Source organism: Malania oleifera, chromosome 4 (assembly GCF_029873635.1).
Source record: "Malania oleifera isolate guangnan ecotype guangnan chromosome 4, ASM2987363v1, whole genome shotgun sequence".
In the NCBI taxonomy this organism is placed as follows: Eukaryota; Viridiplantae; Streptophyta; class Magnoliopsida; order Santalales; family Ximeniaceae; genus Malania; species Malania oleifera.
Window position 1 is genome coordinate 78,871,114 of NC_080420.1, and position 72,089 is coordinate 78,943,202.

The window sequence follows — 72,089 nt, forward strand, 5'->3', positions numbered from 1 at the left end:
TCAAAACAGATTTTTCAATTCTTGGATATATTTTGATTTGCAAAACCATGTATTTATAGGCTTTCAAACTTGTTTCCATGTTGCAAAAGTTTTCTTTAAGTGTTTCCCAAAATTTTAGAAAGTTTAGAGCTCAAATAGCTATATTTTAAAATATTAGAATTTAAAAAATTTGCCCGTTGAACAGTGTTCAGACATCTGAAGTCGCGAGTACTGACATCTGAACTGCTACTACCTTCTTTATATTCTATCCAAAAAATCTTTAGACGTCTGAACTTAATCTTCAGACGTATGAGGTCGTTTGTTCAGTCATCTGAAGTCCCTCCCATGAACAGTGTTCAGATGTCTGATAGCAGTGACCCCACTTAAGTGTTTTGGCCATAACTTTTTCTATATAACTCCAAATTAGGTGTTCTTGATGTAAAAATAAATATAAGAGAAAATCCTACAACTTTCATCTTGACCACTTTTTAAAATAATGAGCTTTTGATAGAGAAAAATTCACCTCAATGTGGTTGTATAAAAACTAACAGCAATTGGAAAAACTCTTTTTGATGCTTTTCATTCCAAAAATGATTCTAACCTTTTTAAAATAATTTTTGACTATATAAACCAGATATTTTAAAAGGTATTTAGGTCTAAGAAGTTAACCTAAGAGCTTCAAAATATTTCAACCGATATTTTAAACATTAAAGTACTTACATTAAAACTTCTAAAACTTTTCTCATTCTAGGTTCTTGAATCTTCATGTTTTGTCCTTGGATTGAGTCCATATTTTCTTCAAGCTTCCATATTATTTGAGCTTTCTCACTTTCCCTTTCTTTGGATCTTTTGACTTTAATATGCCTTGGCTTTCAACAACTCATTCATGTCCTCATATTCTTCAAGGTTTCATATATCATCTTTAAATCCATGTTTTGACTCTTTTAAGCTTCATTTGATCCTTGTGAGCACTTTGACCTTACTTTCTCATATATGAACCCTGAAAAATCATTACTCACACAAATACATTAAATTACACTTGTTTGTTAGTATCAAAACAAGATAACAAGATTTTAAACCTTGTTAGGCCAACATGAAGTACTAGTCTTAAGTGCGTCTCATGCTCCTCAAAACTCCTCTAGTAGACCAATATGTCATCAATGAAAACCACAACAAACTGGTCTAAATACTAGTGAAAGATTCTATTTATCAAATTCATGAATACAATAGGAGCATTCGTTAAACCAAACGGCATAACTAGAAATTCATAATGGTCATACTTGGTCCTAAAAGTTGTCTTTGAAATATCTTTAGTTTTAACTTTTACCTGGTGATAACCTGACCTGAGGTCGATCTTGGAATAGACCCTTGTACCCTGAAACTGATCAAATAAGTCATCTATACGGAGTAGAGGATACCTGTTCTTAATTGTTACTTTGTTTATTTCCCTGTAATCTATGCACATCCTCATAAACTCGTCCTTCTTCTTCACAAATAAAATCAGGGCACCCCAAGGCGATACACTAGATCTAATAAACCCTTTATACAATAAATCCTACAATTGATCCTTTAATTCTCCCAATTCTGATGGAGTCATTCGATAAGGAACTTTAGAGATTGGCGCCGTCCATGGAAATAAGTTGATAGTAAAATCTATCTCGCGGTCGAGAGGCAATCCAGGTAGTTCTTCTAGAAAAACGTCTAGAAACTCCTTAACCACTAGTGTACTGGCAAGCTTCAATTCATTTTTTGTCACCTCATTTACATAAGCCATAAACCCCTAACAACCGTGCAGAAGTAGTCTTCTTGCCTGCATGGCTGACACTAACTGAGGTGGGGAATGCACCCGCGACCCCAAAAATCTAAATTCTAGCTTTCCTGGTGGTTTGAAAATCACCTCTTTCAGATAACAGTCGATACTAGCATGGTTAGTAGCCAGCCAATCCATACCCAATATTACATCGAATCCATGCAAATCTAGCACAATTAGGTCAGCTGGTAATACTCTCCCCTAAATCTCTGCTGGATAGCCCTTGAGCACCCTACAACACCTCACCACTAACCCTGTCGGTGTTACTAACATTTCAACATCTAATAACTGTGTCTCAACACCAACCAATTTAACATACCCCACAGACCAAAAAAAGTGGGTGACACCTGTACCAAATAAAACAATAGCTTGATATGATAAAATAGTAAAGGTACTTGTCTGTCATCTGCGGTCTCTACGTCTCCCGGCATCAAAGCATAAACTCTCGCCAGGGCAACATTCCTCTGCTGGCCTACACGAGGCACCTGATAAACTCCTCGATGCGGTCTGGGAGCAGGTGCGATTCTAGATAGTGTAGAGCAATCTCGTACTAAATGTCTTAGTACACCGCAACGATCGCAGACGCCTCTCCCTATTTGACACTCTCCCAAATGTCTCTTTCCACATGTATGACAAACTGGGTAGATCTTCATACCCTGAGTCTCACGACCTCTTGTTTTCTGCCTCTGTCCCCTACCATAATTACCTCTCCTCCACTAGCTCTAACTGGAGCCTACCTATAGGCCTAAAGGCATGGACCTCTTCTTCTGCCCCTACTCCTCCGCACCCATCTGCTCACTAGCCTGAGCCACAGGTACTTTATCCACCAACTCGAAAAAATCCTGCTCTTTCAACACTACTACCTGCTTATAAAATTCTCGTCTCAGACCTCTTTCAAACTGTCTCATTTTCTTTACTTCATTGAGAACAATATATGAGGCGAAGTGGGATAATTCTATGAACCTCGCTGCATACTGTTGAACTGACTGTTGTCCCTGCTTTAGATTCAGGAACTCCTCCACTTTGGCCTCTCTAATAGTGGACGTAAAGTATATGTCGAAGAAAAAATCTTTAAAATGGCACCAGGTCATACCTATAGGCACTGCCCTCTGTTCCTCCAATAGTTTCACAGCAGTCCACCATCTTTCAGCCTCTCCTGTCAATTTATAGGTGGCAAATAAGACCCTCTGCTCCTCCATGCAGTGCAGCACTACTAATACTTTCTCTATTTCCTGCATCCAGTTCTCGGCGACTGCAAGATCAACTCCTCCTGAAAATGTCAGAGGATTCATCTTGGTGAATTTCTCTATCGTATACCCCAAGGCCTGCAGATGGGGCTACCTGCTCACTAGAGCTTTGTGCGATCTCAACCATGACTTACTAAGCTACACTACGTAGTACTGCATCTGAATCAGCCCCGCCTACACCCTCGCTACAGCTCGCATGAGCACTGCCACCACTAGAGTCCATCTTGAAAAGACAATAAACATGACTTCGGGACCCTATCCCTATAATTTACGTATTTAACCAAAATCTCATATTTTCCCCCTAACTTGAAATTCTTATCTTAATTTAAGATTCAGTCTCACACTTAGAAACACAACCCTGTAATAGTTTACTATGGTTTTCCTAAAATCGTCACCCTGGGAAAGACACAGAAACCAATACGGAAGTCCTGACTCCAACTATAGAACAAAACCCAAAATCCTTTTCCTATACTCTGGTATTGTTTACACTGCACTCTAGAGTCTACATAACCTAACAACCTAGGCTCTGATACCAAATTTTAACGACCTGCCTATTTTCCATGTTAATTTTTTCCCTTACGTAATAATAATAATAATAATAATAATAATAATAATAATAATAATAATAATAATAATAATAATAATTCTATCCTCTTGCTAAACTATCATAATTATGATCAACCTGGACCCATGGGTACCAGGGATATACGTGTTATACAACTCTGATACCTAAGCAGGGGAAAACATAAAATTACATACATGTCAACAACAACAGAAACCATACCAAAGTTCTACTAAATCCGTCATAGACGTATAGTCATCCACAAAAAGACCCAAAAAGTATCCCTAGGTTCTCAATCCAAAACCCATCTGACCCTAACTCAACCACTTACCCTACTGACACGGTAGCTTAATCCACTTCTATTGTTGAGGGGCTCTATACGCCCTCCTACCCAAATTTCCTAAAATGTTTGTAATGCTGAGGTGAGACACCTCTCAATAAGGGAGATAAACTAATATCAGTGTGTGGCAACATGAGTATTTTTCGAGATATATATGTAAACAGTACATAATTCATAACTGGTATAAACAGTTGTATCATATCTGAATAAAACATGATTTATCATAACATATGTTGACCTGATAGGTCGCGCCTAGTTTTGATCATGACAACTACTCTTGGTACTGATGATTGTACTAAGGCTTGCATGCAGGTTCACCTTGTGCACTCATTCGGACTGAAGAAATACCTTGATAAGTATACAATGTTCGTGTCAAAGAATGAAGAATTTTGTGTTGTATTTTGTATTTATTATTTCATTTTCTTCATTCTGAGATGTAATATTTATTATGGACTGTACACCCCATCTGTAATAATCTGCATCATGCATGATAGGTAGGTATGCTCAAATTGACCCTAGTTAGACTTTAGGTACCTACACAGACCATTGAAAGACCTTAGGGATCACCCTTCGGTCGATCGACGTTGGATTTTTCTGGTAAGATAGAAAGTCCTTAGGTCCCCAAACAAATGCACAAACAGTCCCCATATCACTTACATAATCAGGGCAATTAAATAAGGCAAAAATCTGGACTTAATTGAAAATGTTGAGAGTGTTTGGGCGACTGAACCCATTGCATTTAGAACGCTTCGGGCGACCGAACCCTGGACAAGTCAACTTGTTGACTTTTGTTTGGGCACCCGAACTTTTTTGAGCGTATCTCCCTCGGGCACCCGAACATGTGTCAAAATGCTTTTCAACTACCCAGGCACCCGAACCTTTAAGTTCATTATGGCCTCAGGCAACCAAATTGGTCAGTTCGATTAACCGAACTTAGCACCGAGCACCTGAACCGCGTGGCAAATGTTTCTAACTTTTGTTCAGCCAACTGACCCTAGACTCGGGCGATCGAACTCTTTAAAATGCTTTTTTGACTGAGTCTATTCGGGCACCTGAACCTCAAACCGGGCACCCGAACCTTTCAGGTTAAAATATTTTTACTGATTTTTTAAAATGGGTAAAATGGGTTAATTTCATTAAACTTTTCTAATTATCCCCATTTAGTTCCCAACGGTCAAAAAATCCTCCTTGCCTATAAATACCTGTTCATTTGTCATAATTAGCAAGGGATTAGCAATTTGATTAAGGCCAAAATTCTCTCAATTTCAAAAATCTCTTTTTAGCCTATAATACTCCCAAACACTCATACACTCCATTTTCCTTGATCTTTCAAGTGTTATGAGTATTTCTAAAGTTCTTGTGCTTAACCTCACTAGCTAATACTCTCATTTTCTTAATTGTTGATTGATTTTAACTTTGAGAGTATAGCATTAAGTTCTTCCACCGATTTTATTTGATAAATCTTGAGTGAGAAGACTTAGAAGGTTGTGGTTCTTGCATTGTCATTGCAAGATACCTAAGCCTATATTTTTGTGTGCAAAAATTATTTTCAAAAGCTTGCATTCAAACACTCCTTGTGCTTAGTATATTGAGAACATCTTGTTAAGTTTGTTCGAATCAACTTGCTAGCATATTTGAAACTTTGATCTGATATTGTGATATTCAAATATTGTGTTTCAAATCCTGCTTAGATATACACTCTTAATTTAGATTGATTATCTATACCTATTTGAGTATTTAGCACACATTAGAGCACTGAGCATATTTACATATCATTCATGCTTGCAATATTGCTTGAGCTATACTAGTGTACATATCTACTTGTGAAGAAGCATATTTCCATGTATAAAAATTTCAAATCATTTTTTGTATTCCAGGTGTGGGCTTGAAGAGGGAGACTAGCCCTGTTGAATAGTCCCGAATTGGCTTAGACCCGGTTAGGAAAGCTAGGTGCGCCTCTTGGTAAGGCATGTTGGTTGAGGTCAGCCCCTTGAATTGACCTGGTTGTAATCAGTGCCGCTCCACCCATTAAGTGAGCAGCAGTGGAATCCTTGTGCTGGTGGTGGCCAAGGCAGGGACGTAGGCAATTTGGCCAAACCTCAATAACATATTGCGTGTATTGTTTAGTTTTCCACACTTTACTTTTATTGCACGTGTATGTTTATTTATAGATCACATAGACTGACCCTAGGTCGTGTAATACTACTGTTAAACGAATTGACCTAGGCGATAATTTTTAAATACCCAATTCACCCCCCTCTTGGGATTGCACCAAAGCTAACAACATAGTTTAATGTACTAAATTCCTGTACTGAAAAATCATCTTATATACCTATATCATACTTAAATTATTACCTAGGATAGATAATTAGTTAGCTATTGTCATGCCTTACCCCCCACATGACAGGATTGTGCAGCCCGAAGGTGAGACCTAGCAATGGCTAGCCGACCATGCTAAGTCAAACATAGGTGTGTAAGTACAATGGGCTTGTTCCACCTGTGCCGAACTACCAGGGGAACTACGACACTCCCATAAAGCCACATCGACTGCCATCTCCCACACTCTACATAAGATGTGTGGTAGCATTAATATAAACATAATCATGAACATAGCTATGGTCGTGCTTCATAAAACTAAACTAAGCTATCCAGGTTCTAATATCATATAATACATTCCATATTAAAACATAGTTGTTTCGTATTTCAGAGTAATATTTGACATAAACATATTTCATGATTTCTTACATATCATACATAATCATGGCGTCAATGCCAGCATAATTCATAACGTAAAAATCATGGCATTCATGCCAACATAATTCATAACATAATAAACATAAATTCTTGCACTATTTAACATAATCTTAAAACCATAGTTCCTGTACTGTTTTTAGGGTTTTCCTAAAAACTGCTATAACATGCTTATCTTGGAAAAATCATAATATTTCAATATAACATAATTTTCATGGAAATATTATACTCATGCCACACAAAGGTAAGTAGCCTTCTAAATTCACAACTTGCTCTGAAATCATACTTTCTTATAAAATGTGTTAAAATCATTTCCTTGTTCAACAGCAGTATTCCCAAACATAGTTTTATAACATGCATATTTTCCTGAACATAAATGCTGAATAATAATAAATAATTCCATAAAAAAGGCTAACTTAATTTATCCCCTTACCTGACTCACTGAGAAGCCCACAAAATGTTCCAAACCTACACCCGTGTGTTCCCCAGCTCAACACCCTGAAATTTACATTTTTCCTAACAAAATTTCAATATTATTCCATCTAAAGCATTTCCTTCAGTCCAGAACACCAAATACCTTATAAAACTCAAAATACCCAACTTACCCAAATTTTGGGATGGAGCTCAAGTTGGCCTAACGAACGAACTATTCCAGCAGACTTGAAGAGAATCTTCCCAAGAGTAGCATGGCGCCTTCCGATTGTCGAACTGGCGAAGGACGAGGCCGAAAATCTAGAGAGAAGGTGGGAGAGACGTTTTTAGAGAGAGAAACCCTTGGATGAAATTTTCCTTCACTGAAAACCCGAATTTGACATATTTATAAAATACGGATTCGTTGATGAGACACGTCACCTCGTCAACGAGTCCATGAGGGAGTTTGTCGATGAACACTTACTCCTCATCGATGAATTTCAAGCCCTAAAATCAGCCCTCTCGGTAATGTCTCGTCAATAAGACACGCATCCACGTCGACGATCCCAAGAAGCCTGTTCGTCGACAAGCACTCTATACTCGTTGACGAGACCCTACTAAATCTCCTTTTTGAAAAATCTTTTTCTCTCCTTTCTTTTACTATTTAATTACTATAATTCTTCGGGTCTCTACAGTTAATAAAGAAACAGAATAGGGTCAAGCAACTGAACTGCTACTGTCTTTTCTTATGCGCTAAATTAAATTAGCTCAAGCGACTAATCTCTTAGTTCAGGCAACTAAAGCGTATGTTTTAAACTTTCCAAAAGCGCTAATTTCTTTCTAAATTCAATTGATTGAGTTTCCAAACTTGGAGCAAACTTTGGGAAAATGGTAACTATTTTTTCTACTCTATATAAAGATTATGTTTTCGCAATTTAGGGTAACCAAGTACTCACATACAATTCAAAATTCACGTTATACTCTTGAAATTCTTTCTAAAAAGCTGTTGTGAGTTCTTGCTGAAAGCCCTAGCGAAATTCTAATTTGATTTTCTGAAATCTACATCCTACAATCAGAAGTCCTGTGATGTCTTTGTGAGCTTCGATTATATTGGTTATCTGAAGTATATTGTGCTTAAATTTGTACAACTTCTACTCTGCTGAGAGTGTTTATCTTGTATGACGGTTCAGGGTTTGAATCGTTGCCTAGCGAGAGGGTGTTCTCGTTAGAGAGGGCTCTCCACCTGTCAACAAAGAGAGGTTTACTTCACTTGTTGAACGAAGTGGTAAAGGGAAATCTTCATAGCACGTTGCTTGAGGCAAGGACATAGGCTGCAAGTCGAACCTTGTAAAAAATTTTGTGTTAGCTCTTCTTTCCCTATCTTTTAAATTCAGCACTTTATAAACTGCATGTTTGTTCTGATTGTGTTGGTAAATTTGTTGAACACTAAGTATTGATTGTGCTTATCTCAAGTTAACAAATTGGTTTCTTTGAAGGGTTGTTTGATTTATATTTTTGGCTGAAAATTCAAACAAATTCTGATACCTAAATCTAATTTTGGTTAACTAAGGTGAAAGACATTGTGATTGTTTATATTGTTCAAAGTATAATCATCTCACGTATCTTATTTAGATTACTGAATCTTTGAGGATATTTGGTTTTTGCTAAAATTCATATTCTGATATTGAACTAATTGATTACAAAATTGCTAAAGTACAAATTGGATTTTTTTTTTTTTTTCAATTCTTATATATATCTAGGATTGCAAATTGGTATAATACGATCGCTGATTAGTTGTCTGTGTTTTGGTGTGAGGTTGTGATTGGTTTACATAAGTTCAAGATAAACCCAAGTTTCACTAAATAATTTTTAAATATCCAATTCACCCCCCTCTTGAGATTGCATCATTAATTTCGAAAACTATTTTTAGTGATTAAAATTTCTGACAACAGGTTATCAGAACAACTGAAACCATAAAATCTGGTTTTTAATTTTTTACCAAACAGTTGAAAACTGGCAACAAAAATAGAAAACTGACAATATAAACAAACACGTTTTTATAATTTGTTTCTTCATTATGGAGAAACGGAAACAGAAAATAGAAAATATAAATGATACCAAACAAACCCTTATGTTGTTGATTTTTTGTTTTTGTTCTTGATTTTCATCTATTTGTCAAAAAACTAAAAACTATATTTGTCAAAAAACTAAAAACTATATTTTACGATTTTCAATTGTTTTGAAAATATATTGCTAGAAAATTATAGATTAAATTATTCATTTTATACTCTTATAAATTAAAATCAAAATTAAATGAACATATGAATTTGAATACAATTAAAAGGAAAATATACATAAATTTCAAAAACAGTAATAAAACCAATTACAAAATTCTTTTACTTTCTTTCAATTGTCATGTCCATAAATTTTTTGTTGTAAAGTAAAATTTAAGAGTAAAACAATTAAAGTAAAATAACTATAATAAATTTTATTTTTATTATAATAATTTTTTAATGTGTATTATTTGTAATGTTATTATTTTAATTATATTTTTACGATATCATTTGATTTAAAGATGAAAATGAGCATTTTTAATTAAATTTTTAATTTGTATTAGTTCTATAAACATTAATTTCATTTCTAGTTTTTCAATTTTTGTTTCTGATATTTGATTTTTGTTTTTGATTTTTATTTCTCTAATTTTTTATAGTAATATCAAACAGCCCCTAAGCCGCATGCAATCAATAATATTACTTATCCATAGGAATTCGTGTTGATTTGGATAAATTTCTTCTGAATTTTATGGGGGTTTTCCAAAATTCATTTAAATGGAACTATGAAAAGAGAGGGAGAGATGAACTTTAAAAAACTTCCTCGGATGTCAAGTTGTCATTAACTTTTTACCTTGACTTACAAGAGTTGCACTCTCAAGTTTTAATGAGACCAAACTCACATTTCAAATGCAGAACATTATCATGTAAGAAATGGATGACAGTAAAGGGAACCCTTTCATAGTAGAACAAGAAGTTGCGCAAGGATTGACAACTCTTCCGTTTTAGCATTTAAGCCCACCAATTAGTGAGAATTGGAATTATAACCCAGAACAACCCAGAAAACAGGAAGAACATATTCAGCAGTTATTGCAATTCACTTACCTATGGTGTAATTTATCCTGGATAAATCAGGACAGTTCCAAAAAAACTATTCAAACATTTAGTGCGCAGCGATAATTTTAGAAAAAAATGTATTAATTTAGGGAACATGACAACTAAGAAAAAAATAAGCACATTTTTCCTGCAGAATTTTAGAACTACAAAAATCTATCTGCCGAAGGAAATACAATCATATAACACAGATAATACCCTCTTAACTCTAATTCGGAGCTCTAATTCGGAGCTTTCTCTTTGCCTTCATTACCAACAGCATCAGCGACTAGAGCCATGGGTCTCTGATCAATTACCTCATCAATTATCCCAAACTCCTTTGCCTCATCTGGAGTCATAAAATAATCCCTATCCATATTCTTCTGAATTATGTCCACAGATTGTCCTGTATGCTTCGAATACAAAGCATTGAGTGCATCCCAAACCCGGACAATCTGTTTTGTGTGAATTGTCATATCCTTTGCCTGCCCGCTGTAACCCCCAGAAGGCTGGTGAATCATAACTGTCGCATTCGGGAGTGACCGCCTCTCACCCTTGGCACCAGCTGCTAAGAGAAGAGAAGCCATTGATGCAGCTTGACCCAAACATGTTGTATTGATTGGGGACCGAATGTACTGCATTGTATCGTATATAGCAAGACCTATACAAAGTATCCAATCAAGAACATTGTAATAATATTAATGATAACATACAACGAAGTCACTATTTGAATATTCCATCACAAACTTCCTATCACTTAAAAAAGGGTTGAACATAGAATTAAAGTACGTAGTATAATGTAATAATATATATCAAAACCACATGAGAAAGGCTCACGTAATCATAGACTATGGGCCACTATCAATCATATGTAAGCAAAATCCCCTATATTATTTTACATCAACTGCTTCAATAGGCACTGTAATAACTACAGTTTCTGGTGATATTCATGGACTCAATATCAGCACATTCCTCTTATGAATCATCTACAGTCAAGAAATATTATGCAATCAATTAAGATTTTTTTTTTCAGTAATTTGAATCAAGAAAAATCTCAGGGTTACTTGTTAAGTCACAACATGAATTATTATCCTTGAAGTCATTACAAGAAGTTTAAACCTTATATATCCACATAGAAATAGATTTAAATCCTTAATGAATCAGAATATTATTAGAATAATAAATATTCAGAAGAATACAAATTAAAAGAAATTACAACAAAACAATAAAATTACTTTTAATTTATTTTTATCTGACAACCGAGAGTTCATTAACTAGGCAGCAAGCAGTGCCGCCCTTCCCTCTGTCAGCTCTCTCTAGAAGTAGTTTCTTACAGTCTGCTGTAAAAACCCAACAGCAGAACTAAACAGAAACAGAACAAGAAGCTACAAACTTCCAGCCCAAAATTGAAAGACAAAAACAACCAGAAAACAACAACATAAAACCGGCCCAGGAGAGCAAATACCTCAGAACTGCCATGCAGGGAAGCTCAAAAGGGTAGCAGATCAGTTATTGCCAATAAAGCTTTATACCCTGAATGATGTGAGCACAAATCTCTTCAATATTTGCGCTTTCTGACTATAAAGAACAGAGTTGATTTCCAGATGTGGTAAACTGAGGAAAAGTTTACTCATTATCTCCTGAACTTCTTGGATGCCTTGACAGCCAACTTACTTCATTCATCATGCAGACACCCTCATAGATCTTTGAAAATTTGCAATTGATAAAGACATGATCCCTGTTTTCAACCATTTCATCACAAAATAAACAGCCAGAGTTTATTTATTTTCCCAAAGAAAACATCTTTCCAAGAGTGGGTAGTCTATCCAAAGCAGCCAGCCAAGCTAAGAAGAAGTATGTGGGAACAGCCTCCTTGAACCAGACTCTAAGCAGACTTAAAATAAAAAGATCCCCGAGTTATATTCCACCGAATTATATTCCATCCGATCTTATCCAATTTATTTGGACTTGAATGATTTTTAACATTTCCTTTCAAGCATCTGGCATTAGGGGATAGCCTTCTAGGCCATTTCCAAACTTCAATGCTCCAAAAAAATCTGAAACTTCAGCATTCAAAGGCAGTCCCAGTTCCATAAGAAAATTTGAAACAAATGTACCACACGATGGAGACAGATGATGCTAATTATCCTGGAGGAAAAAAAATTATGCATCTAGCCTTGCTTCTGACATCCAAAATTTCCCCCCAAGACCATGTGCTATTCAAGACAGGTTAGATAGACCAAATACTTCCCCCTTTAAAGATAAAAGTATGTATCCATATCACCCACAGAAATTTTTTTGAGCAAATGAACCAGAGGAGCCTTAGAGCAGTTATCTCCCTCCATTCAGAGATTAACTTTAGACCAAGACCACCTTCCTCTGCAAGTTACAACTATCTTCCCATTCGACCTTGCAATAGATTGGGTTCCAATCATTGCCATCCCATAAAAAAGCTTTCAGCTTTCTTTCTAGCTCTTGAATGACACAGTTTGAAATAAAAAAACTGAAGACCAATAACCCTGAATATGAAGAACAGACTTAATTAGCTGAAGTCTACCAACACAAGTGAGGAACTTGTTTGTCTAAAAACATAAATTCTAGTTGATAGACTTTCAACCAAGGCATCACAACCCTTCTTTGAACCCTCTTTGTTACTAAAGGAACACCAAGATATCTAACTGGAAAAATACCCACCTTAACACCCAAAATTTTAATAATCCCCATCAATGTATTTTCAGGAATTTCAGAACATTACCCTGGCTTATTAGGACAATACTGAAGACCGGTCATCAAGTAGAAAAGATGATGAACATTCTTTATACAAACAGCAGTTCTTGCATCCCCTTGGAAGAATAAGGAGATCATCAGAAAATCCCAGGTTTGTAAGTTTAATTTTGTTGCATTTGTGATGATAAAAGAAATACCTTGATCACCAGCATTATATAAGGGGAGAGAGGGTCCCCTTTTCTATGACCCTTCTCTACTTCGAAGAATCCCTGAGATGGACCATTAATAACAATTGAGAAAAAAGGAGAGGAAACACTCTCACCCATTTTATTAAATTTGGGAGGAGTTTCAATAATTTCCATGAGGCAGAACATAAACTCCCAACAAACAGAATCAAAAGCTTTTTTTTATCAACTATAAGAGCAAATCTTGCAAGGCCATGATCCAGGTGATAAAGATGCAGCCATTCTTGGGCAAGTAAAACAATATCCTGAATATTTGTTCCTTTTGTAAAAGCTATCCGATATAAGCCAACAAAAGAAGATAAGCTTTTCTGTAATCTGTTTGCCATACTACTTATATATAATATTACAGCAAGAAATTGGCCTGAAATCACTTGGATAAGAAGGATTTTTTACTTTAGGCACAAAGCAATCAAGGTAGCATTTACTTGCTTTAAAAGTTTACCATCCTTGAAGAATGATTTAATAGCCATAGAAACATCCTTTCCCACAAAATTCCAGCAGTTCTATAAAACATGGCAGTAAAACCATCAGGACCAGGGGATTTGTCATCTGGAAAAGAGAAAATCACTCTTTTAATTTCCTCATCATTGACTTCTTTAATCAGCAAACTTTTATCTTCATCAGCACAAGAAAATTTAAAAGTAGGTTTCAAATAAGAAGAATTACAAGTAATGACCTCCTTATTTGATTTACCCAGTATGCTTGAATATAAGGAAATCAATTCCTTTGAAATATCTTCAAAAGTTGAAAGTTTCCCCCCATTTGAGTCATGAAGAAGTCTGATCTAGTTCCTTGTCGTCTTATCTCTGCATGTCATGGAGAAAAAATTATTGTTTCTGTCACCAAGTCCAGTGCACTCTGTATTTTTGGCTCAGCAGATCCTCCTCAGCCTTCAACATATAAATATACCACTGAATTTTTTGATTTAGTAGAGACGAACCAATACTTCCATTAAGAAATTGAATATGAGAATGGCTACCCCTCCTTTATCCTTTTGAGTCTGTTGCTGACATCAGATAAGTGCATCTTATGGGATTCAATCAAAGAAATTTTGAGAAGTGTTAGCTTCTGATAAAGAGATTACATAGGAGTCCCAATGGAGTAATGTTCCAAGCAATCCAGACAAGATCAAGGAAATCCTTATGCTTAGTCCAGAAGTTTAGAAACTTGAAAGAACTTTTTAAAGGAGCTTTTTGGCTAGAAAACATGCTGATCAGAATGGAGCAAGGATCAGAAAGTCCAGGAGAGAGAACTTCCGAAATCATATCTAGAAAATTCATTTGAGCAGAATTTGAAACCATGAATCTATCCAATTTTCTAGCAATAAAACCTTCCTGCCTTCTATTTGATCAAGAAGATTAAAGACCAAAAAAAGGATAATCTTCAAGTCCAGATTTACTCAAAAAGCTTCTGAAATCCTTAACTCCAGCCCAATTTCCAGCAGTAATGCCATTTGCGCTTCCTGTTGCCCATCTAATAGTGTCGAAATCTCCTAGGACAGGCCAAGAAGATTCATCAATTCTATAAAGTTACCCTGAAATTGAACAAGCACAGTAGATTCTTAACCCTTATGGAGACCAATAGGTGGCGGTTGGAGACATCTGGTCTTCCCAGAGGGATTTGAGTTTAAGGGATTGAAAAAATTGTCTGACGCAGCTGCAGTCATCGGGCAATGCCTGCTGCCTCCCTCCTGGGAGCCCAAGGTTTCAACTTTCACTCCCCCTTCCCACAGCTCAAACCAGGATAGCATGAAGTCTTCAGCCCCCTATTTAGCTCCTTCAACTTTGACGATTCCAACAGCATACCACTCATGCCCCCACTGTGGTAGACCCTTTCAAATGCTCCCCAGAAGCAACCAGCCAAAAGGGCCACTCTAAGCTGGGATGAAGATTGGAGGCACTCAATCCTTTGCGAATATTGTTAAGAAGAGCAGGAGTTTCTCTGATTTTGGTTTCTGTACTAAAGCCAGCCAACCCAAAGCTTTTTTCCTCCTTTGTTCTCATGACGGACTTGAAGAAGGGTTCTGGCAATTTGTTTGAGGGGAATCTTCTCTTTGGCCTCCCAGCTTTTAAACCCTCTTCAACAGCTGATCCCAATGCTTTCAGTTCCTTCACTCTCCATGAAGGTCCAGCCAAGGCTGCGGGGTTGGTGGTTGATCTCTGGAACACCATCTCACAGGTCCACCCTTCTCCTCAGCTTGTGGCACCCCAAGATATTGAGAAGGAGAACACACAGGATGCGATCACTGATTTATCCTTGATCGCAGCCCCCCACCCCGCTCTTTGAGGCTGTGCATTATAGCCCCAATTTCATGGCGTTGTTTGGTTCTAGTCTGGAGAGCACACAATTAAGGGAGGTGATCTCTAATTAGGTGTTACGGAAGGTGAAATTGGTTAGCAAAATTATTGGGGTATCGTTTGAGGGGTTTAAATATAGGCTTTGAGATTGTTTAAGGAAATTGAGAGAGAGAGAGAGAAGGGAGGAGTCACAACCCAACTCCAGAAAACCGATGGGCAGCAACAGGAAATTGGACATGAACAAGGAGCTAAAACGTGTGAAATGTTTAGTTAATTATGATAAACCAGGGTTGCATGATTAAATAATATTAAGGAAAATCATCTATTGGAACATGAGGGGGCTGAATGACAAATCCAAAAGAAGTGTAATAAGGTCCTTTCTCAAGGATTGGAGAAGCCGCATTGTTTGCTTATAGGAGACCAAAGTGCAAAATACAAATCTTCTTTTAACCGGAGATCTTTGGGGACAGGAGACCTGTGGATGGGTTTCCCTTGGTGTTACTAGTAACGCTAGAGGCATCCTTGTTATGTGGAATCTTAATGTTGTGAAGTTGTTGGATCATTCCATCAACTCCTTTTCAATATCAAGTTTGTTCAAAAACCCGGATGACAATTTTCTTTGGACTCCACTGAGGCCTACGACCAAGTAAAGGATGCCCTAGATATCTTGTTTGGGGCAGAGCTCTTGGAGATTAAAATTCATTGGGATGCTCCTTGGGTTATTGGTGGAGATTTCAGCATTATGCTTTTTCCCCATGAAAGAAATGGAGTCGGAGTGAAGAGTAGTTGCATAGGATAGTTTTTGGACTTCATTAATGTGAATGCCTTCATCGATCTTCCATTCATTAGGGAGACTTTTACTTGGTCCTAGATTCCTTATCTCTGTAGATTGCAACATTCACTATTCCAAAGCTGCTCAAGGACTCCTTCCCTATGCTTATTGACACAAGAGGTGTCAAATGGGGGCCAACCCCTTTCGGCTTTGAAAACAGGTGGTTAAGCACAATGGTTTCAAAGACCTCATTAAGAATTGTTGGTCCTAGTTCTAGGTTGAGGGGAATGGTATCTTTGTGCTAGCATCAAAACTGAAGGGGTTGAAAGAAAAGCTCAAGGTGTGGAATAAGAGCACCTTTGGAAATATTCAAGCAAAAAAGACTACCATTCTTAACGACATCAAGGATGTTGACGAGCAGACAATGGTCGAGGGTTCAGTACCAAAGGAAGGGAAAAAATGGGTATTGCTGAAGAAGCAAGTGTCAAAGTTCATTAGCCTTGAAGAGATCGCCTAGAGGCAGAAATATAGAGCCTTATGGCTCAAGGAGGGTGATCAAAACACTGATTTTCCACCGGACTACAAATGCTCACCGCAAGTTGAACACCATTTCGAGCATAGAAATCAAAAAGAATGCCTTGGTTGAGGAAGGGGAAATCAAAAGAGACATTTGTAAGTTTTACAAAGCCATGTATTTCAAAACTGAAAACAAGAGACTATTGTGGACAGAATTAATTTTAAATCGCTTAGCCCTTCTACCGTAGACGGGATAAAGAGACCCTTTGAAGAAGTTAAGATCCTCCAAGCTATCAAAGATTGCAATGGTGAGGAAGCACCTAGCCCAGATTGTTTCTCCTTATCCTTTTTTAGTCTAATTGAGACACTCTCAAACAATACTTTATCGGGACCTCTTTAGATCAAGTAGATTTGTGCACAACATTAATACCATGTTTCTTACTCTAATTTCGAGGAAATCTGGAGTTTTTAACATCAAGCACTTTTGTCTAATCAGCCTAGCGGAGAGTATGTAAAAGATTCTTGCTAAATTCCTTGCTATAAGGATCAAAAGAATCATTCAAAAAGTTATCGAGCATCACCAACATGACAATACCTCAGTAGAGTTGGGGCCAAAAATGTTACACATAAGATGTAGTACTTTCTGTTTGAACCAAGACCCCAATAACTCATAAGCAAGAGATTATTCGCATTTTGAGACACCACCCTATCTTCTCCAAGGTAAGAGAAGAAAGCATTCCAAAGATAAGATGCCAACCAACAATGTAGCAAAAGGTGAGCATTTGTTTCGTTGGACTCTACACGCATCATGCACATGTGTGGACAGGAGAAGACCGCCACTCCTTAATAAGCTTCCCAAAACCTTCTTGTTTAAGCTACATGTTTTCAAAGCAAAAAGGAGTTGATCCCCAATTTATTCTCCCAGTGTCCAGCAAAATGGGAAGTGGTCAGCTGTAGGCCTAGGGAAGAGCTCTTAGGTGACTTTGTGAAAGTATTCCTTCGAACTCATCAAGATTAAAAACATGTCAATTTGCGAGAAAGAACGGGTCTCTCTTGAATTGGACCAAGTAAAAGGGCCCCTATTGAGAGGGAGGTCAATAAAGAGCATTCACATTAAGGAAGTAAGAAAATCGTTCATGCCTGCAGTCCTTGTGGTCCCCCAATTCCATTCATGAGGGAAAAACACCATGTTGAAATCCCCTCTGATAACCCAAGAAGCATCAAATCTTGTTTTAACTTCATAAAGCTCACTCCTATATACCTGTCTATAAGGTCCTTCACCAGATCCTTGCATTCCAGTAAAAAGCCAAAAATAGATGCCATCCAACTTCTTGAAGAGCTAGGATACAGAGAAGGCTTCAGGTGTGCGTTCTATTAATTCAACTGCATCTTCCTTCCTATAACCAAGAGTCAACAGGCTTAAGGCAAATCCAGCTGCAATTATTATATACTCAAATGCTGGTAATAAGGTTCTTTTCAAGAGTATCCAACTTGGTTTCCTGCAGGCAAAGCAAATCACATCCCCTTTCCATTCTTCAAAAAACACTTCACATCAGACCTTTTAGCTTTATCACTAACACCCCTAACATTCCAAGAGATAAGCATTGATTTCATAAGTCTAGCAAAAAACCCCTGCTGCAGCTAGCTTCCTTGGGTCTGAATAACTCCCATCCTGTCATGGTTTACCAAAAATTCCAGTATCTCTTATCTTTCTTCTTGTTACTCACACTCATCTTAAAGTTTAGCTTGCCTGCCTCTCTTCTTTTTTAAAAATTTCCTCGCATAAGCTCATAGCTTTTTTCCCTCAGAATCGTCAAACAAGATTCCAAAGGCTTTGGTCACCATTTTGACCTTCCAAAGAGCTAGTTAAGAACACATTCTTGAACAGATTACCGTCACAGTCAATGCATCTGACTTTGTAGTCCAAGAATGCCTGATCATGCACCAGCATCAGGAAATTACATGTCCACTTAGTTGTAGTCCAAGAGTGCCTTATCATGCACCAGTATCAAGGAATTATTAGGGAGTTTGGGAGAAAAATGCACCAGTATCAGGGAGTTTGGGAGAAAAACGCACTAGTATCAGGAGCCATTTCAACTTGTAATTTCACATTGACCATTTTCATCTAACATGCAAATATCAACAGCAAATTATTGTGATTATCCTCAAGGTTCCCAATCCCAATAAAGTAGGTGAATTCCCAATTTTAACATCAATGTAGAGCCTGTTTCTTGGACTCTTCTATGACTTGAACATTTTGTTCCCTTGCATTTGCTTGTCTGACGAAGACAGCATCATGTGGTCTACCAGCTACATAATAAATGGAGTTTTCATTTCCAAATTGCTAATCCATTACAACAATAAATTCAAGGTCACTTGCAATTTCCTCATTTTTCTGACCATAGGTGCAGTCCATAACAACAACAATTTCTATTTCAACCTTGATAGGCTGTTTTGCCAATTCAGGTTGACTTGCAACTTCCTCTCTTCTGTGATCATATGCATAGTTCATAACAACTCCTATTTAATCCTCAATAAGCTGTTTTGAAATTGGAAGCTCATGTTGTCCAAAATGAAAAATCTTTCCTCTATTGAGATGGAAGAGGATCTCATTCAAATTCGTGAGGCAAGACTGTAATTTTTGAAAAATTGCAGGTGATGAACAGGCTCTGGTGCATGGTGATCGTGGTTTTCTTTGATACCAAATTGATGTAGGACAGGAACAAAAAATCAGATGCAGTGTGAGAGAGAGAGAGAGAGAGTTGAGGGGTAGAAATAGAACGAGGAGAAGAATAAGAAATAAGAAAATGCCATAGCCACTTCCCACTAAGGAAATGTTTTTAGACACCAAAATATCTAGTAGACCCAGGCCTCCCTCCCTTCTAGACCTACTCACAATGTTCTACCCTACTCAATGATCTCTCTCCCGCTCATCATCGCCCGACCACAAGAAATCCATGAAATTCCCAGAGGAATTAAGGTTCCAAACACACTTATCTCTCCCCACGAGGACACAAAAATAATCACGTTGATAGGCAAAGAAGCAAGCTCATTAGTTTTTCCCTCAATCAGAATCCTCCCAAAATGAAAATCCCCTGAAAGGCCACCCTCTTGCAAAATGAGGAAGGCTGCAATAGGAGACTTATGAAGATTAAATAAAAAAAATAAATGAAGGAAACCAACAACCAAATACAAATTCCCAATCCAACTGTACTCCTTTCTTCCTTTAATATAGTTCTTTGTTTGTTAAAAGAAAGGGATAAGAAAAGGACTACCAGACAGAACAGAGAACAAAAATAGAGCAGGAAGATCAGAAACAGAGTAGAAATATATACAGAGGATAGAAGAGAAATGAGGAAGAGGAAAAAGGAAGAAAGGGGAAGAGAGGAAGATGCTGCATGAGAGAGAGAAAGAGAGTCGAACTGCAATGGAAATTCTGATTTAAAATTACAATTGATAATTGATCTAATACAATACGAACAGATTATTTATAGGCCCAACAATACAACTAAAACAATCAAAAATAACCCCAGAGTACCTAAAATACACAAAAATAAACCTAAATTAACTAAACTTCTAACATATCTAAATTTACTAATTTAAAACCAATTTCTTATTTCTAAATCTTCAAACAAAATATGGTCACATAAACTCAGTCACAAGCTATCCTCCATAGAGAGGTTTTCATAACTTTCCTAATCATCACATACTCTGTCAAGTAAAATAATTCATAAGCAATCCTCCATGAAGGTGTTTTCATAACTTTCCTAATCATCACATACTCTTTTTGGCAAAGCTTCAGGGTCAGGTACTTCCCTCTCAGTCTTGCAAGAGTCAAACAAGTTAGTTTCTGCCCTGGCATAAGGCTCGGAGGGCGCTTGTCCAACATCCTTAGCTGAAACAGGGAGTTTGCTCGGCCCTGGGTTGGGAAAAAGATTAAGGTCACGTTTGGTTCGCGGAATGCCTATTCCCAATAATAGATTAGTTTTAATAGGTCAGTTACAATTAGTTATACAATAAATTATTTTGTTCCTATAAAGCAAATGACAACGTGAAACTTTTTATAAACTTATAGTAAGGAATAGATAAGGAATAACTATTCCAAAATTTCATCATGTGGCTGTCTATTCCTTTGATATTACATCATGAATGATATAATTAGGATTTAGGAATATGTAAAGAATAGTTGTTCCCTCGATTATCAAATTTTAAACTATATTGTATCTTATTCCAAGAAAGACTATTCTACCTAACCAAATGAGCCGAGAGGTTCAGTGCAGTCCATTGCCTTTTCAGGAGTCAAAGGGATGTGCTTTCAGGCTGAGAAAAGCAAAGGAAGGTCTTGGGCCAAAGAGAAAGCTCTCATCTAAGTCCTTTAAACAACTGAACTCTCTTGAGCCTAGGAAAGGGCAGCCCATTTCTTTCAAAATTTGAATCAGAATAGATCTTGCCCATGTTCAAGATCCCCATGATCATTCAAGCAAAAGAGCACATGGGTACCATCATTGTCTTCAAGCTCACTGAATGTGCAGGAGTTGTCCTCAGGAAGTCACTGATGCAGCAGCCACTGTGAGGACAGGAGCCCACTGACTCCATGGGAATCTGGATCTTAGTTTCTTTCTAGGATAAAATGTCCTTCACTGTTGCAGTTCAGGGTGAAGCAACCAACAATCTCCACTGGAGATCAGACTCATTAGCATTTTTGCTTCGGCCTATGAACAATTCATTGACCCAATTCCTCTGCAGCTGTTGAGATATTCTGCCACCCCTTGGAGTTGAAGCAATGTACCACCATCCACCTGTGTTAATCTCTGTCAGGCTAAGAACCTGCCAAACTTGTTCTTTCTGAGTTGGAGCATTAGGGTCTTCTCTCTTTTCCTCTTCCTTCTAACTTCCAAACCATGAGGGAGATTTGTTGGTGGCCCAGAAGCCAGCCCAAGTGAAAAACCAGTCAACCTCTCCCACTTCCATGAATGATGGAAACCCTTTTCACCCTATGATGTTCAGTGACCTGGAGTAGATTGGCCTGATCTCCATTAAATTTCAAGTTGAATGACTTCCTTTCCACAACCATCAACCTTCATCGTCACCTCATATGGGAGGGTTGGCTAGCTCAAGCTGGCAGTGGATAAGATGCATTTGGATGACTTTCTTATTTTAAATTTTTTTAAAAAAATTGTTAAGAATATCTTTTAAGTTCTATTTCAGATTTACATGATAATCTTATTCTTAATTTTTCTTCATTAAAATGAGTACAAAACAATTTCATCCATAAATGTGAATTCTAGATATTAAAATATAGTGGTATCAGGTTGCCAAAACAATCTCATTTTCGTGGGAGTTGAAAACCTACAAATGAAATTGAAAACCAACAATGCAAATAACAAATGCATTGCAGCCACCTATTTCTTATTGTGCAGTAAGAAATCCAGAGAAAAAAAAACAAAAACAAAAATTCCAGCCACTTAATGTTATGCTTAGTTCGCTAGATGGAATGGACTAGGAATCAAATGATGATTGTAAATAAGAAAATGTGTTGCCATCACAAGCAAAAAATCATGCAAAAATTTTTATGGAATAGATAAGAACAACCATCCCAAAATATTGGGAATGTCTATTCCTATCCTAATGAAATCATTAATTTCTTAGAATTCTTTACTTGGAAAATAGTTGTGGAAACTTGATGGTTGAGGGGTAGATCGGTGTCTTATTTAAGGAAAAAACAGGATATGGTTGGAGTGGCCTTATGAGGAGGAGATTAGGAAGGCAGTTTTTTGTATAGTTCCTGGACCTCTCATGGCTTGAATGTGTTTTTCCTACAGCGATGGTCAAGCATGACTTGTTGAGAGTTTGCAGGAATTTCATAGTGATAGGTGATTCCTGAAAATTAATTCCACTTTCATCACTTAGTTCCCAAAAAGGATCACCCATTGAGATGTATAATTTTACACCTATCAGTTAGACTACCAGTGCATGTAACATTGTTGATAAGGTTCTTACAGTCTAGCAGGGAGGTTTTGGCTCATATTATTTCTCGTTCTAAGTCCACATATATTGGTGGGGATGTTATTCTTGTAGCAAACTACGTTGTTGAAGATGGTAGGAGTAAGAGAAAGATATTTTTTTTTAAGTTAGATTTTAAGAAGGCTTATGATAGAGTGAATTGGCTTTCCTAAATAGTGTTAGATCGGAAGGATTTTGGGTTGAGATGGAGAGGTTGAATTAGAGATTGTCTTTCTTGATCATCCTTTTCAGTAATTAAAAATGGGGCACCCAGAATTTGATTTCAGCTTCTTCAGGAGGTGAAAAAAGGGGGTCTATAATCTCCTTTTCTTTTTATTCTTGTTGTTGATGTTCTGAGTAGCAAGAGGACTGATAGCACAACTGTTTAGCAATTGCAATTCTCTGATGATACCATCTTTTTGAGTCTGATGAATGATGATAGGTCTTCTTCTTGTAATATTCTTACCATACTACAGGTTTTTGAGTTGATGTCAGGGCTAAAGCTTACTTGGATAAGTGTGGTTTAGTTGCTATTAATCTGAGTCACAGGCTGGTTTCTAGATTTGCTACCCTTGTGGGTTCTGCAATTGTGGATTATGGTATTTTGCAGTGGCCTTTCACTTATCTCGACGTGCCTTTGTGTTGCAATCCACTTTACGCTGCTTTGGGATCCATTTATTTTATAGACCCATTTTGGTCCGCCCCGTGACCTAGAGGTCACAGGTTCGAGGTGTGGAAACGGCCTCTTGCAAAAATGCAGGGTAAGGCTGCGTACTATAGATCCATTGTGCTCCATCCCTTCCCCAGACCCCACATACGCAGGAGCTTTGTGCATCAGGCTGCCCTTTTTTTTTTATTGTGGTCCGCCACTTCCCCGGACCCCGCATAAGCAGGAGCTTTGTGCACCGGGCTGCCCTTTTTTTCTTTTTCTAAAGCGTTCAAGTGGTTAAAAGGGCATTCATTTTTCTTTGGGAGCTCATGAACTCTAATCTCAGGATTGTCTTTCATCTAGTCTTTATAATTTTGTTTGCATTAACTGTTCCTGCAGGAGTTGCAGCTAGAATGGAAAGGATTATGAGGGGCTTTTCCTTTGATCAGGTTTTTTTTGGGGGGGGGGGGGGGGTTGGGAGGTTGTCTGTAGTATGTTGGTCTAGGTCCGTGGAGGGGATCCGATCTCGGGAATTTGGTGTCTAAAAACATTGCACTTCTGGTTAAGTGGTTATGATGCTTTCCTTTGGAAATTCATTCTCCTTGGCATAAGGTTATCAAAGGTGAATTTGGTTTGCAAGTGAATGGATGGGATGCTAATATTGAAAATAAAGTTTCTCATGACAGCCCATGGAAATTTATCTCAAAAGCTTTTACCTTTTTTTAATTCCTTGTATGAGGTATAAAAAGGGAAATGGTTCTAGAGTCAATTTTTGTGATGCTTTCCCTTTGGCTTCTATTCTCTTCTTATAATAGTATTTCAGGATCTTCACTTTCGTAGGAATCTCAATCACAAGAAGGCTGTACAGCTCTCTATGCTGCTTAGTTCGTTGGATTCTTCTTCAGCCTTCACATGGAGTGGGGTGGTAGGATTGGATTTTGGATGAGGCCAGTGTGTTCTCTGGAATTTTTTTGTACCTCTTTAATCCGTTCCTCAAATATTTTTCCACTGAAAAATATTTTCAGGAAAGCCAAGGGCCTGTTAAGTAGCAGGAAAAAAATATTTTTTTATATTTTGTTTTTTAAAGAATTACAAAAAAGTCAGCTTATTTTTCCATTTTCAACATTTGTATATAAAATGGAAAATAATAAAAAGTTTTGGCACTAATCAATTGTGGAGAATAGTTTTATTTTCCATTTCCAATTTGTCAAAAAATTACAAAAGTGTCCATCTTGTTTTCCAATTTTCTAAATTTGTATAGGACATGTTTTTATTTCTTTATTGGTTTCTCGTTTCTTATATAATTTTTGGAAAATGAAAAACAAGGCATCTTTTCTTAATATTTTGAAAGTCTAGGAAATGAAAAATGAAAATTGTTGTCCACAACTAAACAAATTTTCAACCTTTTTAAAACAAATCTTGTACAACTAAAAAATAAGCTAGTATTTCTATAATTCTTTGAAAAGATAAAAAAGGAAAATGAAAATTGTTTTTCACAACTAAAGGCCATAAGAGGTAAGGTCGTCCTCAAGGTTAAAGCCTTTGTCTGAAGGGCCATTCTTAATAGATTAAACACACACACAAAAATAATTAATTAAAAAATAGAAGAAAAATGTAGCAAATTAGAAGACCCTACAAGGTCTTGTCTCCTTATACTATAGTGATGAGTTACAACAGTGGTGAGTCCCATGTTCATCTGTTTCTTCACTGTCATATTGTTTGAAGCTAGCAGAATAGACTCTTTGGTTGATTTGGTGGGTGCTGGGTCAGTCCCAAGTCCCAACTCTTGAAAACTTTTTTTGCTGACAGCTTTTAGCTGTTTTGCAAGTAAAAGGGCTGCAAGGAAATTATGGCTGTGTGCATATTTTGCTATCCTTTGGATGATTTGGCTGGAGAAAAATGCTTGCATTTTTAATGATTGTTCTATACCTACTGATTTCATGTAGGACAGGATTTTAAGTTTTTTGCATCATTTTGAATCTTCTCTTCTGGATGCTGTCGGAGTATTGTTTCTCTTATCTACGGCACAATTGGTTGGCAATGCTAGCTTCATCTTTTTTATTTGTTTTGTCTCCTATAATTCTTGTTTATATTTTTTAGAAGGATTTCTAGTCTTCCTTGTATATTATTATTTCCTCTACAAAAAAGTTCCTTTCCTATCAAAAAATCCTATTCCATGTTATTACATTGACACAAATGCTTTCACGAGTGACCTTATTTTTATGAGAATTATTTTTATATCCTTATATAATTTCTATTCCATTCCCATCCTATTCCATTCCGTAAACCAAATGAAACCTGACAAAAATCTAGTATCATGTTTTATGTGTGGGCATGTAGGTCGTAAAGCATTTTAACGCATCATCAGAATCATCACATTGAACTCAAGAACAATATGGAGCCAATAACAAATTTTATGAAGTAAATGTGAATTTAAATTTTATTGAACTTGTGAGGAACATTTGATAAAAATGAAATTAGAATTGAAAGCGGAGAAGGGAGAGACCTGCTGTGACGGCGCCGCCGGGGGAGTTGAGGTACATGTGGATGGGCTTTGAGGGGTTCTCGGACTCAAGGAAGAGGAGCTGGGCGACGACGACATGGGCGGTGTCGTCAGCAATGGGACCATTGATGCAGATGATTCGCTCCTTGAGGAGGCGAGAGAAGATGTCGTAGGCTCGTTCTCCTCTGGAGGAGTGCTCTATCACCATTGGGATCAGACCGTAGGACCGCGACCATGACCGTGGCTCCAGTGGACTCGAAACCTCGATCACCCCATTCCTCCTGCTCACCACTGCACCCAGCTTCTTGGTCGTCCATCTTAGGCCCCCAATCATGGCTTCAATTGAATTCCAGAGAGAGCAAGAGTGGGGCGGGGAGTAGGGTTTTGTCTGGGGAGAAACACGGCCTTACGGGTACAGGCATGGTTTTAAGAACCGGACCCTGGGAAAGCCGGTCTGACCGAGCGAAAGTCAAGCATGATACATATACATGATTAGAAACATTTAGTTCGTATAGATGGCTGAATTTCTATAGTTTCAAATTTCTTTATTTTAATTTTTTTATAATTCTTTCTTTATTTCACTTATAACATGTTATTAAGTCTTTAATGATATAGCATAATTTTTTAAGTTTCGTTGATATTATTCCAAGGTAGGAATCTTATTTTTTATTTTTTTTTACATTTGTTATCTATATAACTTTTTTTTTTTTATCAAACTATATTTATGCGTTAACTATATCTCTTTTCTTGAATATGTGTTCTTAAATGTTTTTATATTAAAATATATGTGAGAATAACATTTTCATTTTAATATTTACCTAACTTTGAATTTTTATTTATTTTTCAAAGTGACTTTATGACGTCAAACCTCACAAAACTTGAATTCGTTGCCCTTAATATTTCTGGAAGAAATTATCTGCCATGAGTACTTGATGTTAAGATTCACCTTAGTGTTATGAATCTTTGAAGTACAATTGAAGAAAAAAATCAAACATCCTTGTGGGATTGCGCAAAGGCAATAATTTTCCTTCGACGCCATTTACAAGAAGAATTGAAAATTGAGTACCTTACTATTAAGGATCCATTAGTCATTTGAAACAACTTAAAGGAGAAATATGAATACAAAAAAACGATAATTCTTCCAAAAGCTCGATGTGATTGGATATACTTACGACTTCAAGATTTTAAAACTGTAAATGAATATAATTCAGTTTTGTTCAAAATTAGTTTTCAATTGAAGTTATGTGGAGAAAAAATTACCAATGATGATATGTTATAAAAAACATATTTGACTTTTCATGTCTCGAATGTGCTCCTGCAGTAACAATATCGAGAGCATAGATTTACAAAATATTCTGAGCTAATTTCTTGTTTACTTGTGGCTGAACAAAATAATGAGTTTTTCAATCTCATCCAACTAACTCAACATCATTCCCTAAAGTGAATGTGACATTTTCTCAAAGTTGTGGACGAGGTCGTGGTGGTAAAAGGGGTCGTGGTAGGAAAAATTGTTGGACTTATAATGATCATCCTTCAAAGTTTGAAAGTAAAAGTGCTGAAAAGATTCAAAGGAAATGAACAAATAATGAAGAAAGTTTTGAACAAAAAATAACAATGTGTAAAATAATAACAATATTTGTTATAGGTGTGGAACAAAAGGTCATTGGTCTCAAATATGTCGCACTCCTAAACACCTAATTAATCTTTACAAGGCATCGTTAAAAGGAAAAGGGAAAAATGTTGAAGTGAATTTGTCTGAACCCATTGATACTAAGTATGAGTCTCCTTTGGATGTTGATTTTGATGTTTCTTATTTTTTTGAGGATTCTAGTGGCAAAATTGATCATTTGATTGCGGATGGAAATGTCTACTATTAAATTATCTTCATGTTTATGTTATTTTGAAAAAAATAATTTATGTAATTTTTAAAAATTTTACATATAATATGTTTGGTAATATTTTTTTATCTTTCTTAATTTTTAAATTTTATTTTTCATTTACTAGATCATACAAAATAAACTTGATAAAATGGAGGATGACATGTGTTTGGTGGACAGTAGCACGACTCACACAATTCTTCGTGTTAAAAAATATTTCTTGCAATTAACATTAACTGAAATTAATGTTAATACAATATCTGACTCTACAAATGTAATAAAGGGCTCTGGAAAAGTTCACATTTGTTTCCAAATGGGACAAAATTGTACATTGATAATGCGTTATATTCTAGTAGATCCCGAAGAAATCAACTAAGTTTTAAAGATATATGTCGCAATGGATATTATGTTGAAACCAAAAATGAAGGAGATATGGAATATCTTTTTATTACATCTACAGTTTCAAACCAGGAGATCATATTAGAAAATTTTTCAAGTTTTTCATCTGGCCTATATTTCACAAAAATAAGGATGGTTGAATCAAATTTTATGCACTAGAAGTGCTCCGAGCCTAGAAGTTTTATACTTTGGCATGATTGTCTTGGTCATCCTAGTTCAACTATGATGCGACGAATCATTGAAAATACACATGGACATCCATTAAAGGATCGGAAAGTTCTTTTACTTGGTGATTATTTTTGTACTTCTTGTGCTCAAGAAAAACTACTTGTTAGACCTTCTCCATCTAAATTATCTTTAGAGTCTCCATCTTTTCTTCAAAGAATACACGGAGATATTTGTGGTCCAATCCATCCATCTTGCGGACCATTTCGATATTTCATGGTTTTAATTGATGCATGTTTGTCTACGTTCAACTTGTAATGTTGCTTTACTAAATTTCTTGCTCAAATAATAAAGTTAAGATCAAGTTTTCCTGATCATCCCATTCAGACTGTCCGTTTAGATTATGTAGGTGAATTTTCTTCAAAAACATTTTATGACTATTGCATGTCAATAGGAATAAGTGTTTAACATTCTATTGCACATGTTCATACACAAAATGGTTTAAAAAAATCCTTCATTAAGCATTTACAATTTATTGCTAGACCTATACTCATGCGATTAAAGCTTCCAGCATCTGCTTGGGTTCATGCTATAGTGCATGTTGCATATTTGATTAGAATTGGACCAACTGCATATCACAAGTTTTCACCTTCATAGCTTGTGTTTAACCACCAACCTAATATATCTCATCTTAGAATTTTTGGTTACGATGTATATGTTCCTATTGCACCTGCAGAACAAAGTAAGATGGGACCACAGCGTCGGCTTGATATTTATGTTGATTTTGATTATCCTTCTATCATTAGATATCTTGAACCACTAACAAGTGATCCTTTTAGAGCTAGATTTCTAAATTGTCAATTTGATGAATCAGTTTTCCCGTCATTAGGAGAAGGAAAAGATAAAGGTTTAAAAATACGAGAAATTTGTTGGAATACACCAACTTTGTCTAATCTTGATACACACACAAACCAATGTGAACTTGAAGTTCAAAGAATAATTCATTTGCAGAATGCTACAAATCAATTGCTAGATGTTTTTACAAACACCAAAAGGGTCACTCAATCACATGTTCTGACCGCAAATATTCTTGCTAGATTGATTGTTCTTGAAGAACACCCAATGGGAATAGCATTTAATGAATCTAAAATGCACCAGAAGCGTGGTAGACCAATTGGTGCAAAGGATACTATTCCTCGAAAGAAGAAGGAAATGAATAAAAGTTGTAACGACCCGAAGAATAATAGTATTTAAATAATAAAGAGGAAGGGAAATTGAAACAAAAACAGTGTTCATCGACGGCATTGCACTTTGGGAGTAATAACCAAGGAATTTAATCAAGGACTCGTCTACGAATACAGGGGATTCATCGACGAGGATAACATAGGGTCTCATCAACAAGGGTATGTTTCGTCGACGAGAAAATACCGAGTGGATATTTGGGCGACTCTGAATTTCGTCGACGAAGGGTAGGATCATCGACGAATTGTCTCTTGACCTCATCGACGAGGTGACGTGTCTCGTCAATGAGGGCTAGTGTATAAAAAGGTCAAACTTCATTTTTTTCAACAGAATTTTGACGCTCAAGCCCTCTCTCTCTCTCTCTCTCTCTCTCTCTCTCTCTCTCTCTCTCTCCTCCCTACGGTTCCTCCCTCTTCTTTCTTCGATTTCGGCCCTGTTAGTTGCCGAATCGACGATTTGAGGCCACCACGACGCTCTTGGGGAAGTTCTCTCCAAGTATGCTGGAGCGGATCGTTGGTGGAACGAAGTTGAATTTCATCACAGATTCAGGGTAAGGTCTTTTAAGCAAAATTTGGCTTTCCAGCAGTTGTAGGAAATGTAGTAGACGTAGAAATAGTGACATTTTGTTTTGGGATATATGATTTTCAGGGTGTTGAGTGGAGAACCCTGCAGGTGTAAGACTCGTCACACTATGGGATTTTAGCAGGAGTTAGGTAAGGGAAATATGCTATGTTAGGCAGATCTAGTAAGATTTTCAGAATAAAATATGTATTTTTACCATATTGTTATTCATAGTAGGAATTCTATATAGTTATCAATTATATTAAGATGTTTTAAATTACTGTGTGGCATGAGAATATGGATACAGTACTTAAATATGTTTCACAATATTTTCAGGATTTTATTTTACAGAATATACAGACAGGGAACATGTTTTACAATATTTTTACAGTATATCATGATTATACAGTTTTACAGTACCATGACATACAGATTTATAGTTAATTTCAAAAATATAGTTAATATAGTTACAGTTTGCTACAACGTCATGGTTAATACAGTTATTACAGAATTATAGTAAAACAGATAGTTGTATATAGAGATGTATTATATAGTATCAGACCCTGATGGACCATTACAGATACAGTTTACAGAGCATCGTACCGTAGCTATATACAGAATAGAGTGCAACCACCTATTTAGATAATACGTGGTAGATAAATCGATCGTGCCCACGTGTGAACAAGCTCTCCATTAGATATGAGTTGAGGAGGGCTGATCAGACTGACGGAGTATAGTGGTTTATCCTGGTAGGCTAGCCAGTGAGAGATCCTGCCTACGAGCCGCACAACCCTATCATGAGGGGTTAAATCACGACATAAAGTTATCCATCCAGGGAAGTTTTCAGTTATTATCTTATATGTACAGTTTCACAGAAACAGAGAATATACTTATGTACATTAGAAGTATTATGAATAGAAACCTAAAATACAGATATGTTAAATAACATGGTTAAAGGTGGTGGTTTATATTTCTTGTATTGTATTTACAGATTTAGTTATACATGATTATATAGAATCAGATTTTCGTAACATTGTAACTCATTTGCCACACACTAGCAATAGCATATTTCGTCTTACTGAGCGTCGTCTCATCCCATTAAATTAATATTTTTCAGGTTATCCAGCCAGGCGAGTAGATTAGGCTCGCAGGTAGAGGGGCTTTAATACTGCCCAGTCAGTAGAGTGAGTATTTTTGGTAGTATTTATGTATAGCCCTAGCTCAGTTGAGGGTATTTTGGGAAATAGTCATATATGTATAGTTTGGGAACATTGTAGTTCTCTGGTATTGTACATATTTATATACTGTGGTTATGTGATTTTAGCTTCTTGCTGCTTAGGTAGATGGCTAATTTTATATATTAAGGTATCAGAGCAATGGAGTTTCACAATAATTATTATTAAAGAGGAAAAAAAACTCAGTTAATTTAGCAGGTCGTTACAAAAAGTGACACTCCAAAAGAGGTCATTAACACTCACGAAGAGGTTAAAAGAAATATAGATCAACAATCTCATATTTACACAGAAGCAACACTAGAAGTGTTTCCGATACAAGAAAATTATGAGATCTCATTAAAATTTGGAAATATGCGGAGAAGAAATGAAACTGTTGTCGACAATGTGTTTGCATATGCAATTGGTTAAGAAATTATTAATGATAATGAGTCTGAGCCTCAAATTGTAGAAGAATGTCGATATCGAAATGATTGGCTAAAATGGAAAGAAGCAATATAGGCTGAGCTATACTCATTAGCCAAACGTAAGGTATTTGGACTAGTAGTCCAAACACCTAAGAATGTCAAACCTATTGGGTATAAATGAGTTTTTGTAGTAAAAGAAATGAAATGAATGAAATTGTGAGATACAAGGCGCGTCTTGTAGCACAAGGTTTCTCACAAAGGCCTGGTATAGATTATATATAATGAGACCTATTCCCCTGTTATGGATGCAGTTACTTTTAGATTTTTGATTAGTTTAACGGTTTTTGAAGGACTCGACCTACGCCTCATAGACGTAGTAATAGCTTACTTGTACGGCTCATTGGATAATGACATATAAATGAAAATCCCTAAAGGATTTAAAATGTCTGAAACATATAATCAAAAACAATAACAAAAGTATTATGTTATAAATTACAAAGATCCTTGTATGGACTGAAACAATCTGGACGAATGTGGTACAATCATCTAAGTGAATATTTTTTGAAAATTGGATACGAAAATAATCTTATTTGTCCTTGTGTTTTTATCAAGAAGATAAATTCTGGATTTGCTATAGTTGCAATTTATGTTGATGACATAAATGTAGTAGGAACTCCAGAAGAGATCTCAACGACTGCTGACTACTTAATAAAAGAATTTGAGATGAAGGATATTGGGAAGACAAAATTTTGCCTTGGTTTTCAAGTTGAACATTTAACAAGTGAAATTCTTATTCATCAATCATATTATATAGAAAAAATCTTGAAACAATTTTATATGGATAAATCTTATCCATTAAGCTCATCGATGGTTGTTCGTTCACTTGATGTGAAAAAGGATCTTTTTCGTCCTCGAGAAGATGATAAAGAAATCCTTGGTCCCGAAGTACCCTATCATAATGCAATAGGAGCACTCTTGTATCTTGCAAATTGCACTAGACCAGATATAACTTTTGCTGTAAATTTGCTAGTAAGGTTTAGTTCTACACCAACTTAGAGACATTGGAATGGAGTAAAACATGTTATTCGTTATCTTTGTGGCACATCTGATATGGGTTTGTTTTACCCAAAGGGAGTAAAGTCTATGTTGAAAGGATATGCTGATGCTGGATATCTTTCTGATCCTCATAAAGCTCGATCACAAACATGCTATATTTTTACATGTGGTGATACTGCTATCTTATGGTGATTTGTAAAGCAAATGATCACTACTACCTCTTGAAACCATTAAGAAATATTGGAAGTTCATGAAGCAAGTCGTGAATGTGTATGGTTAAAAACTATAATCCAACACATTAAAGGGACAAGTGGATTATCACTGGAGAATGACAAGCCAACACTATTGTACGAGGACAATGCAGCATGTATTGCACAAATCAAAGGTGGGTACATAAAATGTGATAAAACTAAACATATTTCACCAAAATTCTTTTACATTCATGAACTTCTGAAGAAAGGAGATGTTGACATTTGTAAAATTCGTTCAAGTAACAACTCAGTAGATCTATTCAGAAAAGTATTGCCAACTTCAATTTTCAAGAAGCATATACATAATTTTGGAATGCGACAACTTAAGGACATTTCTTAATTAATTGTATTTTTTAAGGGAAGTATGAATATTGTACTCTTTTTCCTTCGTTAAGGTTTTGTCCCACAAGGAAAATGAATATTGTACTCTTTTTCCTTCGTTAAGGTTTTGTCCCACAAGGTTTTCCTTAAGTAAAGGTTTTAATGAGGCATATTCATAATATATAGTCATCCAAGGGGAAGTGTTGTAAAACATGTATATTTATATGGATGACTATCTAGATAATAAGTTACAACATTTGATATGCCCACATAATGGTTCATTATGTGGTTAACCTTTGGGATGTCAATGTATTTGCCTATGTAAGGACATGTTTTACAACAGAATGAGATAAAAAAGATGATTAGCAACATTTAGTTTCTGACGAACTAGACTGCTGAATTTCTATAGTTCCAAATTTATTTATTTTAATTTTTCTATAATTATCTCTTTATTTCATTTACAACAAAATATCATTTTTGGTTGGCTAGAATTTTTACAACATACATTTTGACCATGTAATAACTCATCTCTCTTTTGCTTAATCATCTCATTTCTTTATAATCATAAATTATTTACTCACAAATCTTTTATTTTGGCTACGTTCTCTTTTACAACTTAATTTTTCTCTTTTAAGATAGAATCACTCTTGCAGTTCACTCCCACACACACTTAAAAATATTTCATCCTATTTAAACATTTAAATCTATAATCAAATATAACATTTAAATTAGTCTTGCAACTCACTCTCACATCTAAATTTTTCGCACTTTGCTCAACTCTCCATAATACTCATTTTCTTCTTGACCTCCCTCTTTGTTTCATTCTCTCAAATCCCTCAAATTTTTTTCTTGAAATATCTCTCTAAATTGATTTTGTATGTACAATTTTAATATGCTTGCTAATCAAGTTTTTCCTTCGGTTTGAAACATATAAGAATGCTAACAAGAGTTCTGTAAAGTGTCTTCCAATCATTCGCCATTGATTAACAGAGCAAAATCTCTTCTCCAACAAATCAAATGTTCCCCCATCTCGACAACTTCAAAAGAAATTATCTTTTTTGTTCCATGCATGCAATGTACACACCTAAGAATAGGGGTGAGCAAACGGTCAATTTGGCCAAATTCGGTTAATTAACCAAATTAATCGAAATTTTTGGTTAATGAGAACTATTAACCGAACCAACCGAATAGAGGAGCCTCACCGAACCGAACCTGACCGAATTACCTTTTCGGGTAATTCGGTTAACCGAATTTAACCGAATTAATTTGAAATTAATTAATAAAAATATAATATAATTATAGATTTTTTTGTCAAATACTAATTAATATATTAACTAATTAACATATTAACAAATTAACATATACTAATTTATATTTAAATTTTAATTAATTATTAAATCGGTTATTTCGGTTAACCGAAATTAACATTCCTCTTAACCGAACCGATTAATCGATTAACCGAACTTTGTAAAACCATAACTTAATCGACCGATCTTGTGTTCTTAACCGAACTGAACTGACCAATTTCAATCAGTTAATTTGGTTAATTTTGGTTTTCCCGAATTATGCTCACCCCTACCTAAGAAGGCTAAATTGTTTAAAGTAAAAAAAAGTCATAGAGACAGTTAGCCAAGAAACAATGTGGATGTGGATGGGATGAAGATGACACTTTATCACATGACTTGAGTTATCCTTCCTTCATGGCATTAGATAGAAGTTTTTTATGTTCTTAGAAGTTTTTAGACTTGCCACTCATCCATCCACAATTGACAAAAATTGAAAATCATAACAATTCAGCTTGCCCTCTTTATCTTATATACGTATTTGCACTCTCTTCTATATAGACAATCTTATTATTTTATTTATTCCTTTTTTTAAACACACTCACCTAGGCAGTATTGTGTTTGATACATGCTCTCTCTCTCTCTTCATCAATCAATCAATCAACCCATTTTAACTAAACAATAGAAGTAGTTCATCTTTTATCACACACCAATTCATTTCTAACATTTCTCAAGATTTAAATGATTTAAATCTAAGACTTTTGTTGGAGTGTCAAGCTAAGAAAACGAATCCAGGCCGTCCATATCAAGCAGAGATCCAGCGGCTAGTTTTGTTTTTATTTGTAATGGGGGGCATAGATGTAATTTGATTTTTTATTTCTTTTCCTATTGTAAATAAAACAGTAGGGGCGGGGGATTGCTTCTGGATGGTTTCTGGATAGAACAGATTTGAGCTTGCAATGCAGGAGCCGAGTCTTCTTCCTATAGAACTGCGAATCTTCACCAGCCGCGAGTCTTCACCAACTGCGAGGGCACCTGCAGCCGAGGGTTCTTCAGTCACGTGAGAGAGACACCTACAACCCAAGGAGGCCATCACCGCGGAGAGAGAGCACCTGCAGCAGAGAGAGATCCTTTGCCTGCTCACGGGAGAGAAGGGAGACAACAGGAGGGCAGTCGACGTTGGGTATCTCCAACGGATGTGCGCGCAAGGGTAAGGCAAGCTAAGCTCAGATTTGGTTTCTTGGGAGGATTTCTTGTAGGGAAATCAGGGAGGAACAATAGGAAGAAACCTAGGGTTATTCGCAGGTGCGAAGAGGGGGTTTCTTGGGTTGTTCTTGGGCTGATTTTCAGAGGAAATCTGTGTGTACTTGTGTTTATTTCCGCCAATTTAATATAGTGTCTGTGGAGGTGAGTTTCTGCCGTGGATGAAAGCCAAAGTTTGGCCCGAATCACGTAAATGCGTTCTTATGGATTATGACTGTGTGATTGACATGTTTATGCTTTGCTGAATAATTTTTGGTGAACATCTTGATCAGACTTAGCACACGCTCGCGTAAAAAATAAACAGATTTATGTTTAGGTGTTATTGTGGCTGGTTTGGAATTAATTAAATTCTGAAAATAGAATTAGCAATTAGCTGGAATTACACACTACAACTTTAATATTGTAAGTTTCAAATTCTAATAGTTAAAATGTCCTAAAAAATCCATAAAGGTAATATTTTAATATGATAGGAAATTAGGGGTTTTAAAGCTACGAACTTCTTAAATTATGTATGATTTCATTTATTACTCAACTATGATTGTCAGCTTAGGAACACTTAAAAAAAGTGTCTATAGCACGTATCACTTAAAATAAACACTTTAACAAAAAAAAAAAAAAAAGGAAAAAAAGTTTCATTTGGTTTAACAAACACTTATTGTAAAAAATATTTTTTTTCTAAACTACTTTTTTAAGTAAATTTTAAGAAACAATCTAAGATAACTTTTTGGTCATTTATAAGTGGCATGGTTCATAGACTGAGTCAATTTTGTAAATATAAGAAAATTTAGTAGCTATTTTATAATTAAAAAAAATATTGAAGACATTAATATATTTTTATAATGTATTATAATACATTAATTATTAATGAAACGTAATTCAATTATAAAATAAAGAAGAAAAATCATTTATTAATTTAAAGTAACATTAAAAAATAAAAATATTAATATTTTTCATAATATTATTTTAGCATAAATTGTTGTGATAATTGTATGAGATGAAGATAAATTACGAAACAAAATTATTGTTAATCAAAAAATAATATTATATTATTTCTACTATTTTGTTAATTAAAAATAACAGTTAACATAATTATTAAATATTATTTTGTAATTAAATTAGTTGTTATTGTTTTTATAATAATAATAATAATAATAAGAACAACAACAACAATTATTATTATTATTATTATTATTATTTGTTGTCATTTTTGTTTGATCATTATTTATTATTATTTTTTGTTGTTATTATTATTATTATTATTATTATTATAATTATTATTCTTAAAATAACTATTATTTTTTCTTTTTGTTTGTTATTGTTATTCTTGTTGCTAGTATTATACTATAACAATAAATGTTATTGCTATTGTAATGATTACTAGTTGTTATTATTATTTTATTATTTTTTATAATAATAATTATCCTTAAAATAATAATAATTATTTTTTGAATTTTTTTTACTATATTTTTTTATAATAATAAATATTTGTATTATAATAGTAATAATAATTAGTATCATTACTATTTGTTGTTTTTATAATAATAAATAAGTTTGATTCCATAAAATGAATATGGATTCTTGCCTTTTGGACTGCAATCACGATTTTTTGAATCACGATTTTTCCATTCATAAGAATTGTATTCCAGTAATTATTATTAGTTTTTATTAATATATTTATTATTTTTGTTGCAACGTCTTTGACGATCGGGAATGGAGAGGACTAGTAATATTAAAGTTCGATGGAGTCGTGTTCTAACCTGTTATTTACCTAGATGCGGTTAGTTAAGCTAATTACTACTTGTTGATTGGTCTCTAGACTAACCCTAAACCAAAGAACTAGTAGTTTCGATTTGCTTTTACCAGAGTTGAGATCGGGAATTCAGTTATGCAATGGGAAGGTACTAGCACCCTCTACACAACTATTCCACGAATGATACTTAATTAACCATTAATTATCTCTAAATTAAATATTATGATCTTTAATTAATTCATTTTAAAAATAATTAAATATTAAAATTTTTAAATAAAATATAAAATGATGTGCAATTTAGGAATATCTAATAAGGCCTCCAAATAAGGGGATCTTATTCAATAAACTCATCCTCAAAACTAATATAGGTGAGGTTTGAAATATTGTTTACCCTTTGTTTAATCATGGGAACACGTACACACAAAAGTAAATTCATCAAATTTGATCAAAAGATTCTTTAAAATATTCCTAGATTTTTCAAAAAAAGTTAAAATTTTCAACATTTTTTCTAAAATTTTCTGAGATTTTAAAGACTTTTCCTTCACATTTGGTATTTTTATTTTCCAATTTATTTGTTATTTTAGTCAAAATAACTCAAATAATTTTTATTTATTTTTTCTACTTTATGTAAAATATTTTTTAATGATTTTATACTATTTTTATCAAATTTTAAAATTAAAAATTATTTAAAAATCAAATTTAAAATTAAATAAATGAACTGGTAGTTCAAATCGGTGCAAACTGGCACAACCAATCCGGTTGGATGAAGTGGTTGGCCACGTGTCAACCAACCAAGCATGGAAACATGTGGCTTTATTTATTTTTTATTGTTAAAAATTTTCTGTAGCAGGTTGACATTATTATGGCGTCACCCGCCACGTGACAGAACGCGATTCGCCCAGAAAGTTTAACATGGATCACTGACGTGTTAGTAATTCAATCGTTCAGAGAAAACACAAATTGGACAATCAGGATTGTGCCACGTCGCCTTCTAGATATGCAGTTCTGATCGTACCACGTGTCACTGTAGTAACCCGAAAAATAATAATAATAATATTATTATTCATCAATTAATTAATTAGATATTATTAAATTAATTAATAAAATAAAGAAATAAAAGGAATTAAATTAAATTAAAGTTATTCATTGTTAATTAATTAATTAATTAATTAATATTAAATTGAATTAATTAAGTTAAGTTATATGATGGTTAAATTTATATGCCTAAATGTATAAGGATAGATAGTAAATATATATATCTATATATATATATATATATATATATATATATATATATAATATGATATTATTATAATATATAATAAAGTAAAAAGAAAAAAAATAAAGAAAGGAAGCTAGAAGCTTTTTGGGCGAATTTCAAATTGAATCCACAATTTCAATTTGGAATAGGCAGAGGCTCTCAAACGCCTTCCCCACTCTCTGTCACTCTCCTCGTCTCCTCTTTCTCTCTTCTCAATTTCTCAGCAAATATTCGATCGATTAGAAAATCGAAGATACCGCTGGATTCCTTACTCTGTCACCGACATTTTTACGAGAACGGATTTGTCGTAAGAGCGGCGTAGACATCATTCCTGGGATAAGATAACATTTCCCTATTTCTTAATTTCTCCTTAAATTTGCTGCTAAATCGACGATCGGGCACCACCACGGGATCTTAGTCGCGATCGTCTACGTTTTAGCTAAAGTAAATTTTCAATTTGGGTATCCTAAGCACCACTTCAAAGCGATAGTAGGATTTGAGGAATTAAATAAATTGGTTATATTTGAGAGTATAATTATTTATTTGAAATTTAGGGGTCTAGTAAATGTTAAAATAGTATTTTATTTAGGGTTGATTTAATGGAATTGAGATTTTTTATTCAGGATCCGGGTGAGCGCCGCAGGTGTCTTTTCGGGATCCCTGTTGGCGTAGTTCAAGAAACCAAGTAAGGGGGAATATATATATATATATATATATATGTGTGTGTGTGTGTGTGTGTGTGTGTGTGTGTGTGTGTATTTTTGTATGAGTTTAAAATATCAACCGTTTAAATTATGTTTTCTGAGCCTAGAGCTGTTTTATTAGGTACGTGTGTGTGAAAATGGATTGATGAAAGTGAAATATTTTTCAGGATAATTATGTAAGAAATGAAAGGTATATTTTCAGTATATAAATGTTAAATGTAAGTTGACATATTTTACAGGATATATATATATATATATATATATATATATATATATATATATATATATGTGTGTGTGTGAATTTTACTGCTAAATAGTGTGACATGAGTAAAATAGAATAATGGCAAACGAAATAATGTATTATGGTAGTATCATTATTTATGCTAGTAGAACATGTTACGCTTGGATGAGGCATACTCTTCGCTCGAGGACTTGCCGAGAAAGGCGATTGCCCTGGTTAATATCAGGTATAGCAGTAGGCTTCATAACGTATTAGGGTAGAGGGAAACTACTTGTATGGGCGGGTAGATTTCCCTATTCTCAGGAGCCTTCCCTAGTAAACTTTTCTATGAAATGTGTGTGTACGAGATTACTTTTTCACCCAAGGGCTTACTGAATAAGGTGAGTACCCTAATATGCTTCAGTTGTGACCTTTAGGTTGCCTAAAGTATCAGAGTAGAGGGGTGCTACTTGTATGGGCGGGTAATCACCCCTATCCTAGGGTTTTCTTGTGGGTAAAATAGTTTGCATGTGATTGATTAGGTTCAAAAAATGATTTCAGAAATTATGTTAAAGATCCACAAATGTTAAATATTATGTTGATTATAACCTCATGTTGGCTACACACTATTTTTATATATTATTTCTTCCCTTACTGAGATATGTCTCACCCGAATGCAAATCTATCTTTTCAGAACCTTCACAAGATTGAGCTTAGAGAGCTCGAGGTTATTACCACATTTTTGAGTTATAGAAATAAAGGGTATAAAGTTGATGATATTTTGGGATGTATAAAGTTTATGTTTTATGTTTTGAAGTCTTCTGAGAGATGGATAGTTGTGAATACTGATTGTTGGAGATATGTAAATATGTAAATACAAGTGGATGAAAAATTGATTTTGGTATATAGATAGAATTAGAAAACTCTGGTATTATATTGTTGGAAGATTATGTTTATGTTTTTTGCTACATCAATGATATTAGAATGTCGGTTAGCAGGTAAATAAACGGATTAGTCGTACTCCGGGCCCACTTAGAGGGTCGGGGCATTACAGTCACCATCTGTATGGTGACACGTGTCCAACTGGTTTATATATAAAACCTTTTTTTCCTCTCTTTTCTTTTGCTTCTCCGCTCTCTCTCTCTCTCTCTGTTTCTTTCTCCCTCTCTCTGATTTCTTCTCTTTTCTCTCTATTTTTTTCTTTCCCTCTCTTCGATTTCTTCTTCTTCTATCTTTATTTTTTCTCTTTCTCTCTCTCTCTCTTTCCTCCTCTTTATCTTTCTCATAGATATCTCTCCGCCAAACCCTTCTCTTTATCTTTTTCTCTCGCACAAATCTCTCTTTCACTATCTCCTTTGTTCTTTTTTTTTTTTCCCTCTTATTGATTCTATTTTTCACTATCACTTTCGTTTTCTTTCTTTTTTTTTTTCCCCGATTTTCTTCACAGGTCTCATTTCAAAAATAGAAGCAGACAAACCTATAAAGATAAGTATTATGATTTCCATTTTTTCTCCTAGTGACTTTTCTAATTGTTTTCTTGCATTTTCCTAGGAGTCAAACAAGGTTGTTTGACCTAGGATTGACCTAGCTTAGGTTGGAGTTCGGGTTAGATCAGGGTTTTGGTGAATGGGTCATGGGACTTGGGCTATGGCTATGGTTGAATTGAGCCAAGACCATTTGGGTCATGAATTTGAATGGATTCAGGTTTTGGGTTCTAAAGTTTTAGGTCTATAAGCTGGACTATCTCAGACCCAATTGGGGTTAGGCCCAACTAAGTCCTAAAGTGTGGTATTCAAGTTAGTTGACTTGGATTAAAGTCAAGTTGACTCAAATATTTGGGCCGGATCTTAGGTAATCAAATATGGGTATTGTTGTTGTTCATTCAACTTGAACACGCGTAGCAGAAGTGTGCAATCAAACATGAAACAATTAACAACCATTAATGTAATCACTCAATGATGAAATATACTCAAAAAGCAATCAAACAATAATAATAAGCAAAAACACAACTAGAACGCACAAGATTTACGTAGTTTGGAAATAGCCTACGTCCACGGGAGCAACACTTCGATTTTCACTATGAACAATGTCAAAGCTACAATCTTTAGGTTACAATATTATTTAAGTATGAACCTAATGCATACAGAAATGTTATTGTATATCTAAACTACATCTGTATCAATCCCCTCGGAGAAAATCCCTCTAATAAGCCCAATCTACAAGCCCCCGATTTGAAATACGCAATTTACGCCGACTGAAATCGTCGACGATTTGGTGCTGTGAAAAATACCTTCTACATTCTGTCTGAAGCTGTCGATAGTTTGGGCTCAATTAGTCGATGGTTTGCCTTTTGATCTGCAGACTTCTCTTATGCTGTTGTCCCTTGCTTCACGTAGCTTTCTCTAGTACACGTGATCCGCTCTGAATATAAACCACATCCCCAACAATCTCCACCTTGACGAATATTCGCCACCTTGGAAATCTAAAATCATAATTGTTGCTCTACCCGGGCTTGTAGATTAGGTCTGTCTCTTGTCTAGCACTTGGAGGTGTTGATCAAGTCCAAGCAATGGTTGAACTTGTCCGTCGTGATAGACTTCATCAGCATATTAGCTGCATTATCATATGTATGGACCTTCTCAAGAAGAAGTTCCTCTGAAGCAGTTAGTTCCCTGACCTTGTGATAGCGCACATCAATGTGCTGGTACACCTGATTGTTCGCCAAGTAGATGACACTATGACTATCACACTACACCTGAACTCCACTTTATGGGACACCTGCCTTTTTTACTAACCCCGTAAGCCACAACGCTTCCTTGGCAGCCTCAACCATTGCCATGTATTATGACTTGGTAGTAAACAATGCCACGAGCAACTGCACGATATACCTCCAAAAAATAGGTCCTCCCACAAGAGTAAATATGTACCCTGTGGTAGACCTATCATTCAGGTCTCCTGCGTAATCAGCATCCACGTACCCCACCACCGATGGATCACTCTTTCGTGCACTGAACTCTATGCCATACTCAGTCGTACCCCTTAAGTACCTCAAAATCCACTTCACAACATCCTAGTTCTATTGACCCAGATTCGAGAAGAACTTACTCACCACGCTGACAGCACTTGCCAAGTCCATCCTAGTAAACACCATGACATACATTAGACACCTCACTGCACTAGCATAGGAGACTCTCGACATATCCCGGACTTTATCGTCTGTCCTTGGGAATTAGGCAGTAGACAACCTGAAATAACTCGTCAAAGGTGTGCTCACCAACTTAACATTAGTCATGCTAAACCTCTACAACACCTTCTCTACTTAGTCGCCCTGAGATAACCATAGTCTCTCTATAGCTCTGTCCCTATAAATATCCATGCCAAGTATTCTCTTGGCTGCACCTATGTCTTTCATGTCGAACTCTTTTCCCAACAAAATTTTCAATCAATTTACCTTGGTCATATCTTTAGCAACAATCAACATATCGTCTACGTATAGTAGCAGAAAAATAAGAGACCTAACCAAAAGTTTCCTTACATAGACGCAACAATCGTACTCACACCTCCTATAGCCAATCTAGGTCATATAGGCATCAAACCTCTTATACCACTACCTCGGTGACTACTTTAGCTCGTATGGTGACTTATTCAGTTTGCAGACTAAGTGCTCCTGTCCAGGTTGGCTCAAGCCTTCTGGCTGTGTCATGTAAATAAGCTCCTCCAGGTCACCATGGAGGAACGTCATCTTTACGTCCATCTACTCCAGATGCAGATCATGTTGTGTCACCAGTCCTAACACTACCCTGATGGAATGAGTACCCCTTCGTTACCAAGTGAGTCTTGTACTTCTCTCTTTCCTTTTTCTGAAATTGCTTCCTTATTCCAGTATACCCACTTGCATCCAATTGCCCACTTCCTAACTGGAAGCTCCACCAAGTCCCACGTCTGGTTCTTATGCAATGACTTCATCTACTTCAACATAACACCTATCTAGCTACCCTTCTCCTGGCTATGCATCGCCTCCTAATAGGTTGTAGGATCCCCGCTGCTGGTGATAAGCGTATAAGACACTAGATCGTCAAAACCGAATTTTGGGGGTGGTCTGACGATGCATCTGGGTTTGTTTACAATTATGCTATGATGCAATTACTAGTCATCTGAGCTAGAACTCCCTACATTCTAAACACCGTCATCTCCACCCTGAGTTTTTGACTCCACCTGCACCATTGGCTGATCTCTCAGGCTAGGACTCCCTGCATGTCTACCCTAAGTCTCTAACTCCACCTGAATCGCATGCTCATTGCTGCTACAATTTTCTGACATTTGTTTCTTTGTTTTATCTTGAGAACACCACAACATGGCTTTCTCATAAAAAATCACATCCCTATTGATCACCATCTCGTTTGCTAGTGGATCCCACAGCTTGAACCTGTCACGCCTTTCTAATATCCTAGAAAGAAGCACCACCTAGACTTCGCCTAAAGCTTAGATCTCTCCTCACTCGGGATGTGCGTATAGGTTGGACACCTAAATACTTAAAGACCAAAGTAGTCTACCTTTTCTCCTATCCACACCTCCTCAGCAACTTTCCCATTCAGTGATGCCCTAGGTGATCTATTTACCAAGAAACACGTTATATTAACCGCCTTAACCTAGAAATTCATGGCGAACCTAGCATGCAACTTGAGGCATCGAACCCTTTCAGACAGGGTTCAGTTCATCTTCTCCACCACACCATTTTGTTGTGGTGCCCAATGTATGGTAAAATGCCTCCTTATACCGTACTACTTGTAGAACTCTCTGAATCTTGAGTTTGTGTACTTATACCCATTGTCTGTTCTAGGGAATTTTATCTTTCTCCCAGTCTGATTTTCCACTTCAGTTTTCCATACTTTGAACCTCACAAACATTTCCGACTTATGACGTATGAAGTAAACCCAGACCTTTTGTGAATAGTCATTAATAAAACTCACGAAATACACATGTCCCCCTCGTGATGCCACTCTCACCAACCCACAAAAATCATAATAAATGTAGTCCAGTACTTCCTTCACTTTGTGTGTGGCCATCATGAACTGAACCCGATTATGCTTCCCAAGCACGCAGTACTTGTAGAACTTCAGCTTGCATGATTTTACCCCCTTCAGAAGATCTCTCTTGTGAAGTTCCTGCATCCCACGCTCTCTTATATGCCCTAGACGCATATGCCATGGAAGAGTACTATCAGACTATGATTCTACAGCTGCAACTCCACCTACAACTGTGGAACCCAATAGTGTGTAAATATTACCTAACACTCTCTTCCCATTCATCATGGTTAGAACTCTCTTGCTCACCTTCATTGCCCCACCTTCGGACTTGTAACTGAACCCGTTACAATCCAAGGTGCCTAACAAAACTAGATTCTTCCTTAACTTTGGTATGTGCGTCACATCACACAACGTCCGCACTACACCATTGTACATCCCGATTCTGATATTCCCCATCCCGATCACTTTGCATGCAACATCGTTCCCCATCAGAACAGAAACAGAACTGACCAGTCTGTACGTAGTAAACCAGTCCTTATTGGGCGTCATATGATATGAACATGCAGAGCTCAAAATCTAAGAATCTACGAACTCATCCAACCTCGATGAAACCGAGAGAATATCACTGTGACTGCTCCCAAAGTCTCCTTCTTCAACTCCATTCGCCGTTGTTGACGAACCTTCTTTGTTTTCAGCACCTCCCTTCCTCCTCTCTGGGCACTCAGGTTTTATGTGCCCTCTTTTCCCACACTTAAAACACTGCACATCCTTTTTCTTCCTAAACTTGTACCGAACCCTATGGCCGCTCGATCCACCTCGGAAATCGCTCCTCACATGATCCTGATTGAACTTAGCCACAAGCCCTTCAGCATATGAACCCTCATCGTTGGCCTTCTTCCTTTGGTGGAACCCTAACAACACACTCGTGATATCCTCGGGTTTCTTTTCCTCAAGTTAGTGTCGTAACCAGGTTTTCGTATGTTGGATACATCGGTAGGGAATTTAGTGGCATCAATGCCTTATCCTCTTCCTCGAACTTCACATCAATGCGCTTCAAATCGCTAATTATCTGACTAAAAGCGTTGATGTGCTGAGAAAGGTCTGATCCCTTCGTCATCTTTAGCCAATAAAGCTTTTTCTTAAGATACAACTTGTTCATAAGTGACTTTGTTAGCTTTACCCTGATCCCAAGAGGGGAGGGTGAATTGGTATTTTTAAACTTTAACCCCTAGGTCAATCTCCTAACACCAGTATATTCACAACCCTATGGTCAATCTAGTACAAGTAAAGAAAATGTATACCAGAATGTAAATAAAGCAATTTAATCAATCGTACAACCACCAGAAAGCAGTAAAGAGAGGGTGACATGAAGAGATGTTATCGAGGTTCGGCCAATTGCCTACGTCTACGCCTTGGCTAACTAGCACAAGGATTACCACTATAACTTGCTCACTTAAACGAGTGGAATGACACCTATACAAATCAGGTCAATTAGCACAGGGCTGACCTCAACCTCTACAACAATCCTTACCGGCCTGGATTACCGCTCCCTCAAGCCACACCTGGAAACACTCAGATTTTACAATCAAATGGTACAATTAAATACTGCTTTCACGTAAAACAGATTTGTACCCAAATAATAAGCTCAATCAAATGCGCATCAATAGCATGATATAATGTAAGCTCAGTGATGCAAGATGTATTCTACCAACACTCAACACAGTATAGTCAATATGATGCTCAAGAGTGTTTGATGCAATACAATCAGTATGATGCTCAAGAATAATCAACACAAGCAATGACTTGGAATCTAAACAGAATATTTCAATCAACACATAAATAATCCAAGTATATTAGATAGATAATCAAACTAGTTTCAAGATGATTTTCTTCAATGAAATAAGAACAGAGCTAGTTTGAAAGGATTATTTGCTTGTTTGAAAAATTCTTTGCACACCAAAAACAAAGCTCTTGGACACTTGCAATGAAATGCAAATATGCTAAGCTTTCTTGGTTTAATACCACACAAGATTTATAATGACCAAATCTGCAAGACAAACCTAAGCTATGCTCCCAAAAATTAAATATCAAGTACACAACAAATGGAGGATTAGCTCTAAGCAACAATCAAACAAACACGAATGAAACTCTTACAATCTTGGATTTTATCAAAAGGATGCAAGTTTGAGAGTATTAGGGCAAAAAATGGATTTTCAGGAGAGAGAATTTCTTTTGCTAATCACTTGTTTAAATCATGCAAATGAAGGCCTATTTATAGGCAGGTAAAAATTTATAACCGTTTGGGACACAATGGGGATAATTAAGAAAGTCCTAAATGATTAAAATTCACTTAGCCCGTATAAACCCAATTTTACTGCTATTAAATTAATTTTTACCATCCGAGGTTCGGGTGGCTGAACCTTGGTTCGGTCGCCCGAACAGACATAGTCATAATAGATTTCAAATGAGATTCGGTTGCCCGTATAAAGGTTCGTCAGCCCGAATCAAAGTTAATAGCAAAGCTACGTAACTTCAGGTGCCCGGTCCAGGGTTCGGGTGCCCGAACGCATATGTTCGGGTGCTTGGGTCTCTTTTGAATTGAAAAGCTCGGTTACCCAAGTTGGTGGGATGTCTCTTTTGAAGGGTTCGGACGCCTGATGAAGATATGCACAATTTTGGTTCGGTCGCCCGAGGGCAGATCAACTTGTTGACCTTCAAGGTTCGGGCGCTTGAGGAGTTTTGTACTCCAAAGCTTCGGTCACCCGACTCCTCTTAGCATGCTTAGATATGATCAATTTTAGCATAGTTATTTCACACTCATATTTTATGCAATGTGTGTGTGAGTGTTGGAGCCTAGGGTCTTGCTACGGTCTGGTTGAGCTTACACTATATCATATGTGCATGATGTGCAAGTGATAAGCATACATCGACATGCCTAAGTTACTATTACAGACCCTCATTATTACAGACTGATTTGAATTACAATACAAATTACAAAACTTCACGATCTTCTTGTTTCCTCAGGTGTCCTCTCCTGGAATATTAATTTAGACCTACACAAGCACTTAACAAACATCAAATATCAGTATTTGTCATTATCAAAATCGGGTGCGACCTATAAGGTCAACAGACTTGGACATGTACCAACTTTCAAGTTTCAATCAAAATTTTGCTGGCGATTAATCATCCATGACGTTGTACATAACGTCATTGGCCAGACAATGCCAGATAGTGGAAACCGCATTTGCTTCAAGCTTCTTCCAACTTATGTCATTAATGTCATTCGGCTTATTTCCGTATAACACCTTCACCATCCCTGCACTTGCAAGTCTTTCACCCTTTGTTGCTAAAACCTGAAATTACCAGTTCCATAGAACTTGTTTATGTCAAACTTCATTGAAGAGAACACAGCCATTGTAGAACCAATAGCTCTGATGCCACTTGTTGTTGTTCGTTCAACTTGAACACGCGTAACAGAAGCACACAGTCAAACACGAAACAATCAACTAATGCAATCACTCAATGATGAAATATACTCAAGAAGCAATCAAACAATAATAATAAGAAGAAGCAAAAACACAACTAGAACGCACAAGATTTATGTGGTTCAGCAATAGCCTACGTCCACGGGAGCAGCACTTTGGTTTTCAATATGAACAGTGTCAAAGCTACAATCTCTATGTTACAATATTGTTTAAGTATGAACCCAATGCATACAGAAGTGTTCTTGTATATCTAAACTACATCTGTATCGATCCCCCTCCCTAGAGGAAATCCCTTCGATAAGCCCAATCTACAAGCCCCCGATTTGAAAATACATCATTTGCGTAGACTGAAACCATCAATGGTTTAGCCAAACTTTCGATGGTTTGGTGCTGATTAAAATACCTTTTGCATTCTACCTGAAATCATCGACATTTAGGGCCCAATCCGTTGACGATTTGCCCTCTGACCTGCATACTTCTCTCATGTTGTTGTCCCTCGCTTCACATAACTTTCTCCGGTACATGTGATTCGCTCTGAATATGAGCAACATCCTCAATAGGTATTCAGATCTAAGTCTAAATTATTGAATCCAAATGTGGGTAATCAATTTGGATTAAAATTCCTACTTACATTCAAATCATAAAATTTTGAATTTAAATTTTTTCAAATTTAGTTATTCATGAAATTAAATAAAAGTAAATAAAATTAAAAAAAAAAAAAGAAAGGAAAAAAACAACGTTTTTCTTCTAACTCCTCAAATCTTTAAGCTTGCTTCTTTGAATCTCCACTGCTAATTTCCATCACTTCTGCCCTTTAACCTTCTGCTTCTCAAACTTTGAACCTTAAGATCTCTACAACTTTTCTTTCGAATCCTTACAATTTCTTCTCAAAATTCTCAACAATTTTACTCTCTGTCTATATCTGTATATGTGTGTAAACCTGTTTCCTTCTCACCCTTTGAAATCCTCTATTTATAGGCTTGGGGGTTCATTCAGTTTAATACTGATTAGGTCAATCAACACTAAATTTAATCAATCAAATTTATTTAAATTTTTTCACATTTCCCACATATTTAATTGCCGAATTTTCTTTTGCAGGTTTGAATTTGAAGCTGAAGATGCTGGCCCACTTCTTTTATTTCATTTTTTCCTTTTTTTTTTATTTTCAATGTGAAAATGTTGTATTTAGAAATTTTTTTCCCTATATTTCTCATTTTATAGAATAAAATTTTTGCTTAATTTTTGTTATATTAGCCTCAGACAAAATAAGGTATCTATAAATTTTATGATTATTATTATCTTTAAAAGAAAGATAACGAAGTTACTTTAATAAGTTGTTTAATAAAAACCAAATAGAAAGCTTAAACTTAGAATTGATAAATGAGAAAAAAACTAAAAATATGAGATTTATTTACTGAATTAGAGTTCATGAACTTAAGTTTGCATTAAAAAAGATGAAAAATGGAAAAGCTATAGGACTGAATAACATCCAAATTGAAGTTAGGAAATACTTAGGTGATAACGAAATTATATGGTTAACTAATTTATTTAACATAATTATAAAAACTAAAAAAACAATGTCAGATGAATGGAGGAAAAACACTTTACTATCTATATACAAAAATAATGAAGATATTCAAAATTGTAATAATTACCATGTAATTAAACTTATGAGATATACGATGAAACTGTGGGAAATTGTAAATGAACAAAGATTCAGGCTAGAAACAAACATCTCAGAAAAATTATTTGGCTTTATGCCTACGAGATCTACCACAAAAGTTATATATCTTTTAAGAAGATTAATGAAAAAGTTTAAGAAAGAGAAGAGAGACTTGCATATGGCATTATTGACTTAGAGAAAGCATATGATAGGGTACCTACGAAAGTTCTATGGTGGATTTTATAAAAAAAAAAAGAGTGTACATAGTAGTTATATTGATGTCATTAAGGGCATGTACGATGGAGCAATGATTAGTGTACAAATTATTGATGGAGAAACTAGGGGATTTCCAATCACTATAGGTGTACATTAAGGATCTGCTTTGAACCCTTATCTTCTTACCTTAGTGATAGATCGACTGACTAAAAACATTCAAAATGATGTTCCATGGTGTATGTTGTTTACAGATGATATTGTATTGATAGATGAAATTAGGGGCAGAGTACAGGCTAAGTTAGAATTGTGTAAAGAAGATTTGGAATCTAGAAATTTTATGATAAGTAGAAATAAGACAGAATATATAAATGCAATTTCAGTAATGATAGGAGAGATATTGCAGACAAAGTTAAACTTGATGATGAAGAAACAAATAGCACTTGTAGATTTCGATACTTTGAATCTATTATGCAAGTTGAAGGAGAAATGAAGATGATGTAATGCATAGAGTTAAAGCAAGTTAGGTAAAATAGAGAAATGTTTCAAGTGTGCTTTTGTGATCGTAGAATATCCTTAAAATTAAAAGGAAAGTTTATAAGACAACTATAAGAACAGTTATGCTATATGGATCAAAATGTTGGGCGACGAATAAACAGAATATCCAAAAAGTAAAAATTGTCGAGATGAGAATTTTTAAATGGATGAGTGATATAATACTAAAAGATAAGAATATGAGATAAGGGAGGAATGATTCAGATGGTTTGGGCAATTGCAATGTAGACCATATAATGCACTAGTGAGAAAAAATGAGTTAGTTACTAGGGGGGGCAGTTGGGGTAGGGATACCTAAAATTACTTGAAATTAGATAGTGAGTAAGAATTTAAGAGTCTTGAATTTGTCAAAAGAAATAGTTCATAATCGCATAAATTGGTGAAAAAGTATTCATATAGCCAACCCACCTAGTGGGACTTAAGGCTTGGTTTTTTTGTTGTTTTTGTTTTATTATCCTTAAAATAGTAATTATTATAATAAAAGTAATAAAAAATAAAATTAACAAAAATAATAACAACTAATAATAACTACAATAAAAATAATATTTATTATTGTAAAATAATAATAACAATAAGAAAAATAATAATTGAAAAAGAAAAATAATTATTATTTTAAGGATAATAATTATTATAAAAATAATAATAAAAATATTAATAACAACAATAAAAAATAATAATTGCACTAATAATTATCACCATTATGAAAAAATAATAATCAAACAAAAACAACAAATAATAATAATAATAATAATAATAATAATACTAAAAAATGACAGTTCGGTGCACAGCATATGCAGAGTCAGGGGAAGGGGTAGATTACAATGGATTTATAGTACGCAATCTTACCTTACATTTTTGCAAGAGGTTGTTTCCACGCATCGAACCCATGACCTCCAGGTCACACAATGACAACCTTACCATTGTGCCTAAGCTCCCCTTCAACAAGTAATAATAATACTAATTGTTATTATTATTATAAAAAAATAACAACTAATTATAATTACAGTACAATAATAACAACTAATAATAATATTTATTACTATTAAAATAATAATAATAATAACAAGATGGAAAAAAATAATTAAAAAATGCAAAAATAGAAATTATTACTATTTTAAGGAGAATAATTATTTTAAAAATAATAATAACAACTATTAATAATTACAATGACAATAATAATTATTACTAAAAAATAAGAATAATAATCACAAAAAGGAAAAATAATAATTATTATTTTAAGGATAATAACTATTATAAAAGTAAAAAATAAAATGACAACGACAAAAAAATAATCTGCAAGGGATAAGAGTATGCATTAAAGGTGGAAAAAATTATTAAAATGAATATTTATTGTTGACACAATATTTTGTCTAGTTGTCATTTCATCAAAAACATGAAATCAAAAGTTTCATTTTCCCGCTCTCCACCCATTTTGGCATTTTCATATGTTTTTAATCATTTTTTACCACCTCGAGTAATTTGGGACAATCCCAAATGTTTAGAAGTAGTCCAGAAAGATCTAGAACTTTTTGGCAAAAAATGGAGAAACCTGAAACCCTATCTCTTTACCAATTTTTAATGTTTCAAGACATTTCTACTTTTTTTTTTTATACCATTTTTTAGCATCTCGGATTATCTAAAGTGATCCAAAACGATGAGAGACAATCTAGAGAGGTTCGAGACTCTTTGCGCAAAAATTGAGAGAACCTTTATCTTTTTAAATTTTTCTAATTTTCTTACTATTTTTGTCTCTCTAATTTTTTTTTTGGAATTTTTGAATATTTCTATGGGCCCCACTAGTCTTTTCTTTCATTTTGGTAAATTTAATTTATTTTTCAAAAAATATATATACTAACAAATAATTTAAAAATATAAAAAATATATCAATAAAATAAACTAGTTAATATATACAAAAATAAAAATGAAAATAATAATAATTCTAATAATGAAAGTAGTAAAATGAAAAATAATAAAACATGAAATTATTAAAAATAACAAAGAGAAAAAGAAAATAGAAAAGAAAAAAAAATGGTTGGGGCATGAGCAAATATGCACCTACCTATGTACATACACATGCGACACTCACATATAGGGGTGGGCATTCCATTGGTTTGGGTAATTCGGTTAATTAACCATATTACCCCTAAAAATTTCCTGAAGAGACGATATGACCTTTTTGGGCTAATTATTATACGACGTAACTCCTATACTTGGGACAACCTTTGCACTGCTCATTTTTAGAGTGAGTCAAGTTTTTGGCATCGTTACCGAGAAGTGCCAGATTTAGTTTCAAACTAGTATTTTCTTTTAATTTTGATTTTTTTTTCATAGCTTAAAAACAAAACAAAAAAAAAAATCGTTCTTGTTTGCTACTGTATTGGTGAAAGTCTGCTGTTTGAATTGATGTTTGATGTCTTGAGTCAAAGACATTTCAAATAGGTTATCCCATATTTCACTCAGTACTAGTAGTGACACACACAGCATAGAGTGAAGTAGTTCTTTTGATTCTTTTATAAGTGAAGATTCTAATCTTGATATGTACAATCTTTTAGGGGAGGAAATTTTTGAAAAAACAATGGCTACACCTGCACCACGCACTCTGAAAGACTTTTTATAGCCTACACGCACCACTACATCATCGTGTATTGCTTTGCCAAATGATCCACCGAATTTCACAATTAAGCATGGTATGTTGTCAGTGATACCTCAGTTTCACGGGATGGATTCTGAGAGTCCTTATTAGCATCTGATAGATTTTGAGTTGGCATGTACTACCTTCATTACTAGAGCAGGAACTGATGAATACATTAAGCTTCGTTTATTTCCTTTTTCCTTGAAGGATAAAGTGAAAATCTGGTTTAATTCTCTGAGACCTAACTCTATTTCTAGTTGGATTGACATGCAGTGTGGTTCTTACATAAATTTTTTCCTTTTCAGAGAACCTAGTTCCTGCAGGAGCAAATCAGTCAGTTTATGTAAAAAGATGATGAGACCTTCCAAGCTTGTTGGGAAAGGTTCAAAGAGCTGATAAGTATCTATCCACGTCATGGGTTTGAGTCTTTGAAGCTGGTAAATTATTTCTGTTGGCCTAAGAAGACTTACAATTCTTATTTTGATGATAACAAATCAAGATAAGTTTGATATGGTTTTCAAGTTAAACTGTTTCAGGAAGCAGGCAAAACTCAAGTACTTCAAAACCAAACTCAAAAGTCAATAAAGCTCATGATAGATATACTTTGTAAAAGCTTGAAGAATGAAAGATGATTAAAAGCTCAAAGATGATATATGATCATGGAAAAGCAAGGATTTACATGAAGATCAAAAGTTTAGAGTTTTAAGGGTGTCTCTATGTAAGTACTTCATATAAACCTCAATATAAATTGAATTGAAGCTTGTACGAATAAAAGGACACTAAGAAAAAAAAATTTGAAAGACCTTAAATTATGTTTTAAATCAAAATAAAGGTCTCAATAAAGGAAGAAAGTTTTCAAAGTGAAAAATGGATTTCTGAGAGCCAGGCAACTGCCCAATATAGGTAGTAGATTGCCAAAAATTAAAGAAATTAAACTTGGGAGAAGTAGGCTCCCAGGCGACTGCCTGAACACTGTCAGGCGCCTGAGTGGTTAAGTCAGGCGACTGCCTGTGTCTTGGTAGGCAACTGCCAGCCTTCTGGTTATTTGGTTTTCACTATGGCAGGCGACTGCGAGGTCGTGGCAAGCGACTGCCACACGAACATATTTTTAGAAAACTCAACAGGAGGATTTTTTAAATGAATTTCTTAGGCTCTACTCTTTTTGAAAACTTGATGTTTACTCCAAGCAAACATTGGGGGCACGAAATTATCTTTTAAACATTCATAAATAGCCCCAAACTATAATGATTTTACACACCAAGAAATTTTCCAGCAATCAACGTACTCTCAAAGCTCTCAATCTCTCTTGCGCTCATCCTACGTTACTACTGAATTACTGCTAATCCCAACTCCGAATTTGAGCCTTCAAAGTGTGAATCTTTCAATACATGGAAGATATATTTGGTGATCTAAATTCAATTAAGCTTCACTCTCGTTATATTGATTTACATTTAAGTATATTTGTGCTGAATATTGTACTAACCAGTTTTGTTGTGAGAGTGTCTCTTGTATGCAAACCTTTCTCTACTTATTTCTTGTTTCTAGACGATTCAAGGTTGTTGGATTGTTGGGCCAAGCGAGGGTATATCTTTTGGAGAGGCGGGCTCTAGCCTAATCCATGGCCTTACATAAGCTATCAATCACGGCCTTGCGCCAAATATATCATACATACTGATATGAATAAATGTACTATTTATCATATATTCTGAAATCATAATTTACTGTATTATCACGTTTTGCTTAGAAATAACTGAAATGTGCTTTTTCTGTAAAATTGGCTTAATATAATACAATATGCGTAAAATAATATTCATGCCACACAATACTGAATAAAATCATGAATTCTGTTCTCAAATCACATTTGCTAACATTTCATACTAAAAATATATTTTCCTGTGTAATAGCAGTATTTTCCCAAATATACTCATATATAACACATGCTTTCTGAAAATTAATCTACTATTAAATAATAAAAATTTTAATGAAAAATAACTGCTTTAGTTTACTCCCTTACGTGACTACTAAAAAGCCCCTAAAATAACCAGCCCTGCACCCGTTGGGTTCTCTGTTCAACACCCTGAAAACAATATATCCCTGAACAAAACTTCAGTATTTCTCCAAGTACTACATTTCCTACAACTGTGGGGAAGGCAAATACTAAATAAAAAGTCTTGCCTTGAATTTGGCCTCGGATCGTCGAATTGGCAAGAATCTGGCTCAAAATCTTAGAGAGAAGGGGGAGGGGACAAACAGGAGAGAGAAAGAGAGGGTTTCTCAAGTTTAGGCTATTTATAAACCTGCACTTGTTGACGAGCCACGTCACTTCATCGATGAGGCCACGAAGGAAGTTCGTTGACGAATGGCTATTCCTCGTCGACAAAATTCAAAACTGAAAATAGCCTCTCGGTAACTTCTCGTCGACGAGACACGTGTCGTCATCGATGATCCCTTTAAGCGTGTTCGTCGATGAGACCCTCTTTGAATTCCAAATTTAATTCCTTTTCTCTTCTCCTCCTATTATTAAATTATGATAATTATGCAGGTCTCTACAACTAGCCTGAAAAGGATTCAGCCTATTTGTGAGGTGTCAGGTCCTTCACCATAACATCTTCTCACTTACTCACCATATTCAACCATGACCACCCTAAATAAACTTATCCATGAACCAGGCATGAATACATCTGAAGCATTAGGTGATTGAAGAGACTTCATATATAGAGAACATGTGTCGCATCCCTAACTTTTTGTGGTAGTTGTGTGGAATAGGTATTAATCTTTCACTTCATTCTTGTGCATTTCTATTTCTCTTTTTTCTTTCTTCTACTCATTTTTCAATTTCTTTCTTTTCATGGTCAGTTAGGACAATCATTAGCCATCTGTGCCTTGCTATCCTCAAAAGATGTCGTCGATGAAATAGGAGTTTCATTAAATTGAAATTCTGGAAGTGCGTAGCTCTGATAGATTTGCTGTGGCTGATACTAGTGCGAAGGAGCAATGAGATCATAAGTTGGCTGTGAAGGTGGTACATAAGACTAAGGAGGCTGCTGAAACTATGAAAAAGATGGATCAGATTGATCATTCCTACATGAGAAACTCGAGTAATTGCTCAATTCCGAATTATAGGTGTTCAAGAATGGCTGATTTGGAGCTTTGTTAACCCAATTTGCTGATTGTATCTGATCAGAACTACTCACCTTTCTAATTCGTCTACCCTCATTTCCAATGCAGCAACAAGAGCCTGGAGATCATTCTCCTTTTTGACCTTATATTTACCTCCACCACCAATTGCGCTGAGAGGTTGTACTGCCATTGGTGCCTAATCATATTGTGTATTCCAGTGTTTGGCATTTTCAGCTAAGTAGTCAAGGAATACAGTGCCCGATCCGGTTCCTTTCTCAAGAATTCTCCATCGCATATATTATGGATAAACTGTTTGCATTCAAAAGTAAGACCTATATAGAAATAATTGGCTAACCTCCAGGATTCAAACCTGTGATATAGACAGATATTTATTAGATGCTTGAACCTCTTCCAACAAGCCTGGAAGGTCTCGTCACCCTTCTGCATAAATTGATTGATCTACTCCTGCAGGTACTGGGTTCTTTGAAAAGAAAAGAATTTGTGTAAGATCTCACGCTGCACATCAGTCCAACTATTAATAAAGTTAGGCCTTGACAATTAAACCCGATCTTCGCCTTATCCTTCAAATAAAAAGGGAAATAAGTGGAGCTTGATATACTCATCAGTTCCAATAAAGGTGGTGCAGGCCAACTCAAAGTCTGTCAAATGCTGATACGGACTCTCAGAATCTACCCGCCTGTCACGCGGGTGACCCAGGTTTGATCCGCGGCAATGACACCAAAAACTTGACTCGCTCTAAAAATGAGTAGCGCGAAGGCTATCCCAAGTATAGGAGTTCAGTCGTGTAATAATTAGCCCAAGGGTTAGATCGTCTCCTCAAGGAATGCAGTTTAATTCCAAACTCATGTAAATCCAAAAGAAAACAAGAAAATAAAAATTTACTAAACATAAGTCAGATTCGGTTCCTGAGATTTCTGAGATTTTATGACAAAATTAAAAAGAAACAAGACATAAACTTGCGGACATCTCACGAATAAAATTAACGACAAGAAACTAATAACGATAAATAGATGACTGGAAAAATTAACACAATTAATATCCCTACTCAACGATCCATTTACATAATAAAATGAATGATAACAAAATTAAATGTGGAACACACTCCTATATTAAGCGTTAAGAAATAAAACCTATGTTTGAGATTTTGGACAAAAACCTGAAGACAAAAACTTTATGAATCAACTTAAATAGTCAACCATAAAAAAAAAAAAAAAAAAAAAAAAAACTCAATTAAACATCAACTCAAGAATTTAAACTTAATCCAACCAATAACTTGAACAAAAATTAAACTCAATCCAACAATAGATTCAAACGTAGAAAAAAATTAAATTAACTTAAACTTCAACGTTAGACTAACTTAAACAAAGATTTCAAAAATAAATTAAACTTAAATACTTGCTTAAACAAAAATTGACTTGAACAAAAAGCTTTAATAAAATAAGTCTAAACAAGGTATTTAAAAAGTAATGAAGTAACGGGAGAGAGAGAGAGAGAGAGAGAACAAAAATTTATCTAAAAAAAAAGTTCTTAAACTAACTTTAACAAATATTTAAACCCAACTTTAAATTGAAGTAAACTAAAGTTTTGACGATAAAAATAAATCTAACAATATTAAACTAAGAAAAGAGAAAGAGAAGAGAGAAAAGAGGTGCACGTCGTGTATGTATTGGGAAGGTCCCTTCTTACTACGTACGGCCTCCCAAGAAGAAAAGCAAGACTAAAAAGAACTCCCCTCAAACCCTACTCCAAGCTACTTATAAAGGCAACCCCCTAGCCCTTTATTTTGACTTTTCAAAACTTGTTTTTTTTCTCTCCCAATCCTAATAAAGCCTACTCTCCTCTCCTTGACTTTTTCAACCACCCAAAAGCCACTCACTCCAGCGCATGGGCCTAGAAGCCCCTTACGTGGTCACATCCATGCGGCTGCCCTTCTCACTTTTCAATTCAAAGCCCAGCTTCTCTTCAAATCTAGCAAGCCCAGCAACTTCTTCCAATTTACGTGCACGTCCAGCCCAAATTTTTTTTTTTCTTAGATGCTCATATGCATGGTTTTGTGTAGTACACGACCCTCCACGAACATGGCCCAACTCATCACGTTCATTAAGCACGGCTTCTCTAATATTTTAATTCCAGATTTAATTTCCAAAAATTTCCTTCAATAATAAAATACAAATAATTCGTAAATTATTGAATAAAAATCAAATATCGTAAATTGAGCTCAATGTTAAAATATTGAACATAATCAAATATTTAATTAAAAATATAATCTTTAATGTACAATTTTAAATGCCTAAATACGTAACTTTGACGCGTAATCAATTATAATTTCATAAATTAACATTTTATATGTAACTTCAAAATTACATTTAAAATAAAAGTAAATTTAAAATTTTTGTAAAATTTTACCAACAACTATAACAGTAAAATTTTATAACCATACACTGCAACTATTAAACTAGATTTATTAACTTTAAACTATAATTATAATACTTAATTATATGTATATACTTTTCCTTATGTTTTTCCTTCAAATCATCATTTAGGCACAAAAATGACCATGTTCACATAAATATATACTATAAAAACCTTCCTTAAACTTGTTAACTATAAGTCATGTTTACCCCCATGACAAGGTTGTGCAGTCCGAAGACTGGATTTAGCTGGCTGGCTAATCAAAATAAATCAAATTGTAAACTGTAAGTGAGATTTTCCCTATTAAGTTTTGGTCCGGAATTAGGTGTGCACTAAGAAGAAATTCATTGCTCTGTAAAACCACTCTATAAACAGTATGAGTGCACTCTATAAACTGTAAATTGTAAGCTACAGTACCGAATATCTGTAATTCTGTGATCTTTGAGTCATAAGGGGTTTTAAAAACATACTACTATATAATTTATATAATTACACCATAAAAATTTTATATATAATTTACGCAATAAAATGAACAATATCATAAAAACTGTATACATAATTTAAACAACATCATAAAAATTTTATATATAATTTATGCAATTAAATGAACAATATCATAAAAAAATTGCATATATAATTTGAACAACTTCATAAAAATTTAATATATAATTTATGCAATAAAATGAATAACACCATAAAAATTTTACCATATCTTGATTGTATTGTAAAACATGTAATGTAATTTAATGAGCTCATGCCACGCGATTTTCATGTTAAAAATATTTATTTTTATTTTTAACAAAATATCATAATGCATTAAAATAAACTCAGGATTGTTTTCAAAATAACTAACATAAACTTACTTACTTATAAACTTAGTTATATTTTATTAAAAATAACTAACATAATCAGACTTACTTACCTTGATTTAATCCTGTGAAACAATCATACTAAATTTTTAACTCTATAAAAGTGAGATTGGGAAAAGTGGAGAAATGATAATTTTATGTATAACTAAAATTCTCCTTACGCCACTCAATTTTTTCTCACTCTTCTTCTCTCCTTAAATTCTCACGTAAGGATGGCTGTGAGATTGAAATAGGAGAGCCTCCTATTTATAGGTAGTGGGAAGGGTTGTGCGTAAGAAATACAAAGGAGAAGAAAAGAGAGAGAGAGAGAGAGAGAGAGAGAGAGAGAGAGAGAGAGAGAGAGAGAGAGAGAGTGAGAAGAATAAAATAATGGGGGTGGGGGACATATGAGCATGGATGGGAAATGGATAGGAAAAGGGTGGGTGAGGCAATTGTCTTCAAGTGGGGAAAAGAAGGGATGGTTCTCTTCCCTTTTTTTTTTATATGTATTTATATATGCGCACCAACAGTGTCTACTCTATTTATCCTATGAATTTCCATTTTGATCATGCTGACCTCCAAGGAGCGACTGAACCGCAATGGTCTCTGAGCACTTGCTTAGATAAGGTCTTCCCTAACTTGACGAGCTATACCTCGTAACAATCGAGATGTGTCAATCATCCACAGTAATACTCTATTCATATACAACCTCAAAATATCAAAAATACAATTAGGATCCCATAACAAAAAACTTTTGACCGTAGCCCAAACTTACCCTCCTAGCAAGGTAGTACAACCAACTTAATGGCGATCATGCTCCATCGGCCTTTCTGGGTTTCCTGAAAATCATTTAATGTTCGGGGGTGAGACACTTCTCAGTAAGTGAAAATAATCTAAATACAGTTGTGTGACAACATGAATATTTAATGATAATACAGATATACAGTACATTCTTCATACCAAAAAACATTAATCATTTAATAACTACATAAACGTATACCTTCATATTTTTAATAAATCATATTAATCATAACTATTTGGTATAGCTAATAATATTGAAAACATGCCTAAGATGAATAGCTAACCGATGTCATGTATTGCCCCCTATGACGGGTTGTGCAGCCCAAAGGCGGAACCCGACAATGGCTGGCCGACCACTGTCGAGTAAAAAATATTTGTAAGTACGATGGGCCCGCCACACCCTGGTCTGGATTGCCAGGTGGACGTCTACAACTCTACACTGAAAGCCACATCGACTATCCATCTCCCACCCCCTCGTGGGGTGGTTAGCACCAATCTAAACATAGATATATGATCTATATAGCTACGGTATCGTGCTCCTGAAACTGAACTAAATTAATATTCGGGTGTTGATAACATATAATACATGATAATATCACGTTTAACACAAATAGATTGATAGCATTTTCAATAATTTCATAAATATGGCCTTGCGCCGAACATTTCATAAATACGGCCTCGCGCCGAGCATTTCATAAATACAGCCTTGTGCCAAACATTTCATAAATACGGCCTTACGCCGAAATCATACATAAAACACGGCCTTGCGCCGGCTATCAATCACGGCCTTGCGCCGAATATCTCTTACATATCATTCTGAATAATAAATCAATTACCATGTATTTTCAAAATCATAATATACTGTATTATTTCATAATTCCTGAAAACATGTTTTACTCGTAAAATTTGCCATAACATAATACTTATCACGTAAAATAATATTCATGCCACACAGTGCTGAGTAAAATCATACATTTCATTCTAAAAATACATTTCCTATATAACAACAGTATTTTCCTAAATATGCATTTTCTCAATAATATTTAAATATAACACATGCTTTCCTGAAAATTAATTTGCTGATAAATAATACTAATTTGCATGGAAAAATAATTGCTTTAGTTTATTTCCTTACCTGGTACTGAAGAAAACCCCCTAAAAATCTACTCGTCCTACACCCGCAGGGTTCCCCGAGCAACACCCTGAATTCAATAATCCCCATAACTAAACTTCAGTATTTTCACGTGAATATCATTTCCTATAACTATGAAAAGATCAAATTTGACATAAAAAACCTTACCTCAACTCAGGGATGAATTTCAACTCAAACCCACCAACGATCCGCTCCAGCAGATATGCAGAGAACTTCTCTAGAAGCGTCATGGTGGCTTCAGATCATCGAACAGGAGTAAATCTGGCCTGAGATCGTAGAGAGAAGGTAGGAGAGAGAGAGAGAGAGAGAGAGAGAGAGAGAGAGAGAGGTGTTTGTGCAAGAATTCGGCCAAAAATGAAGTTTTTACCCATTTATAAATTGGCCTTCGTCGATGAGCCACGTCACCTTGTCGACGAGGTCAAGAAGGAACTTCGTTGACGAGTGCTCCCCTTTGTCGACGAAATTCAGAGTTGCACAAGATGGCCTCTCGATATTTTCTCATCGACAAGACGCACCCTCATCAACGAAGCTTGCTGTCCCCCTTTTAAATTTTCCACTTACCTCTCTCTTAATATTTAAATACCATTATTTTTCAAGTCATTACATTCTCCTCTTCTTATAAAATTTCGTCCTTGAAATTTACTATTCATATAATTCATCATCCCTTAAAGACAAAATAGTCTACTTATTTTATTACTTACCCTCACTTATGGCGGAGGAATACCGTGGTTACATTCCGAGTTCTGAGAGATCACATATACAAAAGAAAATTTCCCCAAAAACTAAAATATCACTTACTAACTAAAGTATTGCATGTACGTGCAAAAGAAATACCGCATATTTACTTACATTTTCTAATTACATCTGAACTTCTTGGAACAATTGCGGGTACTTCTGTCTGATCTGTTCCTCGAGCTCCCAAGAACCTCTTCTATTGCGTGATTCCTTCTTAGAATGTTTACCAGAGGAATCTTCTTATTACGTAGTTCCTATTCTTTTCTTTCCAAAATCTGTACGGGTACCTCCTCATAGACTAGTGAATCACTGAGCTCTAATTCACCATACTAATAATATGAGAAGGGTCTGGGATGTATTTTCTCAACATAGAAACATGGAATACGTTGTGCATCATGGATAACGCAGGTGGTAAAGCTAACCTATAGGCAACCGGTCCCACTTTCTCTAGAATCTCAAACGGACCGATGAACCTAGGGCAAAGTTTACCCTTCCTTCCAAACCTCATAACCCTTTTTAACGGAGCTATCTTCAGAAATACATGATCACCAATATCAAATTCTAACTTCCTGCGTCGCTTATCGGCATAACTCTTTTATCGGCTCTGAGCTGCACTGATTCTATCTCTGATGAGCCGAACCTTATCGTACGCTTGCTGCACAAGCTCTGGTCCCGCAACTTGTCGCTCACCCATCTCGTCCCAATATAACGGAGAACGACATCTCCTACCGTACAAAGCCTCAAATGATGTCATGCTAATGCTGGCCTGATAACTGTTATTATATGCAAACTCTACCAGCGGCATGAACTGAGTCCAACTACCCCCAAAATCTAATACGCATGCTCAGAGCATATCTTCTAATATATGTATCGTCCTCTCAATCTGCCCGTATGAATGAGGATGGAATGTCGTGCTAAACGATAGCTGAGAACCTAAGGCTTCCTGCAAGCTTCTCCAAAAACATGACATGAAATGTGGGTCTTGATCTGACACAATAGATACTGGCACCCCATAAGAACAAACTATCTCCTAACATAAATCTCCACCAAATGGTTAAGGGAATAGTTGATCTTGATAGAGAGAAAATAGGCGGTCTTAGTCAATCGATCTATTATCACCCAAATTGCATTCTGGCCATGCGATGTCGACGGCAGCCCTGAGACAAAATCCATAGATATATGATCCCATTTCCACTCTAAGATAAATAGCGACTGAAATTGACCCGCCGACCTCTGATGCTCAGCTTTTACTTGCTGGCATGTCAGACACTGCGCTACATACTCGACAATTTCTCTCTTCATGCCACTCCACTAGTAAAACTCTCGTAGATCCCTATACATTTTTGTACTACCGGGATGAACCGTATACAAAGATCTGTGAGCCTCCTCCAAAATAGTCTTCCTAATGTCAGCATCATCAGGAACACATAATCTGGAACGAAGCCATAAAGCCTCATTATCTGAAATGCAGAATTCCTCTCCCTGACTAGTCTACACTCTATCTATCACATTTGCTAATTCTAGGTCTTCCTTCTGAGAAGCTTTAGTTCTTTCCTGCAGAGTAGGATGTACCACTAAACTGGCGATACATACTAGAGGATTACTCTCTACCAACTCTATGCCGAGTCTCTCCAGATCCATCATAATCGGATACTAGATCTCCATAACTGCTAACATTGGTCTTGCAGACTTCTTGCTCAACGCATCTGCTACCACATTTGCTTTCCCTAAGTGGTAACTGATAGTACAATCAAAATCTTTGATTAGCTTCAACCATATTCTTTGTCTCATATTCAATTCCTTCTAGGTGAAGAAATACTTCAAACTCTTATTGTTGGAGAAAATCTCACACCGCTCGCCGTATAGGTAATGCCTTAAAATCTTCAATGTGTGTACCACTGCAGTCAATTCAAGATCATGGGTAGGGTAGTTCTTATCATACTCTTTCAACTGTCTGGACGCATACACCACCACCCTGCCATGCTGCATCAATACACAGTCAAGTCCCTTCAAGGATGCATCACTGTAAATGACATAACCATTACCCCATGATGGGATTATCAGTATTGGTGCAGTGACTAGCCTCTGCTTCAATTCCTGAAAACTCTGCTCACAACTGTTGTCCCATTCAAATATGACATTCTTCCTAGTCAGTCATGTTAGAGGCCTTGATAAAGCTGAGAACCCCTCGACAAAACAACGGTAATATCCAACTAACCCCAAGAAACTCCTGATCTCTTGAACTTTCCTCGGTCTAGCCCAATTCACTACCACATCAATCTTACTGGGATCCACAAAAATTCCGTCCCCTAAGATAACATGCCCCCAAAACAAAACTTTCTCGAGCCAGAAGTCATATTTACTAAACTTGGCGTACAACTTTTTCTCCTTAAGCATCTGCAAAACCTGCCTCAAATGTATCTTATGCTCTTCATTGCTCATCGAATAGACCAGTACAACATCAATAAAAACAACAACAAATTGGTCTAAATATGGATGAAAGATCCAATTCATCAAATCCATAAATATCGCAGGAGCATTCGTCAGACCAAATGGCATAATAAGGAACTCGTAATGCCCATACCTGGTCTTAAAAGCCGTTTTTGATACATTTTCTGCTCTCACCTTTACCTGATGGTAACTTGACTTGAGGTCGATCTTAGAATACACCTATGTACCCTGGAGCTGGTTAAACAAATCATCTATATAGGGTAGAGGATACTTATTCTTGATGGTCACTTTATTAATCTCTCTATAATCCATGCACATCCTCATAGACTCATTTTTCTTTTTCACAAATAATATTGGAGCTCCCCACAGGGATACACTAGGTCGTATGAAACCCTTATCAAGTAAATCCTGCAACTGATCTTTTAGTTCTGCCAATTATGCTAGCGCCATTCGATACGGTGCTTTAGAGATCGGCGTTGTACTTGAAAGTAGATCAATAGGGAAATCTACCTCATGATCAGGTGGCAGACCTGATAATTCATCTGGAAACACATCTGCAAATTCTTTCACTACTGGCGTGTTAACAAGCTTCCTTTCATTCTCTGACATTTCCTTCACAAAGGCTACAAACCCCTGGCAACCATTCAGAAGCAATCTCCTTGCGTGAATAGCTGAAATCATCTGAGGTAGAGATTGTAGTCGTGACCCTGTAAATTTGAATTTTGATTTTCCTGGCGGCCTAAATATCACTTCCCTCACATGATAGTTTATAACGGTAGAATTAGCTGCTAACCAATTCATACCAAAGATGATATCAAACCCATGCATATCCCACACCACCAAAACAGCAAATAAAATTCTCCCTTAAATATCAATTGGACAACCCCGGAGCATCCTACTACACCTCACCGCAGACCTAGTCGGCGTAACTACTAATAATTCAACATCTAATGTTTGTGTTTTAGCCCCACACAATTTAACACATTCGACAGATGCAAACGACTGTGTGGCCCCTAAGTCAAATAGTGCAATAACTTTAAATGAAAACATATTAACCGTACCTGTCACCACATCATCGACTGTCTCAGCATCACCCGACGTCAGAGAAAAAACCCTGGCTGGAGCCATATTTCTCTGCTGGCCTCCACGTGGCTCCTGGTAGCCTCTTCAAGCAGGTCTAGGAGTGGGAGCAACACCAATCTGAGCCTGATAGTCCCTCATCATATGCCCTGACTCCCCACACCGGTAGCAGACACCTCGCCCGACGTGACACTCCCCTAGGTGTCTCTTCCCACAAGTCGGGAAAGCTGGAGATGGTTGTACACCCGAAAAATCGCGAGTCCCTGTCTCCTGCCTCCGGTCTCTATAATAGCCACCTCTCTTCCATGAACCATGATCGACTCCCTACTGGGAACCATAAGGTGTGGATCTTTTCTTCTGTCTCTGCTTCTTAGCCTCCAATCGCTCTCCAATCTCTGCTATACTGACCCTATCCACCAGCTCAGCAAAATCCTACAACTTCAGTATCGACACCTACTTATATATTTCTCTCCTTACATCTCTTTCAAACTGTCGTACCCTTTTCACCTCATCTAGTATAATGTATGGGGCGAAGCGAGATAGTTCGATGAACCTCACTGCGTATTGCTATACAGTCTGCTGTCCCTACTTCAGATTCAGGAACTCCTCAGTCTTCGCTTCCCTGGACGAGGCTGGGAAATACCTGTCAAAAAATATCTCCTTAAATCGCTCCCACGTTATCTCCACAAATACTGTCCTCTGCTACTCTAAGAGTTTCACCGCCGACCACCATCTCTCGGCCTCTCCAGTCAGTTTATAAGTAGCGAATAGTACCCTCTGTTCCTCTGAACATTGCAGTACTGCAAACACTTTCTCTATCTCCTGCACCCAGTTTTCAGCGACTACAGGATCAGTTCCTCATGAGAAAGCCAGAGGATTCATCTTAATGAATTTCTCGATCGAGTTACTGTGCCCTACAGACGAACCACCTAGCTCCCTAGAATTCTTGGCAATTTCCGCCATAACTTGTTGTGCCACGCTGCGTAAACTGCATCTGAATCACCACCCACAGTGCCTGAGGACCCAGCTCCCTCGTTCCCACTAGTATAGGCACTACTACCAACAGGGTCCATCTTGAAAAACAAATAACTTAACTTAGAACCCTATCACCATAACATATCATCCAACTAGTACTATATTTCCTTAATTAATCCATCACTCCTATTCTTAATTCAAGGTTCAATCCTACAACCTAGATACCCAACCCGATGATAGTTTTCCATGACTTTCTTGAAATCGTCACCCCAGGAAAATCACACAAACCACCACGGAAGTCTTACATCTAGACCACAAAACCAGACCTCAAATTCCCTTATCCTATACTTTAGTATTATTGTTGTTGCATTCTAGAGTCTACAGAACCTAGTATCCTAAGCTCTAATACCAAATTGTAACGACTTGCTTATCCTATTATATAATAAACATATTTAATAATAAGGTTAACCCGAACCCCTGGTTACCAGGGACACAACTGTCATACACAGCGGAAACTTAGGCAGCAGTAAATGTAAATCATATTCTCATAACCATAAAATATAAAATGCCAGAGCTAATTACAATCCACAGTAATACTGTATTCATATACAACGTCAAAATATCAAAAATACAACTAGGATCCCACAACAAAAAACTCATGACCCTAGCCCAAACTTACCCTCCTACCAGAGCGATACAACCGACTCAACGGCGGTCACGCTTCACCGGTCTTTCTGGGTTTCCTGAAAATCATTTAATGTTCGGGGGTGAGACACTTCTCAGTAAGGGATAATAAACTAAATACAACTGTGTGGCAACATGAATATTTAATGATAATATAGATATATAGTACATTCTTCATACTAGTAAACATTAATAATTTAATAACTACATAAACGTATACCTTCATATTTTTAATAAATCATACTAATCATAACTGTCTGGTATAGCTAATAATACTGAAAACATACTCAGGATGAATAGCTAGCAGATGTCATGTATTACCCCCCATGATGGGTTGTGCAACCCAAAGGTGGGACTCGACAATGGTTGGCCGACCACTGCCGAGTCAAAAATGTTTGTAAGTACGATGGGCCCGCCACACCCTAGTCTGGACTGCTAGGTGGACGTCTACAACTCTACATTGAAAGCCACATCGACTATCCATCTCCCACCCCCTCGTGGGGTGGTTAGCACCAATATGAACATAGATATCTGATCGATATAGCTACAGTACTGTGCTCCTGAAACTGAATTAAACTAACATCTGAGTTCTGATAACATATGATACATGATAATATAGCATTTCATATAAAAGGATTGATAGCATTTTCTATAATTTCATAAATACGGCCTTGCGCCGAACATTTCATAAATACGACCTCACGCCGAGCATTTCATAAATACGACCTTACGCTGAACATTTCATAAATACGACCTTGCGTCGAAATCATACGTAAAATAAGGCCTTGCGCCGACTATCAATCACGGCCTTGCACCGAATATCTCATACATATCATTCTGAATAATAAATCAATTGTCATGTATTTTCAAAATCATAATATACTGTATTATTTCATAATTCCTAAAAACATGTTTTACACGTAAAATTTGCCATAACATAATACTTATCACGTAAAATAATATTCATGGCACACAATGCTAAGTAAAATCATACATTTCATTCTAAAAATACATTTCTTGTACAATAGTAGTATTTTCCCAAATATGCATTTTTTCAATAATATTCAAATATGACACATGCTTTCCTAAAAATTAATTTGCTGATAAATAATACTAATTTGCATGGAAAAATAACTGTTTTAATTTATTCCCTTACTTGGTACTGAAGAAAACCCCCTAAAAATCTACTCGTCCTGCACTCGCAGGGTTCCTTGAGCAACACCCAGAATTCAACAATCCCCAGAACTAAACTTCAGTATTTTCACGTGAATATCATTTCCTATAACTATGAAAAGACCAAATTTGGCATAAAAAGTCTTACCTCAACTCAGGGATGAATTTCAACTCAAACCCACAAACGATCCGCTCCAGCAGATATGCAGAGAACTTCCCCAAGAGCGTCGTTGTGGCTTCAGATTGTCGAACCGGCGTAAATCTGGCCTGAGATCGTAGAGAGAAGGTAGGAGGGACATAGAGGAGTGTTTGCGCAAGAATTCGGCCAAAAATGAAGTTTTTACCCATTTATAAACTAGCCTTCATCGACGAGCCACGTCACCTCGTTGACGAGGTCAAGAAGGAACTTCGTCGACGAGTGCTCCCCTTCGTCGACAAAATTCAGAGCTATACGAGATGGCCTCTCAGTATTTTATCATTGATGAGACGCACCCTCGTTGACAAGCCCTATATACAATGTCGCTTTCGTCAACGAAGTCTGCTGTCCCCCTTTTAAATTTTCCACTTACCTCTCTCTTAATATTTAAATACCATTATTTTTCGGGTCATTACAGCTGAAGTGTTTAATATATATAATTAAAATATCCATACAATCGCATTTCACCATTAGTAGCAGCCAAGATAATGCATTCATATCACGCCATGGTCAACTTCTCTGTCACCCAATCACATGCCCACATACATAATTATTTTTACTGATAATTCCCGAGAATAGGGAAGTCTACCCGCCCATATAAGTAGAATCCCTTTGCTCTAGTGCTAACACCAGGACACTCACCTTTCTCAGTTTGCCTTCAGGTTATGTATCCAGGTAAAGTCTCCCAGAATAGGGAAGGTCACCCGCCTATACAAGTGGCTTCCCTCTACTTTGGTATCCCCAAATAATCACCAGAGTACTCTCCTTCCTCAGCAAGCTATCGGGTGGAGTAATCTACTTTACCATAAATACTTAATTTAAGTTACTCACAACCAATGCCAGTCATTTCATAGAATTCCACACACATATATGCATACCACAATCAATCCACACAGGATAATTCACACAGTCTTCAATCATACCCACACAGGGTTTATATCCACACAAAATGTAATCATCCACACAGGACTCTAGTACACACAACATACACGTCCACACAGGATTGGTCCACATAGTACTAATCAATCACAAAACATACATGTCCACACAAGACTGGTCCAGACAGAACATAACACAAACCACCCTTTTCATGGTAAATAGGTAAACAAACTTCTCATACCACTGCCAATGTTTACCTCCCAATATAAACTCCCATATAACGACCTCCTCAAACCACTGCCAATGTTCTGTGACAGTTATACTAGGTACAATATAACGACCACCTCATACCACTGCCAACGTTATATCACAATTTACATGAACCACAACACAAATCAATAACATATTCGACCATTTAAACACATCTACACAATCACCACAGTATACACAACAACCAGTATTTTCAACAAACCATAATTCACAACTCAATAATATTCGCAATCACAATGATTCATCATTTCACAGTACTCACAACCATTTAATTAGCAAAGTTGGTTTCATGCCACTGAGTTTTTCCCAATATAATATATTATCAAAATTATATTTTCATTTCCTGCGCCATTCAGTATAATTTACCTAAATATATAAAATTTTATACCCAAAAATTATCCAATTAAAACTTAGTAAAAATCTGCCATAAAGTATTTCCCTTTACTTGTTCCTTGGGATTCTTGCTCAAATCCGAACAAAACGAGACCCAATATTCCAAAAATTCCAACTTCCTCAAACCTCATAAAAATACCCATTTTATACTTCGTAGGCTCCAAATACCTCAAAATAATAATAAAACCTTAAATTATCTCACTTACCCTGGTTTTGAGATGTTTCCCCAAAACTTCAAATCAACGATCAGCTCCCACAGCTTTGCAGAGAATGACCCTACGAATCTCGTGGTAGTTCTGGATTGTCAAACTGGGTCAAATCCAGCCCGAAATCGAATAGAGAAGGTAGAGAAGCCGAGGTTAGAGAGAGAAACAAAAGGAAAAATGGATTCCTCCACTGAAAATTTGATTTTTGCCTATTTATAGGCAACTTGCCACATGGCCTCATTGATGAGACATCTGGACTCGTCGGCGAGCCCAAGAACACCACTGATGGACAAAATTGAGAGCTCGTCAATGAAATTCAAAAATGTGAGAACCTTTCTTGGTAAACCCTTGTCAACGAAAAATGCATACTCAATGATGAGGCTCAGAGGTTTGCACATCAATGAGAAAATCCAGCTTGTCGACGAGCGCCTGCTTATTACCCTTTAAAAATTCTTTTTTCCCCTTCTTCTATTTTCTCTTTTTCCTTTTATCATCTTTTTTACTATTTTAAATAGTTAAAATTTTTCTAGTTGTTACAACTATGCTTTACTCGTATATATATTTTTGGGATCATCACAAAGGGTCTAATCATTGACCATATAACATAAAATTTGGAGGTAAGCCACTTATTGCCAAAGTGTCTAAGGAATTACAAGGGCCACCAAGGCGAAACCGGAGAAAATAAGTCAACTATAATAATTAGGCTTCTTAACATTTGAAAAATTTTGGATTTATAATTAATGGTTTTTATTGTTAGGTTTAGTGTCATAAATTTATGATTTGTAACTCTAGAATTTATGTAGATTTGAATTGGAAGTAACATAGATATGTATAATTTCTATTGTGAAAAGAGCTTTAATCCAATTCACATATCAATACAATTAATCTATTACTAAACAACCTATACCAATCTCTCTCCTCTCTCTCTCTCTCTCTCTCTCTCTCTCTCTCTCTCGCGTGCGCTTTTCCTTTACCTTTGCTTTATTTCTTTATGCCTGGTTCCTCCCTCTTCTATCTAAATGATCACCTTTCTCATTTTCTCCTCTAGTTTATGTTTTTTATGATTCCCTTCCTTTAACTCCCTATTTCATTGAGGCATTTCCTATAAAATAAAGTACTATCCTCGCACCTCTAACGTAGGTCGACATAACGAGCGCACCTCTAACGTAG

General features: G+C 35.8%; 1 protein-coding gene across 1 annotated transcript; it reads right to left on the reverse strand.

Annotated features, from left to right (window-relative positions):
• Positions 1–10,330: 10,330 nt before the first annotated feature.
• Positions 10,331–26,435, reverse strand: LOC131153021 (ATP-dependent Clp protease proteolytic subunit 2, mitochondrial). Its single transcript, XM_058105034.1, has 2 exons — positions 25,959–26,435; positions 10,331–10,904 (listed from the first exon to the last, which is right to left on the reverse strand). The coding sequence occupies exons 1-2, from the start codon at positions 26,287–26,289 to the stop codon at positions 10,486–10,488; spliced, it is 750 nt and encodes a 249-aa protein (XP_057961017.1). The 5' UTR covers positions 26,290–26,435; the 3' UTR covers positions 10,331–10,485.
• Positions 26,436–72,089: the final 45,654 nt, after the last annotated feature.

Excerpts from the sequence above, each read along its gene's own strand:
- LOC131153021 (XM_058105034.1), bottom strand. The coding sequence starts at position 26,289 with ATGATTGGGGGCCTAAGATGGACGACCAAGAAGCTGGGTGCAGTGGTG. Across the intron at positions 10,905-25,958 it reads CGGCGGCGCCGTCACAGCAG|GTCTTGCTATATACGATACA; the intron begins GTCTCTCCCTTC and ends TACTTTGTATAG.